The 72089-nt window shown below is 37.5% G+C and overlaps 2 protein-coding genes, 2 long non-coding RNA genes and 1 pseudogene across 4 annotated transcripts in view; all 5 read left to right on the top strand.

The window, feature by feature from the left end:
* The first annotated feature begins 20677 nt into the window (after nt 1-20677).
* Nucleotides 20678-30223, top strand: LOC126726090 (glutamate receptor 2.7-like; annotated as a pseudogene).
* Nucleotides 23693-25430, top strand: LOC126726091 (uncharacterized). The gene is made up of 3 exons (XR_007655683.1): nt 23693-23881; nt 24478-24553; nt 24930-25430. It is a non-coding gene; the product is annotated as an uncharacterized LOC126726091 (long non-coding RNA).
* A 12037-nt stretch (nt 30224-42260) lies between the features above and the next one.
* LOC126726092 (uncharacterized) lies at nt 42261-44854 on the top strand. Its single transcript, XR_007655684.1, has 3 exons — nt 42261-42482; nt 42685-42747; nt 43417-44854. It is a non-coding gene; the product is annotated as an uncharacterized LOC126726092 (long non-coding RNA).
* A 5081-nt stretch (nt 44855-49935) lies between these two features.
* Nucleotides 49936-52477, top strand: LOC126728243 (uncharacterized). Its single transcript, XM_050434103.1, has 2 exons — nt 49936-51125; nt 52471-52477. The coding sequence occupies exons 1-2, from the start codon at nt 49936-49938 to the stop codon at nt 52475-52477; spliced, it is 1197 nt and encodes a 398-aa protein (XP_050290060.1).
* A 19060-nt stretch (nt 52478-71537) lies between these two features.
* The window catches only part of LOC126728242 (glutamate receptor 2.4-like), a 2462-nt gene continuing 1910 nt past the window's right edge, over nt 71538-72089 (top strand). The window contains exons 1-2 of the mRNA XM_050434102.1: nt 71538-71784; nt 71872-72089. The exon at nt 71872-72089 is cut by the window's right edge and continues 1053 nt beyond it. Of these exons, the coding sequence (XP_050290059.1) occupies nt 71538-71784; nt 71872-72089 (465 nt within the window). The remainder of the gene's footprint in view (nt 71785-71871) is intronic.

Genomic DNA, 72089 nt, shown 5'->3' with positions numbered 1-72089 from the left:
TACAAAACCAAAACCATTTTTTCTAAGTTTTTAAAAACAGATCTGATTTTTTTTTTTTCTAAACCAAAATCAATTTTTTTTAATCACTAAGATAGATTTGAATTTTTTTAACAAAGAAAAGGATGCATTCATAAATAAATTTGTGTGATTTAGTTTTATTCACATGTATAACATATCATTCATAGCATGCATAAAAGGGGAACATAGGTCACAAGAGTTTAGAAGACCAGACTTTGTCTAAGCGGAATGGGTGCCTAATACCTTCCCATTCCGTAACCTAGCCTCTGAATTTAGTGTCTTTGGATAGGTAGACCTAGATTTTATCTTTACTTTTTATTTTGGGTAGATTGTAACTAGGACCCAAAGCCATATAATTTTCAATTTTTCAAACATGTATTTTTTTATTCAATCATTTTTTTATATTTATAAAAATAAGTGGCGACTCCACACCACTTACCCAAAAAGAGAGGTGCCCTAAAAAGCACTCAGAAAGTCTCTCTCTCTTTTTTGAGAGGCACCTTTGGTGGCCTCTCACATGGTTGATGCAGAGACAAGGTACTTACCTTTGGAAAAGCTCGCACTAGCATTAGTTCATGCAACTAGAAAGTTACCCCACTATTTTCAAGCCCACACGATGTATGTATTGACCGAGTATCCTCTACATTCTCTGCTTAAGAGGTTCAACTTCATGGGCTGTATAGCTAAATGGGGAATCAATCTTGGATCGTTCGATATTCGATCCAGGCCTAGAAGTTTGGTCAAAGGCCAAGTGCTTGCTGATTTTATCACAGAGTTTACTCCCTGTAAAGGGGGCCAAGGAGTTGTATGCAATGTGGAAGCCTAGCCATGGAGGGTGTTTGTAGATGGTGCATCCAATGCAATGGGTGCAGGAGTCGGTATTATTATAATATCACTAGAGGGAGTGAAGCTGGAACAATTGTTGAGGTTGGGTTTCAGCGCACCAATAATGACGCCGAGTATAAGGTGCTTCTCGCAAAGCTCAGGGCCTCGCTTAGCCTAAAAGCAGCTAGTCTGGAGGTGTATTTGGATTCTCAGCTAGTGGTTAGTCAGGTTGAGGGAAGCTTTAAGGTCAAGGATCCTTGGATGATTGATTATTTGAAGCTCATAAACCAAATGATGAGCAGGTTTCAGAAGGTGAAGATAATCATTAGCAACATTGGCATCTTCCCTAGTTGATGAGATGCCCTAGTTAATCAAGGTGGAAATGGTGTAGGAACCCAGTATTGACCCAAAGGTGGAGGTTTTAGCTGTTCTGTTAATTGAGTCTAGTTGGATGGACCCGATTGTAGAGTTTTTGGCTGAGGACCGTTTACTAAACGAAGGTAGAGAAGTTGACAGAGTGCATAGGATTGCTGCTCGATTCTGGCTGTCTAAGGACCGTAGGTTATATTGAAGATATTTTAGAGGACCTTACTTGTTGTGCCTCCATCCCTCTAAAGTTAATGAGCTTTTGACTGAGCTCCATGAAGGGGTGTACGGCAACCATGTGGGAGGTCAATCATTGGCCCACCTAGTAATGACGCAGGGATTTTGGTAGCCCAAAATGCAAAGGGACGCTGTTGAATATGTGGAAAGATGTGAGCAATGCCAGAAACATGCCCCACTGATACATCAACCGGTGGGAAGTTTGAATCTCATCAATAATCCGTGGCCTTTTGCACAGTGGGAGCTGGACATCATTGGACCATTGCCCCGAGCAATGGGGAATAAAAGGTTTGTTTTGGTGGCTATGGATTATTTTACTAAGTGGGTTGAGGCCGAAGCACTGGCTAACATTCGAGATGTAAATATCAAAAAGTTTGTCTAGAAGAACATAGTGAGAGGTTTGGAATATCGGAGTCCTTGGTGTCGGATAACGGTTTATAACTTGATAGTAAGGCTTTTCGCAAGTACTGTGGTGACCTTGTCATAAAGAATAGGTATTTGACCCAAGCATATCCCCAATGTAATGGCCAGGCAGAGGCTACAAACAAGGCAATTGATAGCGGGTTGAGGAAAAGACTGGAGGGGGTGAAGGGCAGATGGACTGAGGAGCTGCCAAACGTGTTATAGGCATACCAAACAACACCACGAAGATCAACTGGCGAGACTTCTTATTCCATGACATATGGAGTGGAAGCGGTTATGCCGGTAGAGATAAGCTCTCCAACACAAAGATCTCACATTTTTCCCTAGATACGAATGATGAGTTGATGGTAAAACAGTTGGACTCGCTGGAAGAACGCCGAGAAGCAGTGACTATCCGACTAGCAAATTATCAACAGAAGCTGGCTCGACAGTATGATAAGGGTGTGAGGACAAGAGAATTTGGCGCTAGTGACCTGGTACTATCCAGAGTAGTAGGGAGTGTTCGGGATATCAATGTTGAAAAGCTTGCTCTAAATTGGGAAGGACGTACAGAATCACCGCTATAGCTAGGGAAGGAGCATACTACCTAGAAGATATGGAGGAGAGATCATTTCCCTGACCATGGAATGTACAAAACTTGAAAAAGTATTATCACTAAGTATGTAAAGCTTAAAGGGTTGGTATATGTAGAAACTAACATATAGGTGATAAGGTGTACATGTGTAATATATGAACTTTGCCGCTTATGAATGTTTCTCCTAAATTCTCTAAGGACAGAAACCTAGGCTCAACCTAACCCTGGTCACCAATTAAGTGGAAACCTTATCTTAACTTAATTGAGGACAAAAACCTAGGCTCGGCCTGACCACAGTGACCAACTAGGTGAAAACCTTATCTCAACTTATCAAAGGACAGAAACCTTGGCTCGGCCTGACCCCGGTCACCGACCAAGTAGAAACCTTATCATCACAAAATATCCAAGGACAGAAACCTAGGCTTGGCCTGACTCCGGTCACTGACCAGGTTGAAACCTTATCACAAATTATCTAAGGACAAAAACCTAAGCTCGGCTTAACCCTGGTCACCGACTAAGTGGAAACCTTATCACAAATTCTCTAAGAACGAAAACCTTGGCTTGGCTTAACCCCGGTCACCAACCAAGTGCAAACCTTACCAAAGCTCTAAGGATGATATGTAAGAAAATACATGTCTCCAAAAGATATACAAGAGCAAGTGCCAAAAATAAACATACATTATGATAAAAGTCACCATCAATTCAATAGTAGTAAGCAAGAGCAGAAAGATAGATTAAAGTTAACTAAACACGAGCAAATCTGCTCCCATTATATCTGTTTAAATAAGCAAGTGCCATTTAAGTATTTGGCCACTAAACATGTGTGGCATTTTCTTTAAAAAAGAAAAGGAAAAAAAGAAAAAGAAAAAAAAAAGAGCAAAGTAAACACTTCAAGCTTCAAACTTCAGGGTTCTGGGAAGAGTCTATTGGATTAGTAGCTACGCTCGAGGTGGTTTGAAGGTCGGGGTTTGGCGGAGTGGAGGGGTGCACTTGGTCTTCCATTAGCATAGGGTTGGTAGAAGCATCGAGCTCGATTACTTTAGCCTGGGAGTCAATCTCTGCCACTAGTTCTCTCATGCTCAGGCTATCTTCTTCTTCCTACTACTCGATGCTTTGGACGGGAGGGTGGATAAGCTCCTCTGGATAGGGGATCTGCTCGAGATCCTTGAAAGCGGAATCCTTAGGAAGGCCTAGGGCATTCACAACAGCCGCCCACCCCTCTCCAAATCTATACCGCCAAGCGTCCACCATGATAGGCTCTTTAGAATTTTTAGCATCAGTAAACCCTATATTATAGAACTTATCTATGCTCTCCTCCTTTTCAAGTTTGTTGGACTCTGTTAACAACACTATTATTTCCTCATGGAAGGCGATTTAGGAATCATAACCTATTATTCTGAAGGCAGTTCAAAGTACCAAGATTTTCATGCCCAATTCCGGAGAATTTTCAGAACTGAATATCCCAAGGAAGATAATTCCGAATCTGGGATTTTTGCATTTGAGAGCATACGATAGCATTAGAGTTGTTATACAAGCAATAGAAAGAATGACTAGTAACATTAGTAGTCCAGATATGTTGTTACACAATATGTTGTCAACCAATTTCTATGGTTTAAGTGGCAAAATACATTTTGAAGAAAACCAGCTCTCAGAAACTCCTGTTTTGAGGATTGTAAACGTGGTTGGGAAGAAATACAAAGAAATAGACTTCTGGACACCAGACTTAGGGTTCTCCATGAGCCCTTCTAAAGAAAAAATTGAAGAAAAAATGGAAGTGGAAATTTTAATGATACCACAAATACTTTGGTTGGTCCAATAATTTGGCCAGGGAACCTAAAAGAAACTCCAAAAGGTTGGGAAATGCCAACTGCTGCAAAGCCATTGAAAATTGGAGTTCCAAGCAGAAAAACATTTGATAAGTTTGTGAAGGTCGATACCAATGAGAATTATTATGATGGTTTCTGCGTTCGAATGTTTCACTAGGCGTTAGACCTTTTTCGGTATGATTTGCCTTACAAATTTGAGGCCTATAATGGCGCCTATAATGATCTGGTTTATCATGTTTTTAATAAGGTTAGACTTCTTCTCTTCTTTCATTCATTGATAATTTAGAGTTAATAAACATCTGATTCATACACTACAAACATGCCACTCAAATTATTTTGCACAATAAGTATTGTAGATGCACATTTTATGTATTGTTATTAACATAAACATAAACAGGCAACACTTCTTCTCTCTTGTTTATGTATTGCTATTAACACAAACAGGGACTCCTAAATTCTTCTCTGCGAGCCTTTTATTCATTGATAAGTCATATAAAAACATCTAGTGCATAAACAACAAACATAACAATTCTGCCTGTTGAATTTTCTATGTGCACAATTTCTTCTTTTTCTTCTTTGTATTCTTGTGTTTACTTCTCATTCGTTTTTCCTTTAATTTTTTATTTTTATTTTTCTTTCATTCGTTTTCTATGGTTTTCTTAATTCCCCCAATCGGGTTCACTTCTCATCAGCTAATTATTACTATTATTATTATTATTACTTTTTCTTATCTAATATTGGCGTAAGAGTAAATTTATACAATTATATTTTCTATCTTCTCATTATTTTCTCAATCAAACAAAAGAATTTTTCATCCCTCCACTTTTCTATCTCCAATCAAACACTATGAGGGAAAATTGGAATATCTTCTATCCCTCCACATTTCCAATTTTTCTGATTTTCTATTCTCTCACCTTTCCATCCCCCAATCAATCATACTCTAAGAAAGTCTATAGATCAAATTAGTATCATAAACTGTAGCAAGTAGATGAATCAAGTTAATGAAATTCATTTGGAATTGTTCTGTTATTGGTTTCCACAAACCCTGAAACTTCTCATTGTCACTTGTGATTCAAAAACATTTATTTTGCAATACCATTCTGACAACTTAGCAGAAATTAACTTGGTCCTTCTATAAGAGAGAGAGAGAGAGAGAGACGCCCCTTGGAAGAGCAAGAAATCTCAGATATGCTCCTAAGAAAAGGCAATTATAAGATTTTGATTAAGATTTTATCCTTGTCATGTTGGTCAAACTACAACAAAAGACATATGATGCTGTCATTGGTGACATGACCATACTAGCCGACCGGTTGCAATACGTGGATTTTTACCCTTCCATATGCTGAGTCAGGTTTGGCCATGCTAGTTCCAACAAAACTTGAGGGGTCACCATTGATGTTTATGAACCTTTTACCACGGACATGTGCTTGGTGACTGCTGCCATCATGATATACACAATGCTCATTGTTTGGTTCCTAGAGTGCCAATCCAATCCAGAATTTAGCAGTCCTTGGAAGAATCAGCTTAGCACTGCACTTTGGTTTACCTACTCCTCCTCGTTCTTTGCACATAGTAAGTACCAATTTGATCCATGGAGCCCATGGCATGCAATTACACTTGTAGAGCCTAACTATGTGCAGTACTCAGTCCACCATTGGAAAATTTGTATTGGAAAGTGCATTTAAATTGGCTGAATGTATAATATTCTCTCGGCACTCTTTTTTTTATCATTAAAAGATTCAACATGTTAATCACCACAGAGATATGGTCAAATTTAATTAGAGTGCTTCTGAATAAAATTATGCTTACTTATGAGCAGAATGAACTCATATCACATTGTTTTGTGTTGCAGGGGAAAAAAATCAATAACAACTTAAACACGTTTCGTGATTGTAGTGTGGCTGTTTATCGTGTTGATCCTAATGTGGTAGTTAAAAGGTTTTTTTTTTTTTTTTTTTTCCTTTAAGACTCTTAATCACGATAAAATGATAAGTTTATTTTTATTTTTCTAAAATCAAGTCAGCATTCAACTAATTTTTTTTTTTTTTTAAAAAAAAAAAAATATATATATATATATATATATATCAACTTGAGTTTTTAAAAACTAATTTGAGTTCAAATAGAACTCATACCTGAAAATGTGAATATAAGAAAACCACGTGTATTAGTGATTCACAAAATAGAAATCAAAAATAAAAATTTTAAAGCATTAATGATTCACAACAAGCAAAATAAGTTCTAGATCCACAAACAATGCTACAAATATCAATTTGATTTTTAAAAAACTAATTTGAGATCAAATAGAACTCATATATGAAAACGTGAATATAAGAAAATCACGGCATATGATGAGATCTTATATTTGAAAACGTGAAAAAATAAGTTCACAAAATAGAACTTAAAATTTTAAAGCATTAACGATTCACAACAAGCAAAATAAGTTCCAGATAAGTTCTAGATCCACAAACAATGCTACAAATATGAAAGTAGAGAACACTAACCCTCAGTTTCATACCCAAGAACTCATATATTAGAAAACTCATATATAAGAACTCATATTTGAACAAACCACAAGAATATAAGAAACGTGGTTATCAAAAAAGAAAAAGGAATATAAGAAACATGAGAATGTAATAGGAACATAAGAAAATGTGAGGTTTTTATTTATTTTTATATTTTATTTAAGATAAGATAATGATATGGAAAGGATAATGATAATAAAGTAAAGAAATCAAATACAGGAAAGCAAATACTAAATGACAACTCATAAAAGTAAATGTAATATAGAGAACCCAACACACATGAGGCATTCTAAATAGAGGTCATGAAAGATACTTACATTTTTGTCATTAACTACACTTCAAGTCCAAAGTCCAAATAGTATGTTGGAGTTGAAGGATAGAGCATGCGAAAATCTTAAGAATCAACACCCCAGTGCACATTCCTTGAAGTTTAGATACCAAAATCTTGAAGATAGACTCCCCAATGCATGTTCCTTGAAGAAATATGTGAAAGAAATTAAATGTGAGGTTGAAATATAAGGGCAATTTTACACAAATATTTGATTTGTTTCTAGAATATAAGAAGTTGTTCATGAATTAGAAAACCAAAATAGAAAAGACAAAAGCACATTGACATACACATACCATTGAGCAGGAGCAAATTTGAGCAGAGTAAATAGAAAAAATGATGATAATAGTGAAAAGAAGATTAACACAGAATTGAGAGAATTGGAGAACTGAAGAAGAAGCAATTTGAGTTTAAAAACCAATGTTCAGTGTACTGAGGGTGTGGTACTATTTTGTAGATAGTGTTTTACATGGGAGTTAAAGAAGCATTTTTACCAAATTTTGCCCCTACTTAAATGTAGGCTAGGGGGTATTTTGGAACAAAAAAAAAAAAAAGGTCCAAATAGGGAAGCCTCTTAAATAGTAGTGTGTGTGTCTATATATATAAATATATATATATATATATATATATCGGTTTTAGATCTAACTTACTGATTAGCTCTTGCTCAGGTCATCGTCATCAACACGTTTCCATTGTAGTTTTCACCACCTTCTTCTTCTTCTTGCACAAAGGCACAGACTATAAGTTTAAAATTTTTTCTTTCGTTTACTTCTTTTTCATTGTGTCTTTTTGGCTTCTCTTCAATAGTTCTTTTTAGTTTTGTGTATAATTAATAAAGAGATTAAATTATGTAAGGATGTGGTGTAAAACTTATGTTTTAGCCTTCTAATCCTAACATACCACATCATCTTATAACATATTTAAGAATAAATACAACCATGTCCAATCAATTCTAATACCCATACATTAATCCAACCAAATTGGGAGTTATTGGGATATTATTAAGTGTGGTGGGATGTATTGAATTTTAAGTAAAATGGATAGTGTAAAATATGGGTTTTACACCCCATTTTTACCAAATTGGGACTCATTAGTAAACAGCTGAGAACCCACATGAGCTTCAAAATTCAAACTTTAATGGTTTTTTTTTTTTGTTTTTTTTTTTTTTTTAAAAATGATGATTTTGCCTTATTATTTTGTCCCTAGCTAGTTGACCTCACGTGAACTTATAAAATTATGTTGTTATTATTAATTCGGTTAATGTATGCTCTTAAGGAATATAGGAATATGTTAATAATCCATTTTAAAAAACTTGTTATTGAAAATTGAAAAAGTTGTCAAAACATTTAATCATTTTTTCATTTTCCTACAAAACATTTCTTAATTTATTAAAATATGCCATTAAGGCATAAAAATTCTACGTATATTATTATTATTAAATTTTTTTTACGTATATTCGTATATATTATATTATTATTAATGAAATAACGTTTAAGCTAAAAATAAAAATATTAGCTAAATTATGGATTTATAATATTAAATATTGTTAATAAGTTTTATGGAATTGACTAATTAAGATATAAATAAATAAATAAAATATATATATATATATATATATATATTAGTGAAAATCCTGAAATGGTACACTGATATTAACCGATATCGAAATATTTCGTTTCCCTGATTAAACTAAAACAATCTTTGATGCAGTTTTGACTCCCTCGAAATGCCTCTTATGAGAATGTTTTAGGAGATAGGTTAAAGTTCAAGATACTCACAACTTTAGATTACTTGTGAGTAAGTATTTTCCAGTGTTCCCAACTCACATTTAATTCTAGAGTTTGTACTAGGTTTTTGTTTTTTTTTGTTTGTTTGTTTGTTTGTCATGAAATAGCCTAAAAGGGAGATTGTTGACTTCTTGTTTGTGTTGGTTTGTTTTGTGCCAAATTTTATATAATTTTATTCATTTTCTTTGTATTTTTGGGATAACATTGTATTTGGGTAGTGTGCTTGAGTGCTGGTCATTGTTGTTGTGAAAAGCATTTCGCTCCCGCGAATTGCAATTCATTCCCACAAGTTACATGTGTGAAAAAATGGAGGAGTCTTTGTGAGGATCAACTCAAGAGAAGTATTGCTCCTGTGAGTTGGTCGACGTTAGAATAACAATTGTTCTTATCTATTAGGCCAACTTAATTCCTATTAAGATTCCTCCAGTCTCACGCACATAAAACCCTACAAAACCAAAGAAAGCAACCTCAAGATTTTCCATTTGAGAGAGAGAGAGAGAGAGAATCATATGATTTGAGAGAGCAAAACCTATACTATTTTCTCTTCTCTTTCTCTCTCACCATTGCCACATCATGAGAGGAGATTTTATCCATCATCTTCTTCACCATTGTTGAGTTTTGATTGTTGTTTGGAGTTGAGAATCATTGAAGACAATTACCACAAATCCAAGGGGACTTGGTGGCTTGCAGTTGGCCGCTCATTTTTGGGATACTAATTGAAGAAAGGACTCGACGAAGTTGAATTGGTTGTGAGCAAGAGCTTGGAGCTGCATGGAAGGTTTATTGTAAATATGTACTACAACTATTCACTCGTGGAAGCTTTGGTGTCATGCTACAGAGAGGTTTTTCCTACTGAGTGCTTGAGTTTTCCTCTTTGGTAACATATTTGTGTTGTTGTGTGCTTTGCATTTCATAATTTTCTTTTTAGCTATTTTTATGGAATGTGAAATTGGTCAATCACTTACATTTAAGTCTAATGGTAGTTTAGGATAAAAGTGATTAAGCTGTAAAATTTGATAGTTAGGGGTCTAAATTAATTCCTAGGGTGTTAGCTAGGTATTACTCTCAAAATTAATCTTAATTTAGTTAATATTTTTTAGGGTCGATCTATGTATTGGCTTATTCTTTGACAAAATGAACTTTACTTGTAAAGATGAGTATGTATCAGGAAGTGTGTTGCTTAAACATAACAAGTGGTATCATTAGAGACATGAAGATTAAACCAAGAAACAACTGAAGAAAAGTTGAAACAGTGAACCTCGACACTAGTCTTGACACAAGCTCGACACTAGCATCTATCGAGACTTAATGAAGAATTCTCGACACCTCTCGATCTATCGAGCTCTACAATTTCAGAATTCTCAGATCAGAATTTCAACCTATGATGACTTGGATTGCTAGGGTTTTGTTTGCTAAACCTCTAGACCATATAAAAGCTTTATTTCAAATTCATCAAAGACACAGAGACTCAGTTAGAGAACTCATATACTCTGTGAGAAGCTACTACGTTCTTGTGCGCCTTAGGGTTTTGTAACCAAGTGCTTCTAGATCTTCAATGTACTTTGAAGTGAAAAACTTTGCATCCAATAACAATCAATCAATTGCTGGGAAGTCAAACACGTACTAGAATCCGTGCAGACAGGAAGAAGTCTCTATAAGAGCAATTCTAATTGGGGATTGGAGTAAAAATTCAACTCTATGTTGGTATTTTGCAATAGTCTAGCATAGTGGTAAGATTCCTTATACTTGTAACCGCTTGTTCTTGATTTGTGGATTCTTGATAGTGGTGACTTGAAAATCATCTGGTGAGGATTTTGCCTTGTGAGAGGTTCTCCCTAATCATCAACAAATCATCGTGTCTATTTAATTTCCACTTTACTTAGTTTATTTAGTGATTTGTTGGTGTCTCCACAATTTGTATGTAATTTGACCTAATTAATCAACTTGGGTAATTGAATTAATTAACGGAGTCAATTTATAACCCAACAATATTAATTCATTGTAGCCAATAGCTATAACTTCACTCAATATTTTTTTATTAGATATGAATTTTGAGAAATCCATCATTGGATTACATTTTCATCTTATATATTCTATGCTAGAAAAACTTTCAAAAGATTAAAAATCAATAGATATGTCTTCAATCCAATATTTAAATTTTGAAGTTTTTATAGTCTAAAATTATGAATAAAAAATAAGTTTATAGATCGAATAATGATATACATGAAATATATACAATAAAGTACTCTCATATATGCATTTTTAGTTGCACTTTTATGTTATTTTGTGGCTGATTATAAGTTGTCTTTGTTTTATAGTAAATAAAGTCTTTACATACAAAGTGGGGCTAGACCAATTGTCAAGCTAACTTTATACCTAGATGCGAAGCATGAAGTAAAGATTCAGCCCAAGTAAACATCCAGCCAGGCGTGAATTCAAGAGAAGGCCAAAAAGTAAGGAATAAGAAGTGAGACCTACTATTCAATCTAACTTGATGAACGTAAAAGAAAAGACAAGAACGAAAAAAGAATTAAAAGAAATTTCATGGGATTCATACTAGATGTATAGGTGGCTTGTCCGCTTGTGGTCTTAAACTCTTACGAAAACAATCGTTGTGGGCCTTGCAATTACTTCATTGAGATACAAACAAGGAGCTTGTATTTGGGCCTCTTCGGTGTTGGCTGAGCACAACTTGAAGTTTTAGTGCGTGCCTTGGAAATTTGAAACCCTTGTTCTACTTGTATTAGGATTACAGAATAGCGTGCGGCTATTTTTCTTATATAAACCTCTAGGTTAGTTTGTGAAAGAGAGGGAGAGAAAATAGGGAGTTGTTTGATACATTTGTTTAAACACATGTTTTCAGTTTTTAAATAATATTACACGTATTTTCACACACTTTTTTATTCGCACGTATTTTCAAAAAATACAAACAACATTATTAGAATAACATTACCAAATGGCCCTTAGAAGTTAGGGCTGAACGTGTAGCGTGTAGAGGCAGCTACATGTGACTTTTTTATAGCTTTTTTCTATGGCAGCATTGTGATTATTTATTTCTCTATTTTATTTGTTTAGTTTAATGTTTAGTATTTTATTTTTGTGTTTTCTTTCAATTACTATGAGTAGCTAAATCTATGTTTATATATATATCTAAAAGCTGAGACGTAAAATTTAATGTTGCTATACTCCTGTTGAGCCATCTCATCAGCTACGTCATACTTTTTTATTTATTTTTAATTTATTTTTATGATTTTTTTTATTTTAATGGAAAAATTAACATGTTAATGCACTCCATTACTATTCAACATTTTACTATTTATTTGTTTTAAATGCAAATATTTGACTATTCAACTTTTCATTTTCTTCTTTCTAATTTCAAGTAATTGTTAAAATTGAATAATTCATTATCATTTAGTGGATATATGTACATGTTTACTATTCATTACAAACGTTACTATTCATTAAATGCAAATGTTTAACTATATTCAGCTATCCAAACTGATTTCAACTTTTCAATTTCTTCTCTCTAATTTCAAGTAATCAAATATTTAAACTTTTCATATTCCTATTCTAAAAAAAAAAAACCTCTTCTTCTCTTCCTTCAACCTTTCCCCTCCCTTTTTGCCTCTTTATCTCCCTACTATTTACTTTACCATTATCTTTCTTATATTTAAACTCTTCTTCTCTCCATTTTATTTTGTATAAATTTGATATCATTTATTCGATTCAATCCATTTTTTTCCATACAAAAACTATGAGTACTCTCTCTCTCTCTCTCTCTCTCTCGATTTTTGTTCTTTCTTATAACTCTAATTTAGGTTGATGGTTTTTTTTTTAATTTAATTTTTTTGTGTTGTATTTTTAAAATTTCCTATGACAAATCACTCTAATAGCTTTGGTTGAATTTTGGTTTGGGTTAATATGTAGTTTAAAAAAAAAAAATTGAGTTTATATCAAAACAAAATATACATGGCTACGAATTTGAATGTGCCTACCAATGGACTTCCACTGAATAGAGATGTATTCACAATATTTTTAGCTTCATATACTTCTTTGGTAATGTGAATTTGAGAAAGAGAAAAAGGTAAGCAAAGAATGTATGGTCTTTCATAATCTCCTATGTCTTGAAGAAAGTGGAGGGCCTATTAGTCTCCTTTCTACTGGAATTTCGTATAGAAAGCCTTTTGCTATAAGTTCCTTGACTTTTTTGTTATTTTGTAATCGCTTTATAGTCTATACTATGACAAAAAGTAAATAAAGTTTTTTTATTTGTAGAGTATCAAAAAAGTAAAAAAAAAATATTTAGGATAGTAATTTTGTATATGTTTTTCTCAAATCTATTTGTTCTTATTATTTTGGTCATTTTATTACAAATAATTAGCATCTCCACCATCAAACTTTCAGTTAATCTGAATTTTCTTGGTAAGCTTTTACTTTGCTTAGTTGATAATCTTTAGTAAAAATGCCAAAAAGAGATTAAGATAAAATATAATTTATTTTATAGTGTAAGGTTGAATTTAATCAACCATCTTGTTGGCTTTATTCTGTGCCAAATTTGCTTGTATTTCAGCATTTAGTAACCCTGTATTTGGGTGGGATTGTTGTAAGGGTAGTGAGTGAGATAGAGTGTTGAAATGCTCAAGAGTGTGCAAGAAAACAGAGAGTCGCGACTTGATCTCGCAGGTGACTCACGGCTTCAAGCCGCCAAAAGCAGCACACGTGCCAAGCATGCCAGAAGTTGAAGCGTCATGCTAGTTAGAGCACTACATGACAAAATAGGACAACTGGTCGTTCTGTTATCGCGTGGCTGGATCTCGCGACTCAATCAAGTCGCGAGGCCGCGAGGCCAAGCCGCGAGCCACTCCTGTTTTGTAAAACCTGATTATTCACATTCCATTCTCACCATAGTATAAATACCTCTTATACCCACAAAAGATAGAGAGCTTCCACAAAGAATTTTGAGAGAGAAACCCTAGAGTAAAACAAGATTGATTCATTTACAATCTTTACACAAGAGTCTCTTCAAATTCCTCAACTCTCTTCCTCTCCATTGTTAAACCCTTGAGAGGTTTTTTACCAAAACATTTTCTCACCATATCCATTACTGTGAGAGGGCTGTTTGGTGTTCTAGGAAGGAGTTAGGAAGGAACAAATCTATATTGGTTGATGCTGTGGTCAAGTAGCGGAATCCGGGAAGCTAGAAAAGAAATAGGTTTGGCGCAACCTCGTTGGAGCAAGAAGTTTGGAAGGCTTAGGTACACTGGGTAGATTAGGATTGGAGGGTCTATTATTGTCCATGTATCCCAACTACATTTTCTAGTGGATTACTTACCGCTTGGAGGGCGGCGGAGAGGTTTTACGTCGAAAGCTTCGGTTTCCTCTTCGATAACACATCGTGTATTGTCCTTGTGTTTGCATCTTTCTTCCCTTTTATCTTTGCCTTTTATTATCTGCTGTGAGTTATGATTTTAATTTGGCTTAGATTGTTTACCAATTCTGTTTTATAGCTTTTGTTCATTTTCCGCACACTAGTTGTTTGACATAAAATTTGAATTGATTATTTTGTAACTGGGGGTCTAAATGTTCAAGGGTGTTTTACACACTATTTAAACTTTCATATAGCATCATTATGCTATTAATGTTTTTATGTATGGATACTTAAGGAACTTTTTCTTTTTGCATTTTATTTTATTTTATATTTTCACTTTATAATATATGATTTAATGATAATGATCTATTGCATAGTTATATTTATTTACTTTTTCACTTAGTTTCAATTGTGAGGAGGAAAGAGACGTGGATCTATGTTTTTGAGAAAAATATATCTATAGGAGTTAAATTGCATACATCTGTATAGTAATAAACAATGTCTACATAGATACAACTTGGTCTAATAGTTCTCACACTATCAATTTTTTTTATAAATAAAATTATTGCATTGTGTTTTTATACATATCTCACTATAAAAAAATACCTGACTACAAAAAATATTTTGTTACACTACAAAAAATTTCTAATTTAAAACATAATTTCAAATAACACATATTGAATTTTTAATAATATATAATCTAATATATTAATTCAATAATTATCCAATAAAAAATAATCATATCATATTTTCCCGTGCATCGTGCGGGTCTGCGACTAGTTTATAATTAAGGTTGAGGATAAAACCTTGTTAAGGATTATTAATATTATTTATGTCATTTAAAATTTCCCACAATACTTAATCTTTAATGATATAAATTGTTTTTGCTTCATATCAATTAACTAAGATATGATTCTAAAAATGAATTCAATCATGTTTTTCTCATGATCTAGATTTATATTAATTAATTGAATGCTTGGTTTATTATTTCTTGATTTTTAGAACTGGATATTTCTTGTGATTTGTTTGTCAATGGATACAATTGATGATTTGATTTTATACCTCAGAAGCGAACAAAAGCATGCTTTAGATTTTTAAACATAAGTTTTATTGATAATATTTTCTATGATAGGAAGATTGATTTCTAGATTATCAAGTAGTGGTTGAGAAAAAACTAATGATCATGAATATATGCTGAAATGAATTAATAAGGCGGATTCCAAAACCTTAATTCCTCTCTCTAGATTGTTTAAACTCTTTACTGTTTTATTTTATATCTTTGCCTAGATCAATTTCTTATTTAGTTTATTTAATTTCAAAATAACCAAATTTTTATTAAACTAGATTAGGATTAATATGGCTAAGGTTTAATTAATTTTCCTACGTTTATACAAGTCCATGTGGTTTCGACCTCATTCTTGTCAAACTATACTTCGGTACGGTTCGTACACTCGTAAGTACTTAAAATTTGTATGACATGAAATTTGAGATACCTGTTAAAAACATAAAGAACATGCTATCTAATAGTTAGATTTTCAAAATATATGATCATGTTAATATTTTTAATGAAAGTTGTGGTCATTGGCTATACAACCAAGTTTGTAGCCAAAATTTATTCATTAATTAATATTTAAATATAAAATTCCCCATTTAAATTTATTGTCTTGAGCCTTAAAATTATATCGAATGGGGGATGGGAGATTTGAACCTTAAACATTTTCGTTGGAAACACCAAAAGGTGTCACTTGAACTATAAGGCTCCATTCGGGAGTTCATAAGAGAAATGAATGGAATGATCATAAGGGAATGGAAAGGAATGGAATGAAATGTATTTAAGTAAGAGAAAGGGATGAAAAAGGATGGAATAGAATGAAATTAAGTAACTTTGTTTGGGAGCAACATGGAGGGAATTAAATGAAATCATTTTATGACAATATTACTATTAGACCCTTATTTTAAAATAAAGAGTTGAATATACAGGGGTATTTTGAGAATTTTAGTAAAAAAATTATTAAATTTAATTTCATTCCCTCCCATTCCTCCCAATTTCGGGGGGAATGAAAATTTTAAGTTTTAAGGGAATAGAGAGGAATGAGTGTTCCCTCCTACTCATTCCATTCCCTCCTACTTAAACTCCTAAACAAGGGAATGGGCTTTTTATTCCCTCCATTAAAACTCCCAAACAAGGGAAGGGAAGAATATTCTAAATTTTTTTTTTCATTCCTTTCCATTCCATTCCATTCCCTCCTCTCAAACGAGACCTAAAGCTCTTGGTATAACATGTGAGACTTACATATAAATACCACAGACCATGAGACAAGGGTCTTGTGGATTCCCTCCATAGATAGGATACCTCCCCTAAATGGAAAGTGCACACAAAATGTGTGCAAGGAAAAAAACACACATAACTTTGTCCAAATCCTCCAAGAGCCTTGTACTCAACTAGTTAGTATTTTATTGTGTTTTCAATAAGGTTTAAAGCCCCCTATAAAACTCTGTTGAAAGCCACATATAAAAGTAGTCTAGCTAACCTATATTATTGTAGGGCAAGGCTCAATTCCAAGCTTATAGTAATGTTTGTCAAACATGTAAGACTTAGGCTATGTTTGGCTCAATATAAAATGATTTCAGAGTGTCAAATATTTTCAAGTGAAAATATTTTTTAGAAATGAAAATATTTTCAAATGTTTGGTCGCATCACAAAAAATGCTTTGAAAAATATTTTAAGGTGTTTGGTTGTATTCTTGAAAATCCTCTAGAAAACACATTCTCTCACATTTTCTCAATTTCCAAACAAATATTATAATAGGAAATCCAAATATATAAACCAAATCAACAAAAAACATAACAAAAAAAAATTCAATCTTTCTAAAAAATAAGCATCGATCATGAGAGAGGGAGAGGGAGAGATAGATTAAGAGAAAGAGAGAGGTAAAGGACCATAGATGGGAGGGTGGGTTTGAAGGAGGCAAATTAAAGGTAAAACTAATGTGTAAAATATTTTACAAGTCAAGTGGCCTTATTTTACAGTCAAATGAAAAGATTTTCAGTTTGACCGTATTTTACATGTGCAACCAAACACGCATAAGGTGTAAAATATTTTCCCAAATTCATTTACATCCGAAACAAACATAGTCTAAAACTAATGTGTAAAATATTTTACAGGTCAAGGGGTCTTATATTACGGTCAAATGAAAAGATTTTTAGTTTGACTGTATTTTACATGTGCAACCAAACACACATAGGGTGTAAAATATTTTCCCAAATCCATTTACACCCAAAACAAACATAGCTAGACATGGCAAAATGGGTGGGTCGGGTCGGATCGGGTCGGGTTAATCGGGTTGCGGGTCAAACGGGTTGCGGGTTGGGTTGGGTTGGGTTGACCAGTATTTTTCACATGAATTTAAAAAAAAAAAAAAACATGTATTTGCCATTTAGAAAGTCATGCAACAAATTACTTGATGTAAAATGCATTACTTTGAATTCACCACTTATATCAAGAATGAATCACACTTATTAATACTTATTCAATAATTTTAAAATTATACAAATTCTAACATTGCTATCTAAAACAAAATAAGACAAAGAGAATTAAAACAAATACACAAGTTTTATTTCTACACAATATCAACATCCCAAAATATAAAACAAAATTACGAATGACTTATTGCATAATTCATTTGACAAAGAATAAAAATATATAAGAAATTTGCAATCTTGAAAATTAATTTTATAATCTATTGTCAATTGTGGTTTGCATTCTATTTCAATTTGAGATATATATTAAAGTTTGATTGTTTACTTATTTATACATGGTCTCTTTTATGAATATTATATCATTGTTAAGTAACACAAACTCTAGGAAATATCATAATTCATTTTGAAAAGCTATTTATTTTGGACATAAATTGTTAAAAATATAGATCTAAGCATTTATAATTTATGTTAATTTGATACTTTGGTTTCACTATTTCACACTTGTGAATGTTTCTCACATATGTCTACAATTTTGAATTTATGTTTTTAACTATACTGTAACCAGATTATCTTGGCTTGTATTTTACTATTTGATATCTAAAAATCTTTACTCGTTACAGAATGCTCAATCATTCATCTTTTAATTAATTTGTATACAATTATGTAAATGTCTCAATTGTTTCATTAAAACTCACAACAAACAATTAAACTAATATTGTCTTTTTTTTTTTTATTTTTTTTTACCCAAAAAAAGTTTTAAAAAGGGTTTGGGTTCGGGTCAGATTGCGGATCGGGTCGGGTTGACCCAAAAAAACATAGGTCAGGTCATGGGTCAACTCATTTTTATTTCAGATAAAAAAAAATTAGATTTAAATCAAGTATTTTTTAAATCGATTCGAGTCAGGTCAAACAATTTTGACCTGTTTTGCCATATTTAAACACAGCTTTAAGAGCACCACATAGTAGCGTAAATATGCCAAATCGCCCGTGAGTGTGACATCTTTTCATAGAAGGGTGATAGTTCGACCACGTAATCCTCGTATATCAAAATCATTCGTAGCCTTGCAAAAGTTCATTGTGCTGTCGTTTCAAAAGAATGGATAGTCAAATTTGTTTTCCATATATATGGTATGAAATTTATCAACATATCATTTCAATTTAATGCAACTTTGTACCTCTGTCATACGCGTACGCCTTGCCTAACAGGCTAAAGTCTAATGGTACAAGAAAATGCACGTTTGCTGTCTGCTAATAGCATTTACATCCGAAAATTCCCAAAAAAAAAAAAAAAAAAAAAAAACAAATTTTGTATTACCAAATAATAGTGTTTAAGACATAGATGTTGTTAAATTTTTGTGAAATTAAAAAAAATTAAATATGAAATAATATAATAGTGTTTAAGTATAGTGTTGCTACAATGAATATCTATATTTAGATATTATTATATATAGCAAAATGCAAAAATCTCAACGATATTATAGTATTTGCCGAGATCTGTTTACAAAAAAATTTTGGCTAAAAGTTTTTGGCTTTTTTGTTTCAACTTTTTTGTAAATAATTTAATTTTAGGTTTTTTTTTTGGGGGAAATAATCTAGGTTTTAGATTTGTGTCACGCATTTAATATAAAAATGATTGAAAACTATATTTTTTAATAAATATTATGCAAATAATTTACCGTTAGATTCCTCGAATATTATGCAAAATAAATAAAAAACATGTTTTAGAGCACCGAATGAAAATTTTAATTATATTGCTTTGATTAATGGGGTAAAAAATTGATAAAAAAAAAAAAAAAAAAAAAAATCCATGTTTATGTAATCTTATCATATATAAATTATAAGGATAAGATGATATAAGGATCATATTCAATGCAACTGCATGTTAAGGTAAAATTTTATAATATAGTCGAGCCACTATATTTATAGAGATTCAAGTCATTTTAAGCATGAAATCCAATTTATTTATACTATTTTCTAATATGAGTGGTACTGTTTTAAGGCCTCAAAGAATACACAAGGATATCCATTAATAAAATCTATGAGATAAAACCTCCAAAGTTAGCAACAAAGAATATTTGGTCTTGTTTGTTCACTTACACATCAACATGCATAGTGTTGCACTTAGGTAAGGCAGTAAATAAATCGAGTTTTGTTAAGTATTGAATATTCAAGTTTGACTCGACAACAAATGCAAAACGTTCAAGCTTGGCAAGAGCTTAAACCAAGCCTTGCAAACAATGTTTGAGTTTAAGGCTTTAAGCTTGTCTAAAGGTCTAAAATTTTGAGCCCAGCTTGGCTGGCTTGATTCATTATTCAAACCATGCTCAAGCTCAAACTCAAACTCAATATCATATTCTTGAACTTGAAATCTAATACAAGTACATTATTTATCCCATGTTAAGCATGCTATCAAACCCATTCGGTTTGGATGAGTGGTCTCAATTCCCAATCAATTAAAGGCTTAGTAAAATATGAGTTTATTTCCAAGTTAATATCAAGTTATTACCACTCGTTTTGTTTTTTATTTTATTTATCAAAATTTATTGTCTACGAGTCTATGCATGAAAAAACTTTTTATCTTGGGTTTAGCTTGTTTATTAAACAAGCCTAAAATTAAGGCTCAATCCTTATCGTGTTTATAAAAATTTAAATTAACATGAATGACTTTTTTATTGAGCCAAGTCCAAGCTGCTTATTAATAGCTTGGTTCATTTAAAGTCATATGCTCAAGTAAAAGCTTGTGCATTGCTTGATAAACTACAATCCAATTTCCCACTTCTTTTGAGTCCAACACACTATCTAAAGAGTTTGAAGTATTCATCATCTCTCTTTAATTTTTAGCAAGAGTAACTCTTTTTTTTTTTTTGGGAGAAAGTTTATAGACACAACAAATTTGATGCTTATAAATGTGATAAATTGTTGGAGATAGGTAAAAGAGTTGTTATTTGTGGACTCAAATAAGAATTAGAACAAGTTTGCTACATTAGCAAGTGTCAAAAATATAGTCAAATTTTTTGTGAATTCAATACTCTTTTTCTTGACCACTAAGATATCAATAGAATTGCAGGAAACAGTACATTTCCCCATTCTTCATTCTCACCACATATTTACTTTCAAAGATATCTCTCTTTCCTGGAATAATCAGTGCATGTCCTTCCAAATCTCAATTCCAGGAAGATGTCCAATCTCTCTTATAGAAGATGAAGTCAAAGACACACAAGATTCCACACTTAGAGAAATAACGCATTTTTTTTACTTGTACATTTAAGATATTAGAATCTCCCACAATATTACATTGTTCTTAAAATGGTTCTTCAACAAATGCCTTGAAAACACTCGTTAATCAACCCATATATTGTATATCCAACCAACCAGTACTGTCGCTCCAGTCATTGTATCCCACACGAAGACACAAGATTCCCAAATGCCTTTCCAACTCATGACACCAAAATCTTGGTTTCTGTTTCCAGTACTAATCTTTTTTCTTCTTATTGTTTCTCATGGAGCTGAAGCCAACAACATTGATGTTACCTGAGTAGGTTTGATCATTGATGTGAATACCCGTATTGGAAAAGAAGAGAAAATAGCAATGGAACTTGCCGCTCAAAAGTACAACACCAGTTCAATGACTCACAAACTTTCTCTCTATATGCAGGAGTCCCTCAGAGTCTCTTCTGCTGGTAAGTGGTCACTATCACTTGCACATTTTGTTAACATTAATTAATTATATATATATTATGAACTGAAGATTAATGCTGACTTTGAGACGTCTTGAAAATATTAAGTACTTTCTTTAAGGTGATGATTGCTCCAGCCGAAATAGTTTGTTGTTGAGTTAAAAGCATTTCATCCTAGAATCGAGCCAGAAATATGGTTTTGGGAAGCCCCCTCTAGGTCTAAATGAATTTGTATGAAACTAAACTCAATATATATACATAGACACACACTTATATGCAGTTATATATGTTCGCTATTTAGGTGAGCAAAAAATTTATATTTTGTTGGAGATAACCAAAAAAAAAAAAAAACTGAATTATTATTTTTTTCTTCTGGTTTTTAACATCTTGTTTAAAAACTATCGTTCATATAAAATTGAAAGGTTATATTTTATTGAGTAATTAATGATCTATAATTTTTATTATATAATAAAAATTAAATTTAAATTACATTCATCCAATATACGTGTTATAATTTTGTTTTATTCATGTGTTATGCAATAGTTTTACTTTATTAGATTTTGAACCTCTTAAATGTTTGACTTTATATTTTGAAAGAATAACTTCATTTACAAAGTGCATTTTGAGTCAGATTAAGCCAATATACAAAAATATGACCCTAACATATATAACAATATGTATTGGAGTTTTATGAAGTATTTTCATAACACTAACGAATTTGAGTTGGAATTTTATAGACGTTGTATAATTTATTTCTAATCTTGTACAGTTTTATTTATTTATTTATTTATTTTTATTTTATTTTAAATTCATTATAATTTTTTTTAGCGGGCAATTCTTTTATTTGGGACGCAAAAAACTTTAAAAAAATATTAATTTTGATAATAAAAAAAAAAAAAAAAAAAAAACATAAATTATTAGATAGTATGGCACCCCCATATAGTCTCGATATAGCTCTGTCCTCAATTTCACCCCTATATGATAAAACAAATTAAGTCATCAATTGCTGATAGTAGGTTTGAAGTTTCCTTTTAATATTTAAAAATCAATTATTTTTGTATCAAAAAATAACTTCATCCAGTTATGATATAGGACATCTTTCTTTTTCTTTTTCTTTTTTGAAACTTAGACATTCATTCTTTCAATTAAGCAAAGTAATAGAATCTTGGTACAATGCTTCCACAGCTGGCATGGGGGTGTGTCCTCCATCCAGTACATTTCATCTATGATATTCCTAATGCATGGCGAGCAAGGGCGTGTGCCACTTTATTTCCACTTCTCCTAACACATTTGACAGAAACCCAGTGTAGCCCAGGGACAAGGCACTGTACATCTTCGATCACATTTCCAAGCAAAGAAAAATTAGGAGTTGAGAAAGAAATTGCCCTCATAACATTGACATTATCTCCCTCAACAACTAGCTCATAGAACCCAGCATCAACAACAAATTCCATAACTTTCCTGCAAGCTAAGATCTCCGCCTCTTCACTATCGATCACTGTTGGACCTTCGACAGACATGGCAGTCATTAGCTCACCCCTTTTATTACGGATAATTGCACCAAAGCCAGTACACTTCAACTCCATAAATATGGCAACATCACAGTTTAGCTTGCACACCATTTGAAAGACCTAAAGTCAATTTAAAAAACGACGCAAACCAGCTCAGATCTAATCCTTTGCACCTACCCACTTGCCACACACTACACATACCGGCTCAGATCGATCTATGATATCATCTGAGATGTCACATTGTAACACGTCACATTTTTGGTCATTAACATGTCACATTAGCATCGATGCTAGAGTGGATGCCACATCAATAGTCTTTGCCACACCATTACCACATCATCTACAATGTCCACATTTAAACATCACCTGCAATGTCAATGCCATGTCATTTTCTATGTCAATGCTCAATAACATACATTCTTTCGAGTTAACTCAATTATAACCTAGTCTATTATGAAACTCGAACCGAATCCTTATTCGGTTGCGGATTCACACCAAATCCAACCAATTAAACCTATCCAAAATCTTTAACCACGTTGACTTTGACCTTAACCATTGTAGATAACTGGTTGATTAGGGTTGACTTGCTCCAACTAGGGATGGTCATACCCATTGGGTAATGGATATCCAACCCTACCCGATCCAAATATTTCGGGTAATACCCGGTTCTTAATGGGTAGAGCTTAACCGGGTAGGGTATGGATATTACCCGAAGAAAAAAAAAAAAAAAAAAAAAAAACCTAAACTCTCTCACCGTAACTCAGTCTCACACTCTCTCTCTCTCTCTGCCTCTCCAGTCCTCACCGTCACTCTCTCTCTCTGCCTCTCTAGTCTCCGCCTCTCCTCACCGTCACTCTCTCCAGTCTCCGCCTCTCCTCGCCGTCATTTCCGCCCCTACCTTCCTCCAAATCGCCAATCGCGTTGAAAACCTCCTCCACGGTATCTATCTCTCTCTCTTATAGTCTTTGTTTGGTTGCTCAGAAAATTTTGAATTCTAATTTTACTTTTTGGATGTCATATGATTGACTGAGGTGGTGCTAACTTTTGGTTTGGTTGGTCAGAAATGTGAGGAAACATTTTCATACCCATTGGTTTTCCCTCTTTTGCTAGTTTGGCTTCAAAAGAAAATTCTTTTCTGTGGTTATCTGGGTTTGACGTTTTGGGAGGATTTTGTTGATAATTAGCTTTTGTTTCCTTTTCTAGACTGAATTTGTCAACTGGTGAGTTTTTTGTTCTTTGCATGTTGTTTACTTGTGTTGTCTTGTTGAATTTGTTGTCTGGGTGTGTGTTAGATTTTGATTTTAGAGTTTGAATTCAGCTGGGTATGTGTCAAATTTGGTTTTTGATTGAATTTTATCAACTGGGTATGTGCCAAACATCCCTGCTTCTGTACCTAAAAGTTTGAATTGGCTTTTTAACTTTGAATTTCCAACAGCAATATTGTGGAGTTATGTGTTAAGTCTTTCATTTTGTATTTCCCTTGCAATGTTGATAGCCTTCAGATATTGTTTCTCAAAAGATCCGATTTCTTGCAGTGTAATTGTTGAAGCTCTAAAGGTGGATAGTCGGCAGAAACTTTGTTCATCATTGGAGCCTATTCTCCGGAGAGTTGTAAGATAATTTTTCTTATGAATTTTGCTGTTTTCCATGAAGATTTAGGATAGTTGCTTTTTCATGTTTCACCATGAAGTGATAAATTCTACTTGGCAACTGCCCAATTGGTGATTAATTTTTTATCATGGGGCTTAAAGACATTGGTTTTTGGAAACTATGTCTTACTAATGTCAATTATGTCTCTCTAGCATTTGATGGTCCAGTTTCTTATTCAAAATTATAAACTAGCTGAAAATGTGTCGGTTGTGTGGTCTTTGTGCTTCCAACATGTTTAGAACTCCTTCGAAGGATTGAAGAACTGTCTCTGCTGTTTGGTTGGAGTGTTGGACATGCTAACTGAAATTCTTGTATGTTGATTTATAATTTTGGACAGCTAGGGAATTTCATTAACATAGAGCCCTTGGAATAGTATAACAACAAGATTTTCTCTTGCTGAGCAGCAAAAATGGCTTTGGCTTCTTCTGTAAAAGTGGTTCTAGGCTCAATTACTTTTGCAATCTTCTGGGTATTGGCAGTTTTCCCAGCTGTTCCTTTTCTACCAGTTGGGAGGACTGAATATGATGCAATTGATCTTCAAATCCTTAGTCTTCTCTTTGGGACCATGGTTGCCAGTGTATATGGTTGTCAGAACATGATGATACAATGAAGGAGCTATTTGTCAACTCAAAGTTATAAACTTCTTATGCTTTTTTTTCTTATTTGCAATCTTTATGTTTTGATATATGAATGTGTTATGAAAGTTTAGATATGGTATGACTCTATTATGATATATAAATGAAAATTTCTTGGTTTCCATTTATCACATTTTTTTTATTGATTAGTTTTTTCTTTTTTAAGATTGGTTAGTTTTTATGTTATAATGTTTTGAATAAAAAAAAAAAAAAAAAATTAAATGGGTTTCGGGTTCGGGTAGGGTATGGATATCTATGGATAATATGTTCGAGTAAGATTCGGGTATGGATATTATCGGGTATTGATGATCGGGTATTCATGGGTAAAATTTTCGGGTCGGGTATGGGTATACCCGATCCATGGCCATCCCTAGCTCCAACTAGGTATTCCCAATTCCCTTTTTTGCATATATTTTGATTTTAGGTCTATTTTCCCATATGAGTCTCTTAAATCACTCAAATTGACGCATCTCTTCTTTTTGGGTTCAACGTGAAATTCACTAACTCACTCACGTATTTATTCCATGTTATGCTTAGTTTATCCTTCATCCAATCCAATCATTCATTGACACTTTCAATACATCTTTAATGGACCTTCACAAGTTTATATTCCAAACTCAGGCATCAAGCATTTTTACCTTTGGTTCAACCTATGTCAAGGTCTAGGATGCCCGAATATATTATAGGCTCAACCAGGGCTAACCCTAACTCTTATAAATATCATGTTTAGGGTTCATTGTAAATAGTTGAGCATAGTAAAAATGTAACCAAAGGTCTTTGTTGTGGATATGCGGTTAGACCGAACCATATAACTACCATATAATTAACTATAACATGGGACAAACTTTTAACACACGAGCCCACTTCCTTCCATATCATACTTTTCAAGATTGTTTTTAAATAATTACGTCGATACTTGATATAATATCTCAATTTTGGTTGCAGCAGAAGAGATGATTAGAGAAAAAAATGTGAAAGTAATTATTGGCATGCATGCATGGCATGAAGCAGCTCTAATAGCCGATCTTGGAGGCCAAGCTCATGTTCCGGTTATTTCATTTGCAGCATCAGCCATCACCCCACCTCTAATGCCACTTCGCTGGCCTTTCTTGATACAAATGGCTACAAATGGTTCGGAACAAATAAAATGCATTGCGGATATTGTTCATGCATACAATTGGCAAAGGGTCGTAGTGATTTATGCAGATGAAGCATATGGTGGTGATTCTGGGAAGTTATCACTCTTATCTGAGTCTCTTCAAAATGTTGGTTCAGAGATTGAGTACCGTTTGGTCCTTCCACCATTTTCTTCTTTGTCTGATCCAGAAGGGTTTGTTCATGAAGAGATGGTTAAGCTTCTGAAAACACAATCTCGGGTTTTTATTGTTCTTAATTCATCACTAGAAATGGTGATTCACTTGTTCAAACAAGCTAAGGAGACGGGACTTGTAAAAGCAGAATCCGTTTGGATAATTCCAGATACCATTACAAGATTGTTGGGCTCTGTTAGCAATTCAGTTATTTCCTCTATGGAAGGTGCTTTAGGAATCAAAACCCACTATATTGAAGGCAGCGCAAACTACCAAGATTTTCGTGCGCAATTCCAGAAAATTTTCAGAACTGAATATCCAGAGGAAGATAATTCCGAACCTGGGTTTTTTGCTCTGCGAGCATATGATAGCATTGGAATTGTTATACAAGCAATAGAAAGAATGACTAGTAACACTAGTAGCCCAGAGATGTTGCTACACAATATGTTATCAAGCAATTTTTCAGGTTTGAGTGGCAAAATATATTTTGATGAAAGCCAGCTATCAGAACCTCCTGTTTTGAGGATTGTAAATGTGGTTGGGAAGAGATACAAAGAAATAGACTTCTGGACACCAGGCTTTGGGTTCTCTGTGAACCCTTTAAAAGAAAAAATTGAAGAGAGAAATGGAAGTGGAAATGTTAATGATACCACAAATACTTTGGTTGGTCCTGTAATTTGGCCAGGGAACTTAAATCAAACTCCAAAAGGTTGGGAAATGCCTACTGCAGCAAAGCCATTAAAAATTGGAGTTCCAGGCAGAACAACATTTGATAAGTTTATGAAGGTCAAACCCAATAAAAACTATTATGATGGTTTCTGCATTCAAATGTTCCAAAAGGCGTTAAAACTATTAGGATATGATTTGCCTTACGAATTTGAGGCCTATAATGGCACCTACGATGACCTTGTTCATCATGTCTATGATAAGGTAACACTTTTCAGTCTTTCATTCATTGAAAAGTCCTCGTTCATAATAAGGTAATAATATAATATTTGGTGCAAGCAGTACAATGTGCACATTCTATCTATTGTTTCTAACATAAACAGGCAACCCTAAATTCTAAAACTATCATGTGCCATCTACACGTGCTTTTTGGAAATCTATCTGATGATGTACGACAACCCCCCCCCCCCCCGGCACAAAAAAAAAAAAAAAAAAAAAAAAAAAAAAACACAAAAACACCAATAAAAGGAAAAACTTAATAGATCACTTCAGCAAGTAGATGATTAACCTTAGAGAGACCATAGATCAAACAAGTCTCATAAAACGGTAGAAAGTAACTAATACGTTTTTTTTGTGCTTTTAACTATTTTATTTGGTTAAAATTATATAATTCTAATTAAGGTTTATCCTCGTCATGTAGGTCCGAATGCAACAAAAGACTTATGATGCTGTCATTGGTGACATCACCATACTAGCCGACCGGTTGCAGTATGTGGATTTTACCCTTCCATATGCTGAGTCAGGTTTGGCCATGATTGTTCCAACAAAACCTGAAGGATCACCATTGATGTTTACGAAGCCTTTCACCAGGGACGTGGTTGGTGACTGCTGCTATCATGATATACACAATGCTCATTGTTTGGTTCCTGGAGCGCTAATCCAATCCAGAATTTAGTGGCCCATGGAAGAATCAGATTAGCACTGCACTTTGGTTTACCTTCTCGTCCTTGTTCTTTGCACATAGTAAGTATTAATTTTATTGCTTTAAGAAGTCTAACTATGTGTACTAGTCAGTAGAACATTGGAAAATTTGTTTCCTTATAGCAGCTCAAATAATGGAGTGCCACCCTAGTGTGAGAATTGGATTTGTGTGTGTGTGTGTGTGTGTCTTTAGTCTAGATAATTTCAATAATAAAATTTCACCCTTAAGTTTCTAAAAAAAGGAAAGTGCATTCCTAAACTGGCTGAATTTAATTATAGTATTCTGCCAGCTCCTGCTTAATTATTAACATGTTAATCACAAGAGAAGTAAAATATAATTAGAGTGCTACTGAATGGAAACAATGCTTTATATATGAGTAGAAAGCACTCATAGCACGTTGTTTTTTGTTGCAGGGGAAAAAATCAATAACAACTTCACACGTTTGGTGATTGTAGTGTGGCTGTTTATTGTGTTGATCCTAACCTCAAGCTATACTGCTAGTCTATCTTCTATGCTCACTGTTTCAAAAATTGCGACCAAATGTTACAAACATTGAGTTTTTGAAGGCAAACAACTTGAAAATTGGTTGCGATGGTGACTCATTTGTTAGGAATTATTTGGTTTTTGGAGAATGTGATTAAATTCAAGCCAGAAAATATTGTGAACGTCAGCAGTGAAGACCAATATCCAGGGGAATTCAGAAGCAACAACATAGCTGCTGCCTTTCTTGAACTACCATATGAGAAAGTTTTCCTTAATAAGTATTCTAAGGGTTACACTGCTACCATACGCACCAACAGATTTGGAGGATTAGGCTTTGTGAGTAGTAACTCAAACATTATGCCAGAGTCCAGACCTTATTAATTTAATGACACCTTTGTTTGACCATCTTAAAACAACTGTACTATATGAGTCTGTTCGGTAACATTGTTTGAACAACAGTTTTCGTTATTTAAACAACACAACATGTATTTTCACAAAAATTTTTCACTTACACGTATTTTCACAATACTTAAACAATGTTACTAGAACAACATTACCAAATGGATCCTAAGTTTTCTGTCAAACACATACACAGACACACACTAGTATATATATACACACACATACATAAGCTTCCTTAATTCTACACCACTTAATAACTTTTTATGTGGTTATGTGAGTGTTCCAACATATATGATTATAGTTTCTAACAGAGACAATAAGATATTAAAACAAAAACTTTTTTACTTTTCCATGTTTTTAGGATTGTTAGAAATTAACCTGTTTCTTCTTCTAAAGAATACAATAGATAACTTATTTTGCTTCCCACACAGGTCTTCCCGAAAGGCTCGCCAATTGCAAGGGATTTTTCTAAAGCAATTTTAAAGCTATCAGAGAAAGGAGAGACAAAGTTTCTTGAGGATGAATGGTTGACTCCCTCACATGAATGCTCAACCAACTCAACTTCCAGCGAACCTGAAAGTTTGGGCCTCCAAATCTTCGGGGTTCTCTATCTAATATCTTTTGCCACTTCAACCATTTGTCTATTTCTATCCCTAATTTTCTTAACCAAAAGTCGTGAGCAACATCAAGATGCTACTGAAGGAAATGCAACTCCTGACGAAGAGAGAGCTTGGAAGGAGGCAGTTAAAATAGTTAGAGAGTTTTATATTAGAAACCCAAGAAGAGGCACAACTCTGGCAGACACATTAGATACAACTCAAGACACAACGGATGTAAATGATTGCTCTTCGAGGTGGGAATTCAGTAGCACTTTCGACACTCCAGAGCACCTTGAATTTGAGTCCTCCTTGCCAGTACAAATTGAAATGCAATCAAACTCCTGATCATTAAAAAGAAACACAAATATTTGAAAGCAATCTTTGATATTAAGTTTTTTGGGCACTTCCAGTTCCATCACAAATAATTACTAAGAATTGAAGCAAGCTTGTGCTCCCATTCACTGTTTATGTAACTTATGAGAAAAGTAGTAGCTTTCTCAACTTCTCATTTAACCAAACAATATATGATATAATATACAAATTTTCAAAATTATAAAACCATTCCTCTGAATGCAAATAAGTTATCATCAAAACTCACACGGATGCATTCCCAAAACAGACATGCAATGGTTCCTAAATCAACCTTGAATGCTGCTTACAACAGCTAAATTTAAGTGAGTAAAAGAACTCAAAGAACTAAATCATAGCAAGAATAAGTTTCATTTTGATCAAAAACAGTTTCGTCTCAATAATCGTGTGCTGGAAAACAAACACATCAATAGTCGAACCCACATTGGTATCACCCAAGAAATCCATTAATATATGGGTCACAATGCTAGCCACTTGAGGAATTTAATGGTTGAAGAATATATTGCTACACCATTTGGGCCAAAATGACACAATAGCACTGTTTACCGAAATATATATCAATCTATTATTGTTTCGGATATATGTAGGAATCTACCATTTTTTGGGTACTCAAGTTTGGGGAACTCGAGTTCTATCAAAATTTTTTTGGCAAATTTGAAGGCTATTTTTTCAAAAAACTTGAGTTTATGGAACTTGAGTTACACGGCAAACTTGAGTTTCACAAACTCAAGTTTCAAAAAGGTGGTATATTGCAAAATATTTTGCAAAAGTGTGGTATTTGGCCATTTTGACCCAAGTTGGCTAGCAATGAATAATTATTGTAATGGGTGTCAAGGAATAATGTAGCTTACTAAAGGTGGCCTCCTATCCTTAGTGATACTTTCTTGTAAGCACAGTGACTTAAACTCTATTAATAAATTATTCTTGGAATAGGAGTACAAATGCTCCAATGATGTGACAATTTTTTTGAGATATAGATTGAGTTTATATGGTTTGAGAATTTTGAATGAATAGATGGATTTCTTTGATTGCCTTTTAGGACATTTTCTTCTCATATTCTAAATATTTTACATGGATTGAATGAAGTTAAATCCCACTTTGGAACAAATTGATTGGTAGTGCAATTAATCATTATGATTTGGAAAAAGGTTTTTCAAATGGATCTTCCTGTATTCACTTAAAAAGAAGGCTTTTGAAAAAAATTGGAGTCCTTGAAAGGAAGGCTTTGGAAAAATCTTGGTGTTTTTGAATGAACAAAAAAGTTTTTAGAAAAAGTTTACCAAGAAGGCTAATGCCTCTAGTCCAGAGATTTATTTTTTGAAAATGAATTGACTTAAGGTACCAATGCCCCTAGTCAAAAAGTGTTTTTTTTTTTTTTTTTTGTAAAAAAAATTTTAAAAAAATTTTTGAAATTTTTTTTTGAAAAATCTTTTCTATTTTTTTAAAAAAAGAAAAAAAAAAAAAGAAAAACCAATTTAATAGCAATAGTAGATAAGGAACCTTTGGGATCAATTTAATATTTATAGCCGATATTTTGGGGGGTAAATTTGGCAAAATAATATAATTTATTAATGATAAGTAATTATTTAAATTGATACAATTATTAGTTTTCTTTCCACGAGTCAATACCATGGCTCCCTTTGTAACCTTCTAGATACCACCAACAAATAGCATTGCATGCCCTTCATCATTAAGTTGTCCTATAGAAATCAGATTCCTCTTTAGGCCAAGAATATGTCGAACCTTCTAAAGTAACCATACAGACCCATTGGGCAGTAGAATTTGGATGTCTCCCATACCCACAACATCCAAGGCTTCTCCATCAGCCAAATACTCTTTACCAAAATCACCTTCAACATAGTTCTGTATAATTTCTTGGTGTGGAGTGGTATGAAACAAAGCTCCTAAGTCCAAAACTCAATCATCAAGTGGACTATCTACTGCAAGAAGCAGTGCATCATATACCTCTTCTGTTATAGTATTAGCAGAATCATCTTCGTTCTTCTTCCTAACACTTTTGCAGTTCCTTCTAAAGTGGCCAGCTTTGCCACAGTTCCAATATTATACTTATTGGCCTGATCTAGATTTACTTTTGTTCCGATTGGAATTTCTAAATTTTGATCTACCTCGATTTGAATTTCTGTCATTACCTCTACCCCTTGTCTCAAGGTTAAGGACATAACTAGATCTTGAGGTTTCACCTGCATCTCTTCTACGAATTTCCTCAGCTAGAACTAGATCTCGTATATCATTGTACTTCAATTTTTCTTTTCCAGTAGAGTTGCTTACTACCATTCTCATAACCTCCTAACTATTTGGTAAGGAAGCTAAAACAATTGGTTGATAAGAATCCAAATCCCTAATGTCTATTGATTCTCAATTTAGTAGTTCTTCGAGGGAACTAGGCCTCCATTGGTTGATTCTTCCAGGGAATCTACCTCCTATAGCAATTCAAGGAATTAGCTATTCAATGTGTTATTTCTTCAATGAATCCTTTACAATCTGAATTGTAGTTTATATCTTATTCTAACTAACTAGGTACAACACCTCACAGCTTATCTAACTAAGCTCAACTAACTAAATACAACACTTTAATGCAATACAACCAAACTGCAACAGTACAACACTTTAAAGCTACTGTACAACACTTTAAGGCTACTGGTAACTGTCTCTGTACTAGCCTCCCTTGACACTCTGTCATAACAGCACACCCCTACACTCTGCCTTGCATTGCCCAACACACTGCCCTACATTGTCCATCACACTGCCCTGCACTATACAACACACTGCCTTGCACTCGCACTAACTAGCCACAATGTCTCAAATGCACCTTAGTGAGTATCCTAACATCGATGCATGGATCTCATCATCAATATAAATTTCTATGGAAGACAGTTGATTTGTGATGATGTTAAATTCATTCAAATGTTGTACTACTTATGCATTCACTGCCATCTTCAAATGGAATAGTTTATTCACCAGATGCACCTTGTTGTTTGCTGACGGCTTTTCATACATACTAGACAAAGCCTTCATCAAATCTGCTGTGGTCTTCTCCTTCACAACATTGTGTGCAATAGGCCTTCACAAAGTTAATTTGATTACTCCTAGTGCCTATCTGTCAAGAAGAGTCTATTCATCATTTTTCATACTTGCAAGGTTCCGCCCCTAAAAGTGGCAGATGCAACTTCTTCCCATAGAGGTAGTCTTTGATTTGCATCCTCCAGAATCCAAAGCCTGTGCCATCGAATTTTTCTATTCCAAACACCTTTCCTTATTTCCTTTGCCATTGCTCCCACTCAAACCTATCCCTAGGCTCTAAATACCAGTTGAAGGGAATGTACACGAAATTATCAAATTTGTAAGATGCAAAAATAGAGAAAAATATGCGTCAAAGAAAACAATCACACAAGATAATATTTACATGGTTCGATAATTTGCCTATGTCCACGGAGTTACAAGGATTTCATTATTCTCAATAAAAAAAAATACAAGATGCACTAGTACAGTTTTCTCTCTAAAAAACAACTTAAAAGTTAAAACCCTAATATTCAAAACAACAGTTTTATATCTTGCGCATATGACTAAGCCTCAGAAAATCTCCCATTAAAAACTGTAACAATATTATTTTGGGTTGGGTCATAATCCGAATCAAACACAACTAGGCTCCACAAATCCCAACAGTTCATACAGGGTGAATGAAATAAGTTCCACATATTCCACAAACTTGTTTATGTCATAAACTTGTTCATACATAAATGGATAAAACCTGTTCAAGTATTAATACATTAACATTTCAAATATGTTCATACATAATAAATCTCATCATTTCATTCACCATGTAAAAAAAAGTTTTGGAATTGTCTTGTAGTGTATAATATCATTAAGTAACCATTCCATTTGTTGTTGTTCACAAATGCCAAAATAAAGATATACAAATTAAATTAGCATTTAAAATACAATAATTTAGCTCAATGAAATCAAAATAAATGGGTACAGAATCTAAACTCTAAACTCCATACATAATGTAAAAGCTACTCAAATAGCATATATATCAAAGTAAATAAAAAAAACATATATGTAATAGGCTAAGCTAACTCTCTCTTTAGGTTTCTCAAAAAAAAGAAAAATCTCTCTCTCTCTCTCTCTCTCTCTCTCTCTCTCTCTCTCTCTCTCTCTCTCTCTCTCTCTCTCTCTCTCTCTCTCTCTCTCTCTCTCTCTCTCAATACATCCAAAAAAAAGTATTTACGCCTACTATATCCTACTCTCCCTACACTATCACTCTTTTTTTGTCATAATGGACAAAGGGTGATACATCATTATTCCGTTAAACACGTAGGCAAGGAAACTTTTTTTTTTTTTTTTTTAGAATAACATAGGCAAGGAAACGAACGGGCGTTAAACCATAGAATGAATACTTATCAAACTCAATCGATCTTGTAAAAACAATAGAATGAAACAAAACAACTAACTTTAGAAGCTCTATACTTTTTTATTTTTTATTTTATTTTATAAAAGTAACAACAAACAAGTTATGCATTCCATGTGGAATATAATGACAAATAATATCAATTTTAGCTCTAAATTTCTTACAAAAATCACATATTATATATAATAGAATATTCAATTCAACATAGGCATGTGAAAATGAAATTGATAATAATTAAAATATAATAATTTAGCTCAATGATATCAAAATAAATGGGTAGAGAATCTAAACTCTAAACTCAATACATAATGAAAAAGTTACTCAAATAGCAAATATATCAAAGTAAATAAAATAAATAAATAAATAAATAAATAAACATGTATTTAAGCCCACAATTGGCTAAGCTAACTCTCTCTCTATCTAAATACATATAAAAAAATAAAAAATAAAAAAAAAGGTATTTATGCCCACTGTATCTTACTCTCCCTACATTGTCACTCTTTTTTGTAACAATGGAAAAAGGGTGATCATTAAATATCATCAAAATCTAGAAGCAGAAACCTATCACAAAAATCAACTTTTTTATATATTTATATTTTTATGGGAAACAAAAATCTACTTTTATTTCACTTCAAACATTACTGATTTTTTTAATAATTACTAGTTTTGTTGCACGTTGAAGGCACGTGGAAAACACTATCTAACTACAAATAAATTAGAAATTCATAGAGAGAAATTATCTGACCCTCTGCTGAGCCAAAATACCGAAATCAAAAGAAAATCCCCCTTTTATCATCTAAACCTCTCTCTCAATCTTGAACAAATGAATACAGAACCTTTCTCTCAAATCTTCTTCTTTTCCTTCTTGCTTCTCTCTCTCTCTGTTGTGATGGGAGTATTTTGCGTTTGTACCCATTAGTAATATAAAAAGATCACATAGGTACATAAAGCTGCACACAAGATAATAACAAAAATTAAAAAGAATCCTCACTACTAGCGTTGAAGTTTTTTGAATTTAATGGTTTTAACAGTGGTAGAGGCAAGGTATACAAACCATTAGGAGTGATTTCTTCTATCTCTATCTTTTAAATCACTGCCACTTGCAGCTTTGAATCTACACTTCTTCCTCTACAAAGCAAATTTTGCTACTCCATCTTCAATATAAAATTCCAAGATTCATAAATTCCATATACTAAAATCCACAAAATAGAAAATTGATGTTGCGGAAGTTTGAAGAAAGCAGACGCGATGCTCTCTTGATGGAACAAAAACTAATCTGTTAGTTTCTGGTAGTAAACTTCGAATCCACGAGGGATTTCCTTGAATCATCCACTAGAAGAAAATTTGACAAAACGTCTGTATTTATTGATAATAGTCTAGTTTGCTTCTGATGGTTAAAAAGCATATAAATACTGAGAACAACGTCTAAAACCCTAATTTGCACTAATTATGCGAATAGATGATAAAATACCAAAATTTACCAAAAATGACAAAATTGAGTTAAATGCAGAATCATAAACTATTGACCTTAAATGTTGTCCCAAATGACCTTATTCTGACTTTTAAACTAAAAGTTATTAAGGAAAAAACAAATATTACTATAAATAGCAAAAACACTATTTTCAAGGCCTTAATGAAGGAATTTGCCAAAATTTTGGTGACATTCATGATACCATGATTCTAGATCAGAACATTGTTTCCCTTCAACCTGCCAAATTTCATGCAATTCCGTCACTACCACCCCAATGGCCTTTACTGGCACCCCTCTTTGATCTTGTGTTATGACTTCCTGCGCCTTTGCTGCTCTAGGAAGGTATGTGATGTTTGTTCTACATCAGTCTCCCCCACTTGAAAAGAACTCGACCTTGAGTTCCCACTATTTGGTTCATCAAAAGGATGATAATCATACAAGTCAGCAACATTGAAGGTAGAAGAAATGCTCATGTCTAGAGGAAGAGCAACCATATAAGCATTGTTGTTGATCTTCTTAGTAATCTGAAATGGCCTATACTTCTTGTCTTTCAATTTGTTGTAGGTAGCAATAGGAAATCTCTCCTTTCTAAGATAGACTAGCGTCAAATCCCCAACATTGAAAATCTTCTCACGCATCTTCTTATCAACAGCTTCCTTGTACTTGACATTTGTAGTTTCAAGTTTCTGCCTCACCTTCTCTTGCATGGCTTGAATATGGACAACCATATTCTTTGCTGCTTGACTCAATCTTGGAAGCTCAGGTAAAGGTACTAAGTCTAAAGCGTGTTTTGGGGGCACGCAGTAGATGATGGCAAATGGAGACTTACTAGTGCTTCAGTTGACTAAGCTATTGTAAGCAAACTCTGCCTGGGACAATGCAAGATCCCACTGCTTGAGCTTCTCGCTTGAGATACACCAGATCAGATTCCCCAAAGTGTGATTCACCATTTCTGTCTGGCCATCAGTTTGAGGATGACTGGTGTTGCTGTAATTCAAAGAAGTGTTAAAATGCTTCCACAAAGTCCACCAGAAGTGACTGATGAACTTGGTATCCCAATCAAAGATGATGGACTTTGGCACTCCATGCAAACGCATAACTTCTTTAAAGAATAGAGTGGTCACTCGAGTAGCATCTAAAGTCTACTTGCATGCTATGAAATGGGACATCTTTAAGTACTTGTCAACCACAACAAAAATAGAATCCATACCTCGCTCTGTTCGAGGAAGACCTAGTATAAAGTCCATAGAAAAATCCTCCCATGGTGCTTGTGGAACTGGCAAAGGCACGTATAAACTAGTATTTTGAGATTGACCCTTGGCAGTTTGGCAGATTGGACACTTCCTCATTTGATTGCCAACATCCTTCTTGAGTTGTGCCCAATAATACCTCTCATCCACCAGTGCTATAGTCTTATCTCTGCCCATATGTCCACCCAAACCTCCATCATGCAATTCCTTAATAATCTGCTCCCTCAATGAACTTTTAGGGATGCATAATTGATTACCCTGAAAGAGGAAACCATCCTGGATGTGCATACTATTGACAGTAGTATGAGTTTGTTGACATTTACCCCAAATATCACCAAATCCTCATCTTTCTCATATAAATCCTTGAGGCAATGAAACCCTACAACTTCAATACGTAAGGTGGTCAACAAAGATGCTTGCCTGCCACCTTATTAGTAACGCCAGGCTTGTGCTTCAATGTGAAATAGAAGTGCTGTATATAAGCTACCCACCGAGCATGTATCCTATTAATGATAACTTGACTGTTAATATGCTTCAATGCCTGGCGATCTGTATATAATACAAGCTCCCTCTAAATCAGGTTGTGCTCCCAATGCTTAAGAGTTCGTACTACAGGAAAGAACTCCAGCTTATAGGCTGACCATTTACTTTGAGCTTCACAAACTTTCTCACTGAAAAATGCTGCTGGTTTGTTGTCTTGTGAAAGAACAACGCCTATCTCGACTACAGATGCCAAAATCGGGGCTATGCTAAACTTCTCCTTAATCAAGGCAAAGTTTTGTTCTACCTCCTTTTCGCATGAGAACCTCCCTTTCTTCAAACACTCAGTGATAGGGGCTACTAGGCTACATAAATCTCGAACAAACCTTTGATAGAAGGTTGCTAGCCCATGGAAGCTTCGTACATCACTCACTGTCTTTGGAGTTGGCCATTCTCTAGCTATACGAACCTTGTCCTCATCAGCATGAATCTCATCCACACTGACCACATACCCTAAGAACAACAACTTATCAGTCAAGAAGCTACACTTCTTCAAGTTGATATACAACTCATTGGCCTGCAACACCGCCAATACTTCTCACACATGATTATAGTAGGCTGCTTCTGTCTTACTATAAATCAGGATATTGTCAAAATAAACTACCAAAAAATTTCCAACAAATGGTTTCAATACTTGATTCATAAGCCTCATGAAAGTGCTGGGAGCATTAGACAATCCGAAAGGCATCACCATCCATTCATACAACCCTTCCTCTGTCTTGAAAACTATCTTCCAGTCATCTCTAGGTCGGATTCGAATTTGGTGATACTCACTCTTGAGATCCAGCTTGGTGTAACACTTGGACCCACTTAACATATCAAAAATGTCATCTAGTCGGGGAATAGGAAATTGATACTTGACTATAATCTTGTTGATGGGTCGACTAGCCACACACATACACTAGCACCCATTCTTCTTTCGTGTTAACAATGCTAGTACTGCACATGAACTTATACTCTCCATGATCTACCCCTTGCTTAAAAGCTCATCCACTTGCCCCTGTAGAATCTTACCATCATGAGGATTTATCCTATAATGTGGCCAATTTGGTAGACTAGCTCCAGGAGCTAAATTAATGCAATGATGGATGTCGTGTATTGGTGGTAAACCTATAGGCAGCTCTTATGGAAAAAGCTCTTCAAACTCCTTGATCAATGGTTGAATTGCCTTTGGTATCTCAGTAACCTTTTTCGACTCTCCATTCATCACTACTACAGTATATACCTATTTCAACTCCTTACACTCCTTGTCAAACTCATCCTCATTACTGACTATGAGAAGTGATGGCTTCCCCTCCACTTTATAAGCTTTGAGTACACTGCCTTCCTTAATAGGACCAAAGACAATTTTTCTGCCATTCTTAAATAACACATACACATTATCCTTGCACTTATGAATAGCATCTACATCATACTGCCAGGGTCTACCCAATATTAAATGACATGCATCCATTTCAACAATATCAAAAACTACTTCATCTACATAACATTTACCCATAGAAAAAGTAACATGACATTGTTGAGTAACAAGATTTTCCGTACCTTTCTTGATCCAACCTATCTTGTACGAAGAGGGATGCTTTTTTGTTTTTAGCCCTAGCTTGGTAACCAAACTCTTCAACGTGATGTTCTCTACATTGCCACTGTCAATGATCTAATCACAGACCCTTTTACTGATGGTATATTGTGCTCGGAAGATCTCATTCCACTGATCAACGTATTCCACCCTCAGTGTGAGCAACAACCTCTGAATCACCAAAGACCTCCCTAATGGCACGCCTTCCTCATCTTCTTGGACCTCATTGGGATCATAGGCATATGGATCAGCATCATTATACACCTCTTCACCCTTTTGTTCACCTTTTACCTCGCCTTCTTCTGCCACTACCAGATTCACTATGGTTTGTTTAAGGAAAGTACTAAATCGATATCTTGGTTCTCTACACCTGTAGCACTTATTCCCAGTTGGCCTAGCATAGGGGTTGGCGTTCGCTATCGGCTGGGCTACAGAACTTGCTACTGCCACTGTAGACTAGTTGATACAACTATTCTCCCTAACCACGGGTTGTGATCGTGGTCTAAACATGGGCTGTTTACCTTTGTTGGCAGTGGAATTGGAGGACTCCCAACTGCAGTTGGAGAACTTTGATGTTGATATTCTATTTTTTTGGATAGAGTTACAACCTCATTTAAAGTATATAGGGTTTGTAAGGATACCTGATCTCGGATGGAAACTCACAACCCGTGTACAAATCTGGAAATCCGTTAATCTTCAATTTCCTCCAAATCATTGCAATTCGCCAGCCTATCAAACTCCTCTATGTACTCATTAACTATCCATGTACCTTGCTTGCAATCCTGGTACTGTCTGAACAACTCCTGCTGGTAATTTGGTGGTAAGAACCGATCTTCCATTAATCTCTTCATTCTCCTCTATGATTGTATTGGAAGCTTTCTTTCATGGGTATGGTTTAATTGAACACGATCTTACTAGGCAGATGCTCATCCCTTCAATTTGTAGGCCAACAAACACACTTGTTTGTCATGTGCAGTACCTATATAATCAAAAAACTTTTCCACCTCACTAACCCAATCTAGATACTCTTCAATGGAGACATTACCATTAAAGGATGGTAACTCTCCTTTCATTCGATAGTCCCTCTACTTTGGATAATCTCGGCCATTATCCTTCGCAGGACCACGATGATTCCTAAGGACTCTTTCTGCATACTCCTTGTCCTCACTATTCTCTTCGTTGTAATCTTGCTGCCTGTTCCAGTTTGGACCACGATAGGTAGGGCCACATGCTCGGTTATCACGTCACTCTTCGTCTTCATGATTAGGGTTTCGGTTAAGCAAGGTGGCAAGCGCTTCTTGAATCTAGTCTAAAGTCTGTTAGGTTGAATCACGAAACTATTGATTTTCATCATGAAAATCAAGGAACTTAGTTGTAGTAAGGATTGGGTTGTTGACATTGTCATCGCCATCATTGTTATGGTGGTCACTGTCTCACCGGTTAGCTATTAGACCAGGGTAAGTGAAGGCTCTGATACCAATTGATGTCGCGGAAGCCTGAAGAAAGCACACACGATACTCTCTTGATAGAATATAAACTAAATTGTTAGTTTTTGGTAGTAGAACTCGAATTCACGAGGGGTTTCTTTGAATTCATAAATGAGATAAAAACTGGAATCTACTAGAAGAAAATTTGACAAAATATCTGTGTTTATTGATAATAGTCTAGTTTGCCTCAAATAGCTATAAAACAGATAAATATTGAGAACAACGTCTAAAACTCTAATTCACACTAATTATGTGAATAGGTGACAAAATACCAAAATTTACCAAAAATGGCAAAAGTGAGTTAAATATAGAATCATAAATTACTGACCTTAAGGGTCGTCCCAAAACAGACGGGACCTTATTCTGAGTTTTAAACTAAAGTTAATAAAGAACAACAAATATTATTATAAATAGCAAAAATACTATTTTCGGGGTCTTAATGAAGGAATTTGCCTAAATTTTGGTGACATTCATGGCTTTGTCTTGAATTTGGACCAAAACGCTGTTTCCTTTCGACCTACCAAATTTCATGGAATTCTGACACTGTCACCCTGATGGTCTCTACTGGCACCCCCCTTTGATCTTGCGTTATGATTTCCTGCGCCCCTATTGCTCTAGGAAGGCATCTGTTGTCTGTTCTACATCAAAAATAAAAATAAAAATAAAAATCTATAAAACTCAAAATTATAGAGGGAGTTAAAATAGAATATTAAGAGAGAGTGTTAGTAAATAAATTGAAAGCTCACCTCAAATATTGAAGAAACCACAAAATAACAATCAATTGAGAACAGTGAGTGAGTAGAAGAGGTTGCCAAAATAGGGAGGGACTGGTGTTTGAGTCAATGGAGGTTAAAACATAAATATGAGCTTTATTTCTTCACAAACCTTCTCCCTCTTTTTCTTTTTGTATGTGTAGCCATGTTTATACATCCTCTCTCTACTCTCTAGTAATTTTTTCTTATCTCTATCCCTCTCACCGTCTCCTGTGTTTGTGTCTATCAACAGAGATATGATAAAGCCAAAACGAGCTAGGAATTTTTTTTTTTTTGGATAAAGGTAGGAAACCTCTTGATTGATGATGAAAAGACCAAAAGGGGGCTCCAATTTTATTTATTTTTAGCTCACGCATACCTTTAGGAGCAACAAATTAATTTAAGCCTTCTGTTTAGCCTCTACCATTTTAACTTCTCTATTATCGTTTTGCCAAATACAAGTAGCTCGACTGTCCTTTTTTTATATAGAGTATAGATATAAATATAGATACTAATAAATTTTTTTTTTTTTTTTAGTGGGCTAGAAAATACTATTGTTTATTTCAGTTTTAAATTTTTTAAAAAATGGGCCCAATTAAAAGGAGCGTAGGCCCAAACGGTTGAGCAGTGATCCAAGTCCAACTACAAAATTCTTTTGAATTTCAAAACATATTACCGTTGAGTTGAGCAACACTCAAAAATCGCAGGCCACACACCCCTACCCTGCTTTTCCCATAAATAAGAATCCCTCACATAAGGTGGATTCTGTTTTAGATTTTGAAATTAGAGAGAGAGAGATGGGTATCGGCAATGGATGCATTATTTTGATTCGAAGAGTGATGGGGAAAAAGGGTGAGGAGTGCAGAGAGTGCTGTCTCCGTTTGCTTCAGAGTAATCTTCTCATCAAAATCTCAACTGGTTTCCCTCTACCCATTCGCAGTACAAGTTTCTCTCTCTCTCTCTCTCTCTCTCTCTCAAATTTGTTTCTATGCTTTGATGAAAAATAAAAAACCAAAACAAAAAAAGGACTGGGCATCACTGCTTTTTTTCCCTTTTATCAATTCCGATTTTTTTTCTTCATATCATTATAAAAAACAAACACTAGAGTATTCTTGACTTGGTTTGGATGTTTACACTATAGAGTTTGTTATTTTTTCGGAGAGTCCCCACCGGTTGAGAGTGCTGTCTCCGTTTGCCTTTGGAGGTATTCTTCTTTCTCATCAATCCCTTTGTTGCTTCTATTCTTATGTATTCATTTGTCAAAACTCAAAAGAACACTTTGTTTGTTTGATGGGGCAAAAGGGTTTTGCTTTTTGCCACGGTCATGGGTTCTTGCACAGGTAATTTCCTCTTAATTCAGTATTTCTTAATTTCCTTTTAGTTTTTTGTAAACAAAATTCTCAAGAATAAACCAAACTCAATAAATAATATTCCCAAGGATCTTGTCAAATTCCTAAATTGACTCTGTAATCATGGTGATTCTGCTAAACAAAACTATAATCCTTGCACAAGAAAATATGCTTTTATATTTTATATTTTTTATATTATCTTCACAGGATACTAGCGGGCTTATAAACTAGTTACTAATTAAAAATACTAGTCTACACAAGAGCAGTGCATTGTTGGTTTGAACATTCACTAGGGAATTATTGGTTGGTATCAATAAAACTTATCAAGTGAGAACATGGCCATGTGTTGTAATTACATTTTGGATGCTATTAATGAGATTATTAGTAATTTCATTCAATGAGATTATGCCAGCTGCTTCTAGTGCTGGGGCTGCCACTTCCATCACAAAAAATCCATTGTGGGTTGTTATGACCAGACTCCAGATTATGAATAATATTCTGCTCTATTTTGATTTTCTCCTCAGAATTTCGTTCTCATCCCCTTATTGGCCTCTGCATCACCACACTGCCACTGGTCCACCCCCCAACAGCCAGACCCACCCCCCTCCGGTGAGTTCAATGGTGATAGGAGCTAGAGACCTTTAAGGTTTAGAACCCATACATTACTTAAGGTAATCTCCAAATTTTCTCAATCTAAATGTTTCATTCATGTTTATACACAGTTTCAAGTTTGTGACTTCAAAAACAAAAATATTAATTTGATCGGTATGTTAGACTAAAATTTTGTATTTCTTATGTTGTGGCAGTTTTGTTGAGTTATTTGGTTTAGAATGATATACACGGCAATTGACAATTTCTACTTAACCTATGAGCAACTAAAGAACTCACCTTCTAGGAAAGATGGTATTGATGAAGCTACTGAAACTACCCTACGAATCTATGGCTGTGATCTCACCCAAGAAAGTGGCATCTTGCTTAAGACATAAGACACAATGAGGGGAAGCCAACCTTAGGATTAGGTGGTTTTGGGTGCCTAACATCTTCCCAAGATCGTACCTTAACTTCGAACCCATATCTCTAGTAGTAAGACCAAAAACTTCTTCCTTAAAAGAGCGCTATATTCATGGTTCCTGGGCCATTGTAAAACTAGGTGGCGATTCCTCCGTTGTGTCCACAGTAGAGTTTATCAGCTGCATGTTGGGCCAAAACGTGAAGTCCTCTGAAAGCAACACAAAGAAAAATGAACCTATTAGCAAAAGGAGCTACTAGAATAAAAGTGCGAAAATAAGTAAATACACCTAAAAGTCTACCCACCTACTCTACCCCCGGGCATTGAGCATGAAGCCACAATCTCCTATTGATTTGGGGTGCACTGGTCGGGGTTTAATTCGAAATGCCTCAAGAATTTGGTTAACAACTTGCTCATAAGGATCCTAACTCCTCCTTCTACAAAGGCCATTAAGGGTATAACCACAATTTCAAGCTTCTTACTGACCTTAATGTCTGCATCTGGGATATACCTAACCCCAATGTCATCTGGAATGCCATAAGTGGCCCTAAAAACGTCTAATCTCTTGGGAGTATCTACCATAGACTTAAATCTACTCATTTTCACCTACCCAAGGAAAATGAAATGATGAACCAAAATGGAGAAGGGGAGAAAGATCGGGAAAACTTACTAGGATGGCCAAGGATAGGAGTAGGTCACCACAGGAAGCTCAAACCTTTTAGGATTGAACAGGCTCTCTTGAAGAAATGGAGAAATGTGAAGGAAAGAGTTAAGACGTAGAAAAAATGGGAACCCAAAAATTGGTCTGGGTTCCCCTTTATATAGGAAAGAAGGGAGCGGGAAATGACAAGAACGACACTTGGGTTCCTGTGCCCACTCTGTTTTCCCAAAATACCATCCGGTTGTCCAATTGGACACGCGTTATGCATCGAAATGATAAATGAATGGTCTTGTTTGAAGCAATAATATTTTAGGCCAAAATTCAAAACTCACCTTCTAAGTTTCTCCACTTTTCATTTCAATTTTTTAAGTTTGCATTTTGTCATTAACTTACCCAAAACGGCGTTGTTTTGGCTATAATTTAATATTTAATTATTTATTTCTTGATTTTAAAAAATGTTAATTAAAAAAAACATGAAATTAAAATAACCCATTTACCCCACGGGAACAAAAAAATCCCTAGCCTAACCCAAATCTGAGAGACTAAAAGAGGGTGAAATAGAGAAAGAGAGATCGAGAGGGAGAAGGAGGTGTTTTTGATGTCTCTGCTCCAGCGTTTCTCGATGGCTCAGCTCCACTCCAGAAGGTCTACTCGATAGCTCTGGTCAAGAAGAAGAAGAAGAAGAAGTAATAGATGGGAGAATGATACCAGTGAGGTTTAAAACAAACTATGGATCTGTTTGGGATCCGCTTATTTTGCTGAAACTAAAAACTTTTTGTTAAAAGTACTGTAGATAAATGTAAAAATTAGCTGAAATAGTACAGTGGGGCCATGAATAGTACCAAAAAGTGCAGTGAAACCTATGAATAGTAGCAAAAATAATTTAAATAGTAAAATAAGTTAGTTTTTTAACTTGGAGCCAAACATACACTATATGAACAAAAAAACATTATAATGGCATTAGTACCATCTTTATTTTTTTCTTCCTTATCAAATGATGCAGCTACTAACGACTTTTCTAGACTAATCATAAACCCAGTATAATTAGATTGTATGAAAGAATTGCTTGTGCTTCATCTAGAATCTACACAAAAGTGCAAAGAAGACCCAATACATTTTCTAAGAAAACAACTTGAAGTTCTCAGTGGAGCATGCATGTGAATCATGATAATTCTTTGGAAGCTCCTATGAAATGATAAGTGTTTGTTAATTAACTTTAAGGAAAAATTAATTCTTATTCATTTTCTTGGCATGGCATTTATGTATTTGATTTAAATGAAGATTTAAACTAAAGAGCTGTATATATATCTAGCTTACTACTTATCACTTTTCCACATGAATAATACTAGAGATACAAACTATTTTACAAATGTCTGATGTGGTGAATGATTATTGGTAAATGAAAAAGTAATATTAATAATGGGTCTAAATGAAAACTGTAGGGATGAAATTCCCAAAACCAACAAATGGGCCTGTGGACCCACACAAGGCCCAACCATGACCCAACGGGGAATAAGGGCCCGAGCGACTTTCGGCCCAACCCTATTGAGCCCGGTTTTGATCCAAAAGACGTCCGAGGAGGAATGCCTCCTCGGACACGCAAACATGGGCCCAATATGCGTCCCCTACACAGTGAAGAATCCATTCAGGTGAATGTGGGTAGGAAGGTGAGCCTCACACAGCAGGAAGGAAGAAAACATAAGGCATCAAGGAGAAGCCACAACTGCCGCATTAAATGCAAAAAAGCTACTTTTTCAGCCGCATTAATGTGGAGAAGACAGGCGAACAGTATTACGTTGGCCAGTGCAACTCACAGAAAGACAAAGAAGATGTCCGATGGGACAGGCACTCAAGTGAAGGTCCAGATGGCTAACAAGTGTAAGGTTCTTATCAATTCAAGGAGGCTATATAAGAAAAGGAGATCCCCTTGAAGAGGGGATCGGAGAATTGAGAGGAAAAAGAGAGAAAAGGGAACAGAACTCTTTAGTCTGTATACAAAGCAAGAGGTGCACGTATACGTCTCCTCGGACCGATATCTTATCAAACGTAAGCGGAATATTCTCACGTTCAACGTATTGCATGGCGTACATCTAACTGACGTTCACTTCGTCTAGTCCTAGCTCTGTAACCCACTCTCTACAAATTCATTGTCTGGGGACTTTTGGGCCAGAACCACTTGCTTGCTGGGCCTGGGCTTCAAAAACGACCCCTACAATTGGCGCCGTCTGTGGAGAGAACTTGTGTCTTGACAAGTGAATCAATAAGAGATGGAAGGATCAGGTCCGCGCCAAACCGGACGTGTAGAATCTCAACGACAAGACAACTTTCTAAATCTCGAACGAGCGAAGGACCAAGATAATCAACGAGAGGGCAGTGTGAACACCTCTCACACGAGTAGAAGCCGCTCAAAAGGGAAAGATCACGCGCCCCACAAGCACAACGAGCGAAAGGCTCTACAGCAAGAGATTGATGATTTGAAGAAGAAGCTACGTCGGGCCCAGCGAAAACGTCCTTCACCCGGCTCGGACATTAGCAGTGGTGAGGATGGCGAATACAGACGAAGGTCAAAAACCCCTCCGAGCGAGACTTTTTCCTATGAGGAAGAACGGTCTCGCAAACGCGGCCATAAAAGCCTGTCTTACCAAGGCCTGGCCAATGATGCCATGAGCAAGGCCCTGGATCGCATCTCCGAGTCGCCATTCACACATAGAATAGAGAGGGCAGTGCTCCCTCGGCGGTTCAATCAGCCAACGTTTGCCATATACAATGGCCGACCTGACCCAGTGGAGCATGTAAGCCAATTCAACCAGAGGATGGCCGTCCACTCCAGAGACGAGGCGCTAATGTGTAAGGTGTTTCCATCTAGCTTGGGACCCCTGGCAATGAGATGGTTCGATGCCCTCCCACCGAATTCCATAGATTCCTTTAAACAGCTGACGCAGGCTTTTGATTCCCGCTTCATCACCAGCACTAGAGTCCCTCGGCCCCTCGACTCCCTCTTATCCTTGTCCATGCGGGAAGGAGAAACGCTGAAGGCCTACTCGGACAGATATTGGAAAATGTACAATGAGATAGAAGGAAACTACGATGACGTTGCCATTAGTACATTCAAAAGGGGCCTGCCGACAGAGCATGGTTTAAGAAAGTCCCTTATTGGGAAGCCAGTCACCAGCGTGCAACAACTCATGGACAGAATAGATAAGTACAAAAGGGTCGAGGAGGACCAGCAGGTTGGGAAGGGTAAAGCGAAGGTTGTCCCTCAGGAGAGAAGGGACTTCAGGTCGAACCGCTTTAGCAGCAGTAACAGGCCGAGAAGGGATTATATGGAACAGTCCGGACCTACTGGGGCTCAGGTAGTCCATGCTGTGTTTCGAGAACCATTGCACAAGATCCTGGAGAAGGTGAAGTGCGAACCTTTCTTTCAGTGGCCGAACAGGATGGCAGGCGACCCATCAAAACGCAATCAGAATCTATACTGCGCGTACCATCAAGAGCCCGGTCACGCCACCGACGATTGCAGGAATCTAAAAAACTATTTGGATCGGCTTGTCCGAGAAGGAAAACTGAGGCATCTATTGCACCACCCTGAACAGTCAAATGCCGAAACCAGACAAGGCGCATTGAGGCCACCCATAGGCACGATAAATGTCATTCTTGCCGCACTTGGGAGAACCGGCTCTAGCCCATTCAGAGTAATGTCAATGGGCAGGTTCCCGACGGAGCCTGACGGAAGGGAATCAAAGAGAGCCAAAGTGAGGGCGACGCCATTAATCGGGTTCACGGAGGACGACAAGTAAGGAACTATCCAACCCCACGACGATGCCCTAGTCGTCACGTTTAGAATAGGAGGTTATGACGTGAAGAGGGTGTTAGTTGATCAAGGCAGCGCCGTAGAGGTAATGTACCCTGATTTGTATAAGGGGCTGAACCTGAAGCAGGAAGACCTGTCGCCATACGATTTCCCCCTGGTCAGCTTTGAAGGAAAACTCGTCATCCCGAAAGGCATAATTAGGTTGCCTGTGCAAACAGACTCAGACGTGGTAGAAGTGGACTTCATTGTCGTAGATGCATACTCCCCCTACACAGCTATTGTGGCCCGGCCGTGGCTTCATGCACTGGAGGTTGTGTCATCAACCTTGCACCAGAAAGTGAAGTACCCGTCAGGAGGTCAAGTTAAAGAAATAATAGGGAATCAAGGAATGGCTAGGCAATGCATGGTGTCGGCAATCTCACGACAATCAAATAGGGAACCTTCCACTTCAGCCGAGAGCGACTTATAGCAATCAATGACCCCGGTCCAAACTGCGGGTAGTGGAGGACCGGCCATGGAGGTGAACTGTGAGGAGCTGGAGAAAGTACTTGTCGGTTAAGACCCTGAGAAGTTTTTTCAGATCGGCTCGGAATTACCAGCACAGGAGAAGTCAGTGCTAGTTGATTTTCTTCGATGGAATGAGGACATATTCGCCTGGGATCCCTATGAAGCCCCCGGGGTTGACTCAGATCTCATATGCCATCACCTTAATGTTAACCCGGCTATAACACCAAAGAAGCAACCTCCTCGGCGGCCGTCAAAAGAACATGCAGACGCTGTTGGAGAAGAAGTCGTAAAGTTGAAGAAAGCTGGGGCTATCAAGGAAATATTCTACCCCGAATGGTTAGCAAACACAGTCGTGGTAAAGAAGAAGAGTGGGAAATGGTGGGTCTGCGTAGACTTCACGGACTTAAATAAGGCCTGCCCAAAGGATCCTTTCCCAATGCCGCGGATTGACCGACTGGTAGATGCAACTGTCAGACACCCCCGAATGAGTTTCTTGGACGCTTTCTAAGGCTACCACCAGATATCCCTGGCTGCCGAAGACCAAGAAAAAACCGCTTTTATCACCCCAGTTGGCAATTATCATTATAAGGTTATCCCCTTTGGCCTGAAGAACGCCGGGTCGACCTATCAGAGGATGATGACTAGGATGTTTGAACAGCAGATGGGTAAAACCGTTGAAGTGTATATAGATGACATGGTAGTAAAGAGCAAATTGGTGGCCGACCACATCAGAGACCTTGGAGAAGTGTTTCGAATTCTGAGAAAGTACAAGCTACGACTGAACGCATCCAAATGTTCATTTGGGGTGGGATCAGGAAAGTTCTTGGGCTACATGGTGACCCACCGAGGAATTGAAGTTAACCCTAACCAGATAAAAGCCATTCATAGCTTGCAGCCTCCTCGGAATCCCAAAGAGGTCCAGAAGCTTACCGGCATGATAGCTGCTTTAAACCGTTTCATCTCCCGCTTAGCGGACAGATGCAGGCTTTGAGTAGACTGAAGAGTGTGCTTTAGCTTTCCAACAGCTCAAGGAATACCTCGCCCGACCACCGATCATGTCCAGTCCCGATGCCGACGAGGTGTTGTTCGCATACATCGCAGTAGCCTCTCATGCGGTGAGCTTAGTGTTAATCCGAGAAGACAACAGCACGCAGCGGCCCGTGTACTATGTAAGAAAATCGCTGCAGGAGGCAGAGATCCGGTATCTCCCCCTCGAAAAAGCTATATTGGCCGTCGTACAAGCCACGCGGAAGCTCCCCCACTATTTTCAAGCACATACAGTAGTTGTGCTGACTCAACTTCCACTGAAATCAGTCCTCCGCAGCGTCGACTACACAGGTAGAATAGCCAAGTGGGGAACAATCTTGGGCGCCTTCGACATTAGATACATGCCTCGTACCGCCATAAAAGGCCAGGTCCTTACCGATCTAGTGGCTGAATTTGTAGAGCCCACCCTAGAAGGGACGGAAATGTCGGGGTCGCCAATTGCTGATGGGAAACTGGTCAACACGATCTCTCAACATGAGCATAATAGGTGGAGAGCACACATCGATGGTGCAGCAAACCAAAGGGGCTCAGGAGTAGGGCTCGTTCTAGTCTCTCCCGAAGGGATAACCATAGAGAAGTCGTTGAGGCTCGGATTCTCTGCCATGAATAACGAAGCCGAGTATGAGGCACTGTTGGAGGGGATGTCAATGATCCGGAAATTGGGTGGAAAATGCGCAAGCATATTCTCGGACTCGAGACTCGTTGTGGGACAAGTAAATGGGGAATTGGAGGCGAAGGATGAAAGGATGCAAAGTTACCTGGCCCGACCTAAACACCTACAGACCCATTTCGATGACTTCTGTGTGACGTATATACCCAGGAGTGGGAACACCCATGCTGATTCCCTCGCAACACTGGCCACCTCCTCGGCTCAACCCCTTCCGCGGGTTATTTTAGTTGAAGATCTCTACCGCCCAACAACAGAGAAGGCTAACGGAACTCGGGTACATAACGTCGGGGCAGGACCTAGCTGGATGGACCCCCTGGTGATGTTCTTAAAGCACGACACCTTGCCGAACGACAAGGTTGAGGCTGACAAGATCAGGAGGAAAGCTTCTCGATTCTGGCTGTCCGAGGACTCCAAGCTTTACCGACGGTCATTCTCGGGGCCATACCTGCTGTGTGTGCACCCAGAGGCTACAGAACTCATACTAGAAGAGTTACACAAAGGGATCTGTGGAAGCCATACGGGGGGAAGGTCCCTCTCCCACAGGGCCTTGACGTTGGGTTACTGGTGGCCGAGCATGCATAAAGAGGCTCTGGAATATGTGAAGAAATGCGACCAATGCCAAAGGTTCGCCCCGAACATACATCAGCCGGGCGGAGAACTTAACCCGCTGTCCAGTCCTTGGCCATTCGCACAATGGGGCCTAAACATACTAGGGTCGTTCCCCAAAGCGGCTGGGAACAGGAAGTTTGTTCTCGTCGGCACCGATTACTTCACGAAGTGGGTCGAAGCTGAGGCGCTGGCAAACATCAGGGACGTCGACGTCAAGAAATTTGTCTGGAAAAACATTGTCACTAGGTTCGGGACCCCGCACACCCTGATCTCGGACAACGGCCTCCAATTTGACAGCAAGGCCTTTAGAGAATATTGCAATGGGCTAGGGATTATCAACCGATACTCTACACCAGCCTACCCACAGGGTAACGGTCAGGCGGAAGCCATCAACAAAACCATAGTGAATGGACTGAAGAAGAGGTTGGACGACGCGAAAGGGAGGTGGGTTGAAGAGTTAGCCCACGTCTTGTGGACATACCGCACCACGCCTCGCAGGTCCACGGGAAAAACCCCCTTTTCCATGACCTACGGAGCCGAGGCTGTCATCCCACTGAAGATAAACTTCCCCACCCAGAGGACTACTGCCTTCAACCCCGTTGCTAACAACAGCCTTCTGGAGAAAAGCCTGGATCTCCTTGAAGAGAAAAGGGAAAGTGCGAGGGTTCACCTAGCTTATTATCAGCAAAAGCTCAAACAGGGCTACGACGCCAAGGTGAAGTCAAGGCCCTTGACGCCCGGGGATCTAGTGCTGAGGAAAGTCCTGGGCACCGCGAGGAACCCTGCATGGGGAAAGCTTGGACCAAACTGGGAGGGCCCATACCGTATCACATCCGTAGCCGGTATTAGGGCGTACTTTTTGGAAGACTTGGACGAACATGTAGTACCACGTCCGTGGAATGTAAATAACCTGAAAAGGTACTGTTATTAATGAAAGACACCACGCTTGATGCCGTGTTTCTGTACAGCTATTTGGGATAAGAGCCATGCAGAACCCAAGTCCTGCATGGCTCCTCGGACCACAGACTTGGGGGAAATTAACCTCGCAACGTTTCTCATAAAGAGTTAAACAGAACCCAAGTCCTGCATGGCTCCTCGGACCACAGACTTGGGGGAAATTAACCTCGCAACGATTCTCATAAAGAGTTAAACAGAACCCAAGTCCTGCATGACTCCTCGGACCACAAACTTGGGGGAAATTAACCTCGCAACGATTGTTGACTATCATTCTTTATACATTCATTCATTCACGCTTGGTTTTCAGCAGTTAAAGACAGAATAAACATCCATCCATGACAAAAAACAGAAGACAAAGTAAAACAACAAGAGGAAAAGGAAATCACATCTTTCATTAAAATCCCCAAAATCAATCCTTTTACAGCCGTTAAACAAAACAAAGTATGAAAGATCTAACAAAAAAGATCCTACACTACTTTCCCAAATCTGATCCCTGAGCAGGCCCAGCTTGGTCGCCTGCTGGCTGTGATCCCGGAACAGTTTCCTTAGCCTGTGCAACGACCTCCCTAATTGAAAGGCTGTCCTTGGATAACTTGTCTTTCCCGGCCGGCCGTGCACCTTCAGCTTCAGGCGTAACGGAGTCCGAGGCCAAAGCCTTCGTGGGGGAAGGCTCTTCAGTCGTGACCTCGTCAGGAATCTCACGAACGTCCTCAGGAAAAAAGATATTCTCAGTTTTCCTAAGGTCGGAATCCGCTGGGACTGCCGCCCGGTCCAAGGCCACACCCCAAGACAGGGTGATGTATTCCCTGCATACAGTTGCCACCTCCTCGGCTAGCCTGACCTCAGTGTCCTTGACCCCGCGATCATAAGAGGCTGCCACTGCCTTCTCGGCCGCCTCCCTTGCCAGGCGGGCCTCCCCCTTAACCTTTGTAAGCTCGGCTTTGAGATCTGAAACCGCCTGCTTCTCTGCCCTAAGATTTTCCTCGGACTGGCGGAGCTGTAGGCGCAGATCCTCAGCCTGCTTAATGGCATTTTTTAGGCCGGCTTCCGCGCTGTCCCACCCCTTCTTCGCCTCCTTCACTTCATGGCTCAGGCTATCATTCTCCTTCTTGAGGTCGCCAGTAGCCCTCTCGGCAATACGGCGGCACTGAGCCTCTTTATGAAGGTCCTCACGTGCCTTCTTGGCCCACTCCTCAGCTACGAAGATTTGCTGGGTGACCTGCACCAGGAGAATAAAAACTTAATCAAAGAGAATGGTGGATAAACGGATGCGTAACAGGGGAGCAAGATAATAAAAATTTCCGCTTACCATTGCCATATCCCTCTTCAGCGACATGAAGAGCTCTGGTTGTTGAGTATCCCGGAGCCCTTGCATGTCGCGAGGCAAAAGAAGAGGCTGCTGCAGTGCCTCAGCCAAGAATGACGCCTCCCTTCGTTGGGATTCCCACAAAGTTGCATCCCAAGAAATTGGAGTGCCATCCAGTTCGAGCCGTGGCGACCATATCCGTTGTTCCCTCCGAATAGCCGCCTCGTCTCGGCTATCAATGGACTTGGTCCTCTTCTCTTTGGGCTCCTTGGTCTCTTTGCCCTTCTTCTGAGGTTTGGCTTTTTCTTGGCCAACCTCACCCTCCTCCAACTCCCCCACAAGCCTTTTTCGCCTTAAGTTGGGCATAGGCTGCAGCGCCATATCCGAGGTGGGAGGAGGAGGAGGAGGAGCCTTGGAGGTCGGCTACTCCTTTTGGGCATCCTTGGAAGACTGCCCTTTGTTCCTATTGGCAAGAAGGCCCTTGAGGCCAGACCTTTGTCTCAAGTCCATTCCTTCTTCTTCTTCAGGCTCTTGGCTGGTACCAACTTGTGCAGTTACTAAACCCAAGTCAGGGGCTGCTGAGGCGCGGTCCAGATCTGAATCAGAATCTGATAGCTCTACTATCCTGGCCGACACCTCTCCCTCCTCAGCAAAGTGAAATTGGTCATCTGATCCTCCAAAGACGAGTGCGAGGAACCGGCTTCTTCCTCTGGGATAACTACTGCGGGAAAGGCATGCTGAGCAGGCAACTGGACGGGGGGTAAATCTCTCGAGGCAAGAAAGCCTGGTACGGAGACGTCTATCAGTGCTAATCGCGGACTACCTGCCCTAATTGCTTGGCCGGACTCTACTAAGGCACGAGTGAGGGGCACGTAGTCCAAAATTAGAGGCGCGGATCGTAACTGACCGTCTGAACTCACGTAAATCTCAGACCTTAGAAGAAAGTTGAGTGCCTGGACGTTGACCAGGCTAAGCCGAGGAGTCGTATGCTTCTTGTCTGCAAGATCCGAAGAGAGGGATGTATTAGTCCGAGGAGGAAAACAAGCAAAGTCAGAATATAAAAAAAAAAAAAAAGATTAGAACTAAAATCCTTTCCAAGGGATCTAACTCTATGGTGCCCCACCTGGTTTTCCTGCCTTGACTAGGTAGTGAAGACCGTCGTGCCACGGCCCGGAAACGATCAAAAGGTCGTCCTTCAAGCCTTTGTTGGACTTGGGAAGGCAGGATATGAACCTCACCTCATCGGACCTGGACTTTAAGTAATATGAGTCGCCGAGGTTGTGCAATTCATATAGATGAACCACATCATGCCATCATGCCATGAGAGGTCGAGGTTCATCTGATTGTTCAGGACCTCTATGCACCCCAGGATCCGGAACATATTCGCGACGCATTGGTGAGGGGCCAACCTATGACCACGCAAGTAATCCCTAGTTATCCTCCCCATAGGGATGGTCATTCCTCCTTCCACAAAGGCTATCACCGGAATGGCCACCTGCCCCGTCCTTCTCTTGATAAAGAGGTCCTCCAGATGACAATACTCTATACCTACCTCCGGCGGAATACGGTATTTGGCCCTGAAGCCTTCCATACCGGCCGGGGAATCTACCATCTTGTCAAGCTTACCCATCCCTCTAATCCTAGGTGACACGAAAACAATTTACTTAAGAAATAACGCCGGAAAAGGGCAATGGAAAAGGAAGTGCGCACTTACGGGTGAGGAACTGGCAGGAAATCTCCAAGGGGACGACTGCGAAAGCTTGAACGCTATAAAAGGGAGAGTGCGAGAGTGATCTGAGTGCTCGAACGCTTGTCCAAAAACGAGAAGGAAATGCCTTCAAAAGTCTTATGTATCTAGGAGAAGCCGGACAGACATCTTCCTGCCTAGGGAAACGGAAATGATCTCAACCGTTGATCTAGCGTTCAACCGTCGGATCAAAATATCCAAAACCGCTAAAAAGCAGTAATTAGCGCCACATGGGGTCATTAACCACCTCCGTCATTAATGAGGCACGTGAGAAGCATACCTCCGCGCAAGTAAAGTAGGGACCCACAGTAAATAATCTTATGAATGTCAAAATCCTGCCCTTCCTCCTCGGACAAGAAAGAAGGAGCTGGAATTTTGAGGGGCTATTGTAGGGATGAAATTCCCAAAACCAACAAATGGGCCTGTGGACCCACACAAGGCCCAACCATGACCCAACGGGGAATAAGGGCCCGAGCGACTTCCGGCCCAACCCTGTTGAGCCCGGTTTTGATCCAAAAGACGTCCGAGGAGGAATGCCTCCTCGGACACACAAACATGGGCCCAATATGCGTCCCCTACACAGTGAAGAATCCATTCAGGTGAACGTGGGTAGGAAGGTGAGCCTCACATAGCAGGAAGGAAGAAAACGTAAGGCATCAGGGAGAAGCCACAACTGCCGCATTAAATGCAAGAAAGCTACTTTTTCAGCCGCATTAATGTGGAGAAGACAGGCGAACAGTATTACGCTGGCCAGTGCAACTCACAGAAAGACAAAGAAGATGTCCGATGGGACAGGCACTCAAGTGAAGGTCCAGATGGCTAACAAGTGTAAGGTTCTTATCAATTCAAGGAGGCTATATAAGAAAAGGAGATCCCCTTGAAGAGGGGATCGGAGAATTGAGAGGAAAAAGAGAGAAAAGGGAACAGAACTCTTTAGTCTGTATACAAAGCAAGAGGTGCACGTATACGTCTCCTCGGACCGATATCTTATCAAACGTAAGCGGAATATTCTCACGTTCAACGTATTGCATGGCGTACATCTAACTGACGTTCACTTCGTCTAGTCCTAGCTCTGTAACCCACTCTCTACAAATTCATTGTCTGGGGACTTTTGGGCCAGAACCACTTGCTTGCTGGGCCTGGGATTCAAAAACGACCTCTACAAAAACTAATAAGAGGTTGGTCACATCAACAATTTGTAAAAATATTGTAAAATAGTTTGTGTCTGTAGCATTACTCTTTCCATATATGTATATGTATTAAATGTCTGTATGTATGTAAATGTAAATGCATCTACACAAATTGCAAAATAAGGAATGTTACCTAATGCTAGTGAAGATCATGATCCCCTAGTGGCAGGTCAAGCTGATATTTTGCACACCCCTAGTGAAGATCATGATCTTCTCAATTAAATAATAAAATAGTTTTCTTGATGGGAAGGAAACAAAGCGTTTTCCCTTTCCATTCCCACCAAACTCAAGTTATGAAAGATGTCCAATCCATCTTATTGATGTAGAACAGATAACACATGCCTTCTTGAAGCAGTAGGGGCACCGGAAGTCACAACACAAGATCAAAAGGGGGTGCCAGTAGAGGGCATCGGGGTAGCAGTGTCAGAATTGCATGAAATTTGGCAGGTGAAAGGGAAACGACATTCTGATCTAGATTCATGACAAATGCCACAAATATCAGCTAAATTTAGGCAAATTCCTTCGTTAAGGCCCTGAAAACAGTGTTTTTGCTATTTATAGTAATATTTGTTTTTCCTTAATAACTTTTAGTTTAAAATTCAGAATAAGGCTCTGTCTGTTTTGGGATGATCCTTAAGTCAGTAGTTTATGATTCTACATTTAACTCAAGTTTGCCATTTTCGGTAAATTTTGGTATTTTGTCACCTAATTGTGTAATTAGTGCAAATTAGGGTTTTAGACATTTTTTTTCCCAATATTTATATGTTTTGTAGCCATCAGAGCCAAGGCAGACTATCATCAATAAACATAGATGTTTTGTCAAATTTTCTTCTGGTGGATTCCAATTTTTATTTCCTTGTGGATTCAAGGAAACCCCTTGTTAATCGAGGTTTATTACCAAAATCTAATAGTTTAGTTTCTGTTCCATCAAGAGAGTATCGTGTGTACTTTCTTCAGGCTTCCACAACATCAGTTGGTATCAGAGTCTTGACTTACCCTGGTCTGATGGCTAACCGGCGAGATGGTGACCACCACAACAATAATGGTGGTGATGATGTTAACAACCTAGTCCTCACTAGGGCTGAGTTCCTTGATTTCATGATGAAAATCAACAGTTTCGTGATTCAGCCAACAAACTCTGGACCAGATTCAAGAAGCGCTTGCCACCCTGCTTAACCGAAACCCTTATCATGATGACGAAAAGTGACGTGATAACTAATCTTGTGGCCCTCCACATTTCTGTCCAAATTGGAATAGGCAGCAAGACTATAATGAAGAGAACAGTGAGGATGAGGAGTACGCATAAAAAGTCCTTGGTAGTCATTGTGGTCCTATAAGGGATAATGACCAAGATTATCAAGAGTAGAGGGACTATCAGATGAAAGTAGAGTTATCATCCTTTACTGGTAATGTCTCCATTGAAGAGTATCTGCATTGGGTCAGTGAGGTGGAGAAATTTTTCGATTATATGGGTACTGCAGATGGCAAACAAGTGTGTTTGGTGGCTTACAAATTGAAGGGAGGAGCATCTGCCTAGTGGGATGTTCAATTAAACCATACCCGTGAACGAAAGCTTCTAATATGATCATGGAGAAGGATGAAAAGATTAATGACAGATTGGTTCTTACCACCAAATTATCAATAGGAGTTGTTCAGACAGTACTAGGATTGCAGGCAGGGTACTCAAACAGTTAATGAGTACATGGAGGAGTTTGACAAGTTGGCTAATTGCAATGATTTGGAGGAAACTAAAGATCAACGGATATCCAGATTTGTACATGGGTTACGAGTTTCCATCCGAGATTAGGTATCCTTACAAACCCTATATACTTTAAATGAGGCTGTAACCCTATTCAAGAAAATAGAATATCAGCATCTCAAGGCAAGTTTGAAATTTTCCAACCGAAGTTCGGAGTCATCCAGTTCCACTGCCAACAAAGGTAAACAACCCACGTTTACACCATGATCACAACTCGTGGTTAGGGAGAATAGTGGTGTCAACCAGTCCACAGTGGTAATAACAGGTTTTGTAGCCCAATCGATAACGAATGCCAAACCTTATGCTAGGCCATCTGGGAATAAGTGCTACAGGTGCGGAGAACCATGACATCGATCTAGTACTTGCCCTAAGCGAGCCTTAGTGAATTTGGTAGTGGCAAAAGAGGGCGAGGTAGAAGGTGAACAGGAGGGTGAAGAGGTGTATAATGATGCTAATCCATATGCCTATAATCCCAATGAGGTACAAGAAGATGAGGAAGGTGTGCATTAGGCAGGTCTTTGATGATTTAGAGGTTTTGCTCACACTAAGGGTGGAATACGGTGATTAGTCGAATGAGATCTTTCGAGCACGATGCATCATCAGTAAGAGGGTTTGTGATTTGATCATTGATAGTGGTAGTGTAGAGAACATCATGTCGAAGAGTTTGGTTACTAAGTTAGGACTAAAGACAGAAAAGCATCTCTCTCCGTACAAGATAGGTTGAATCGAGAAAGGTACGAAAACTCTTGTTACTTAACAATGTCATGTTACTTTTTCTATGGGTAAATGTTATGTAGATGAAGTAGTTTGTGATGTTGTTGAAATGGATGCATGTCACTTAATATTGGGTGCACCTTGGCAGTATGATGTAGATGCTACTCATAGGTGTAAGGATAATGTGGGTGTGTTCTTTAAGAATGGCAGAAAAATTATCCTTAGTCCTATTAAGGAATGCAGTGTACCTAAAGCTTTTAAAATGGAGGGGAAGCCATCACTTCTGATAGTCAACAATAAGGATGAGTTTAACAGGGAGTGTAAGGAGTTGAAACAGGTACATGTTGTAGTGGTGATGGATGAAGAGTCGTGGAAGGTATCTAAGGTACCTAAGGCAATTCAATCATTGATCAAGGAGTTTGAAGAGCTTTTTCCAAAAGAGCTACCTGCAAGTTTACCACCAATGCGCGACATCCAGCATTGCATTGATTTAGCTCCTGGAGCTAGTTTACCAAATCTGCCACATTAAAGGATGAATCCTCAAGAAGGTCAGATTCTATAAGCATTGTTCTTTCATAAGACAACAGACCAGTAGCATTCTTCAGTGAGAAAGTTTGTGAAGCTCGAAGTAAATGGTCGACCTATGAGCTGGAGTTCTTTGCTACAGTATAGACTCTTAAGCATTGGGAGCACTGCCTGATTCAGAGGGAGTTTGTATTATATACAGATCATCAGGCATTGAAGCATATCAATAGTCAAGTAAGCATTAACAGGATGCATGCTTGGTGGGTAGCTTATATACAATGCTTCTATTTCACATTGAAGCACAACTTTGGTGTCACTAATAAGGTGGTAGATGCGCTCAGCAGGCGAGCATCTTTGTTGACCACCGTACGTATTGAAGTTGTAGGGTTTGATTGCCTCAAGGAGCTATACGAGAATGATGGGGATTTTGGTGATATTTTGTGTAAGTGTCAACAAACTCATATTGCTGTTAGTAGTATGTACAACCAGGATGGTTTTCTCTTTCGGGGAGCAGATTATTAGGAAGCTACATGGTGGAGGTTTGGGAGGACATATGGGCAAAGATAAAACTATTGCACTAGCGAGGTATGGACTTTATACCGGGTCTTCCTCAAACCTAGCGAGGTATGGATTCTATTTTTCTTGTGGTTGAAAAGTGTAGACATCAAAATTTTATGATGTATTCACAACCGTCTGATTGTTCATGATAAAATATGTTTGATCAAATTAATCTCCAATTGATGATGTGAACGATTAGCAAATGAAATCAAGGCACGTGGCAATATCAAATGAAGAAAGCCATATGGCAACATCAGAAGAAAAGACCTATATGGAAAGTTTTTATTAAATGATATACCAAATTAAATTCATAATTCAACTCTCAATAAATACTGAGAGAAAATTCCAAATTAAATACTATTAAGTTGCCTATAAATAGAGGCTTCTCATATGAGAAAAGGGAAGACTTAGAGAGAAAACACTACTGACACTGCAAAAATAAAGACTCATCTCTAAAGTTCACAAGAATTCCATTGTTCATCAAGGCCTATTCCTACTTCTTCAAATCAAAGTGGGGATTCTTTTTTAATCTAGTTTGAGATCAACCCAACGACCCTCGCATCAAATCAAGCACGTTCAACTATTCATTCAACTTGGAGACATCAAAGCATGATTCAAGATCAAGCTTTATAGCCCCTTTGGATCGTATCGTTTCTTGGAGATCAAATAAGAGGAATTAATTGTACTATTTCATTGTAAAGATTCATACAGAGGATTGTACTCACATATATACAAATCAATACAAATTGATTATTTGTTACACTATTTCGTGGTTGTGTGATTTATCTTTTACGAAAATTGTGTGTACAAATTTTTGGCATGCTCGGTGCAACCACTCTGCCTCTCATCTCTTTCTCCATCCTTGAAATCTTCAAGTCTCCAATCCACCAAGATCAATGGCCTCGAAGAAGTCTCAAATGCCCAAGAATGCTACCAAAAGCATTAGGGGGTCAACAAGCAACAGTACTTCCACAAGTCCCATGACTCGAAACAAAACTAAGGTAATAAGGCTCCTCACATCACAAGAAGTTGAGGGGAAAGCTCCTATGACCAGACTCATAAGTGCTTCAGCCCAGCCAAAGATTGTCATCTCCATGAGCACTTTGAGGACAACCAAGCACACTTCCTCTAGGAAAGGAGATTCAGCATTTGCTAGAGGACTTAACAATAGGGAGCGAATATCACTATTTTACATCAGATGATGTGTCGAGTACTGCTTCACAGTCAGATTCTTCCCAAGGATCCCCCCGAGAAGTCACTTCATCTATCTTCTCAAAGAATTCTTCTTATACAATAGCTATGGCGGCCATGATGACGGAGACTGCCACCATTGACGAAAAGATTGCTGAAATAGGACATGCCATATCTAAACTTAACAAGACTATGGAGGAGAAACACCTTCAAATCGCCACACTCATGAACAAGCTTGAGGTTTAAAATCGAGGGGAGTCCAGCAAAGACCATTCTCACATGCATCAGCATACATCCCAAGGTGCTCATACATCTTCTCCAAAGAAGGCTGATCCACAAGGGAGCTTTACCTCAATTTCATCTCTATCTGTCCAGCAATTGCAGGACATGATAACAAACACCATTCGAGCTCAATATGGTGGGGCACCATAAAGCTCTCTAATGTATTCAAAACCATACACCAAGAGGATTGACATTTTACAAATGCTTGCAGGTTACTAACCTCCTAAGTTTCAACAATTCGATAGGAAAGGGAATCCGAAGCAACATATAACTCATTTCATTGAGACTTGCAATAATGCTGGTATGGATGGGGACTTGCTCACGAAGAAATTCATGCGTGCTCTTCAAGGGAATGCCTTTGATTGGTACACGAATCTTGAGCCCGAGTCCATTGATAGTTAGGAGCAAATGGAAAATGAATTCTTGAACCATTTCTACAGTACTCGATGTACCGTAAGCATGCCAGAATTAACCAACACGAAGAAATGAAAAGTTGAACTAGTGGTAGACTACATCAATCGTTGGCACTTGTTGAGCCTCAACTACAAAGATCGCCTTTCCGAGTCTTCAGGGGTGGCGATGTGCATCCAAGGTATGCACTGGGGATTGCTTTACATCCTCTAAGGAATCAAACCTCACACCTTTGAAGAGCTTGCAACCCAAGCCCATGACATGGAGCTTAGCCTATCTAGCCATAGAGAAAAGGGCTTACCTGTTGACAAGCAGCGTAAAGAGAAGAAAGTTATGAGGAGAGGGGATAAGTCTTCCAAACCCATGGTTAAGGAATCTATGGCCATTGCCATGGAGCCTGTGAAGATCTCCAGCAAAGAGAATAAGAGAATGGAGAAAAGGGTCGGTCCAATGCAAGAGCGGGAGAAGCGACGATTGACTTTGAAGGAGATGGAAGAAAAGACATATCCGTTTCTAGATGCCGACGTTCAAGGCATGCTCAAAGACTTATTAGAGAAGAATGTGATCAAGCTTCCAAAATGCAAGCATCTAGATGAAATGGGGCATACCAACAACTCAAAATACTGCGTATACCATCGAGTTGTAAGTCACCCTATGGAAAATTGTTTTGTTCTGAAGGACCTTATCCTAAGGCTTGCAAAGGATAGTAAAATTCTTTTAGACCTAGATGAAACTATTGAGGCAAATCATGGTACGTTCACTGTTGGATCCCCAATTTCTGTGAAGTCACCAACTCCAACAAAAGTGCGGTCTACCTTGCCATCAACATCAAGGGCCTATTACAAGCACATCCAATTTGGAACGCTTGAGCCTATGCGTATGTCATGCTTCAGCCCTTAAGATGATGTAAGAGCTGACGATGAATTGGTGGGCGATGAAGAGGGTTGGACTTCTGTGACCTACAAGAGACTTTGAAAACAGCGTAACCCAAAACCCCATGTTCCTTACAAGAAAAGGGAACTTCAAGCAAGCAATTCAAAAGTTGCTCCCAAAGGGAAGGGAATAAATGGTTTGAAGAAACAAAAGTTGCTCCCTAAAGGCTTTCTTACAGAGAGCCTGATGACAACCACTTACATGGTTTCTTTCCATGATGTTGATGATCAAGAAGACCTTACCGAAAAGGAGGAAAAATTGAACCTTGAAGAATCCAAAGTAACCAAGGAAGAGAGAAGTGAAACCCATGCGCGGTTGCTTTATGTGCTCACTACGGCGACAAGATGGCGTTTGCCGATGAGGATCTCCAATTGGGCTCTAAACCACACAATCGACCATTTTTTGTTTCAGGTTACACACGAGGGGAAAAAGTAAGCCGCATCCTTATAGACGATGGGTTTGCCGTCAATATAATGCCGAAAGGAACAATGAGACGCCTAGGCATATCCATGGAAGAGTTATCCAAAAGTCAACTCGTCATCCATGGCTTCAACCAAGAAGATCAAAGGGCAATCGGCATGATTTGGTTAGATGTGACTATTGATAAGTTGAAAGCAAGACCTCTCTTCCATGTGATCGATTCGAAGACTTCTTATAAATTGTTGTTAGGATGACCATGGATTCATGGGAATGGTGTTGTACATTCTACATTACAGCAATGCTTCAAGTATTGTGATGGCAAGCAAATAAAGGTGGTGACAGCAGATTTGCAACCATTTATAGTGACAAAATCTAACTTTGTAGACGCCAAGTTTTACTTGGATTGCAACACAACTTGCGATGTACCACAAAAAAAAAAAAAGACTACGGAAAAGAAGAAGACAAAACATAAGGAAGGAGGCGAGCCCCTCACGGAAGGTCCCCAACCTAACTCTGAAGTGAGACAAAAATTTCGTGAAGAGGAGAAAGAGGCACCCATGGTCTTACGATATGTGCCTGCGTCTAAACGGAAGGAAGGGCAATCCCCATTTGGGTTGATGATGGAGACTAAAGATAAGTGCAAAAAGTCTATTCAAGAGGAAGATATCGTTATCCTTAAAAGTGATTTCACTTTGCCATTATTGAAGTTAGACAAAGTGGCGTCGACAAAACCCCCACTCAAAGGTTTCATTAGAGCCACACATAATCTTGTTGAAGAAGATTCATTTCAAGTCAGAAGAACAGAAGAGGGTTTCAACCCTAAAGCGTATAAAATTTTGGTAAAATTAGGCTATGATTTCAAAAATTCTTCGCAATTGGGGCAACTTTATTCAGATTACGTGGAAGAGAAGTCACATGGGCTTAACTCGACCCAAAGCAAAGTGAAGCAACAAGGCTATGTGATTGAGATTCCTAGAACTAGGTTGGGCTATTCATCACAAGAGCCAGTTCGAATCTCAACCAAAGGGAAAGGAAAAAAGGCGACATCACAACACATCACCTTTGAAGTTAAGGAGGAGGGGAAGCCGAAGCCTGTGTCAAAGTCTTCTGTATATGATCGTCTAGAAACATCTGCTCCTCAAGAGTCAGTATTTAATGGATTTAGCATTTCTCTCCCTACAAAGGAAGGAACCTGACGTACATGTAGGTTGGCATTTGATAGGCTTGGGTCTACGAGTAGCTCAACTGACACCCCACGACCCAAGGAGGGGAAAAGTGGCCTATAAAAGAGAAATGGCACCGAAGCCTACAGTCTTATCCCTTTGTGTATGAAACGTGAGTTGATTGTAGAAATTAGTATAGGAAACTCCCTTAAAGTAAAGCGGCGAACTATTATGCACACATGAGAGCTCAAGAAGCAAGTTGACGATAGGGAGGAGGATCATAAGACACTGGTCCTTCCTTTTTGCCACGTGACAGCGAAAACTGATTCCGAATCAGACGCATTAGATGATAAACCAAATGAAGCCCCTTAGGCAATAGAAGACGGGGGGCAAGCAACTGTAGATAAGCTCAAAAAATTAAACTTAGGGATTGATGAGGAATCTCGCCCAATCTACGTGAGTTCGCTTTTGACACTAGAGGAAGAAAGCAAATACTTTGAGCTTTTAATGGAGTACAAAGATGTGTTCGCCTGGACATACAAGGAGATGCCAGGTTTAGACCTAACAATTGCAGTTCACCGATTAGCAATAAAGCAAGGAGTGCGCCCGATCAAGTAGGCCTAACATCGTTTTCAACCCGAATTCCTCCCACAAATTGAGGTAGAAGTTAACAAACTCGAGCAGGCAGGATTCATCCATGAGGTACAATTCCCAAAGTGGATTGCAAAAATTGTCCCTGTTAAAGAGAAAAATGGACAAATTCGAGTTTGTGTTGATTTTCGAGACTTAAATAGAGTGTGCCCAAAGGATGACTTCCCACTTCCAAATACAGAGCTCATGGTTGATGCGACTATTGGTCATGAAGTAATATCATTCATGGATGGCTCATTAGGATACAACCAAATTTGAATGGCACCTGAGGATGAAGAGCTCACCGCTTTTCAAACTCCAAAGGGGATCTACTGTTATAAGGTAATGCCTTTTGGGCTCAAGAATGCCGGTGCAGCATATCAACAGGCAATGCAACGAATTTTCGATGACATACTCCACAAAATTGTTCAATGTTATGTTGATGATCTAGTTGTTAAGACAAAGAAAAGTAGGGATCATTTACAGGACTTGCGCATTGTATTTAATCGATTAAGGAAATACCAACTCAAAATGAATCCCTTCAAGTGCGCATTTGGCGTCACGACTGAGAAGTTTCTAGACTTTATTATTCAACATCAAGGTATTGAAGTGGATCAATCTAAAATAGACGTTATCCAAAGGATGCCCGAACCAAAGAACTTATAAGAGCTCCGAAGCTTACAAGGCCATCTAGCAGAACGGTGTCAACCATTCAGTCAATAGATAAGGAGAGATGCCACCTTTAAATGGGATGAGGTTTGCAAGAATGCAATTGAGAGCATTAAAAGCTATTTGCTTAACCCACCTGTCTTAGGAGTGTTTATGTCAGGAAAACCTCTAGTGCTCTACATTGCTACACAAGATCAATCACTTGGGGCCCTTTTAGCTAAAAAAAATGAAGACTTAGAGAGAAAACACTATTGACACTCTGCCAAAATAGAGAGTCATCTCCAAAGTTCACAAGAATTCCATTGTTCATCAAGGCCTATTCCTACTTCTTCAAATCAAAGTGGGGATTCTCCTTTAATCTAGTTCAAGATCAAGCCAACGGCCATCGCATCAAATCAAGCATGTTCAACTATTTATTCAACTTGGAGACATTAAAGCATGATTCAAGATCAAGCTTCATAGCCCCTTTGGATCGTAACATTTCTTGGAGATCGAATCAAAGGAATTTATTGTACTCTTTCATTGTAAAGATTCATACAGAGGATTGTACTCACATATATACAAATCAATACAAATTGATCACTTTTTACACTATTTCGTGATCATGTGGTTTATCTTTTACGAAAATTATGTGTACAACGGGTACTCGAAGATGTTCTATTTCATAGCATGTAAGAAGACTTCTGATGCTACTCAAGTGGCCAATCTGTTCTTTAAAGAAGTTGTGCATTTGCATGGAGTGCCAAAGTCCATCACCTCTGACTGGGATACCAAGTACATCAATCACTTCTGGTGGACCTTGTGGAAGCATTTTGACACTTCCTTGAATTACAGTAGCACCAGTCATCCTCAGACTGATGGCCAAATAGAAGTAGTTAATCGCACTTTAAGGAATCTGATCCGGTGTATCTTAGGAGAAGAGACCAAGCAATGGGATCTTGCATTATCCCAGGTAGAGTTTGCTTACAATAGCTTGGTCAGAAGAAGCACTAGTAAGTCTCCATTTGCCATTGTCTACTATGTGCCCTTTAAACATGCTTTGGACTCGGTACCCTTACTTGAGCTTCCAGGGGTGAGTCAAGTTGTAGAGAATATGGTTGATCGTATTCAAGCAATGCAAGAGGAAGTGAGACAAAAACAAGCTACTAATGCCAAGTACAAGGAAGTAGCTGATAAAAAGAGACGCGAGAAGATTTTTATTGATGGGGATTTAGTGCTGGTCTACCTTAGAAAAGAGAGGTTTCCTGTTGGTACCTACAACAAGTTGAAGGACAAGAAATATGGGCCATTTTCAGATTACAAAGAAGACCAACAAAAATGCTTATGTAGTTGCTCTTCCACCAAACATGAATATTTCTTCCACCTTCAATGTTGCTGATTTGTATGAGTACCATCCTCCTGATACTCCAGATAGTGGAAACTCGGGGTCGAGTTCTTTTCAAATGGGGGAGACTAATATTGAACAGACAGCACATGCCTTCCTGAAGCAGCAAGGGTGCCGGAAGTCACAACACAAGATCAAAGGGGAGTGCTACTAGAGGGCATCGGGACAATAGTGTCGAAATTGCATGAAATTTGGCAGGTTGAAGGAAAACAACATTCTGATCCGGATTCATGACAAATGCCACGAACGTTGGCTAAATTTAGGCAAATTCCTTTGTTACGGCCCCGAAAACAGTGTTTTTGCTATTTATAGTAATATTTGTTTTTCATTAATAATTTTTAGTTTAAGAGTAAAAATAAGGTCTCATCTATTTTAGGACGACTATTAAAGACTTTTAGTTTATGATTCTGCATTTAACTCAATTTTGTCATTTTTGGTAAATTTCAGTATTTTGTCACCTAATTGCGTAATTAGTGTGAATTAGGGTTTTAGATGTTCTTTCTTAGTATTTATATGTTTTGTAACAGTCAAAGGTAAGGCAGACTATCATCAATAAACATAGATGTTTTGTCAAATTTTCTTTTGGTGGATTCTAGTTTTTATCTCCTTGTGGATTTAGGGAAACCCCTCTTAGATTTGAGGTTTACTACCAGAAACTAACAGTTTAGTTTCTGTTCTATCAAGAAAGTATCATGTGTGCTTTCTTTAGGCTTCCGCGACATCACTTAATCATTTCTTTATTATTGGTTAGCAAAGTCTGGCATCATAGAATCTCTATGAGATGATGCATGCATTAGAATCTCTATAACAGTAATTTATAATGTTGTCTGCAATACCACTAAAGCCCCACATACACTTCTTAGATTTGCAAATGCCTTCCCAGCTCATAACCGATGGTTGCTCTTTCCTGTAATCTTTATTTCTCTTCTCATTGTCTCCTATGGAGCTGAAGCCAACGACAACAATGTTACATGTGTAGGTTTAATCATTGATGTTAATACTAACATTGGAAAAGAAGAGATCATAGCAAAGGAAATTTTAGCTGAAAAAATGCCACTCCAATTCAAAGACTCACAAACTGTCTCTATATTTCAGGGACTCCATTTTTTATTGAAAACATTTTTAACTCTCCCCCATAGTCAATGAAAAAGTATCTTATATGTACCATTTTTTTTGTTGAATGAAAAAAAGGGAGTCTCTGGTGTGGACTCATTGACCCCATACCACGTGACGGCAATGAGTAATACAACTTGTACTACACGGGTTTTGTTGGGGCTATCACTTAAACCGCTCCTCTCTAGGTGCAGGACAAGGACTCCTACCATCAAGCCACAACCCCGTGTGGTTATATGTACCCTTAAAATCTTATAATTATAAAATGGTTAACTATTGCAATATTCCGTCACTAATATGTAGAATTTTGTTCTCAAAAAAAATTAGTAGACTTTTCCTCAACCACCAAGACAGTGATGGAATTACAGGGAACTCTACATTTCTCATTCCCCATTCCCACTAATTATTGACTTTCAAAGATGTCACTCTCAAAGCTCCCAGAAGAATCTGAGCATGTTTTAATTCAGAAAAATGTTATACTTCTTATTCATCTGTCTAGACCTGACAAAATTGGGTGAAAATTTGTCTGAACTTGAAAGAAAAATGCAGGCATAGGCAGAGATTTTTGGACCCATTAAACAATAAGATAATACAAACCTAACCCTTTAAATTGACAGGTCAGGTTGGGTTGGCCCTTTTTCCTGTAGGATTCCCCCCCCCCCCCCCCCCCTTTTTTCTTTTTTACTAATTTCCTTTCTTTCTTCATAGAGTCACTCACATCTTTTTTCACAAGGTCGAAACTTGAAAACTCCAATTTAGTGGACCTTGGACTACATAAACTTTAAATTTTATGTATTATTTAACTTTTGTTTTCAAGTATTTTTCTTTCTTTGCTCTTTTAATTGTATTAAAAGAAAATAAGCACAATATTACCAAATTTCTTTTCTATTTTTTTTATTTTCATTTTTGTCATGAGAAAAACAGATGTTAGTCATATGACTGACTCATATCATAAGTTTTATAACCGGTTTAGGAAAACTCATTTCTGACCCAAACTTCGCGAAATCAAACCCATACCCGATTTCCTTGACCAGTTTACCAGGTCTACATCTCCCCCTTAGTTTGCTAAAATCAACTTTATAGAAAGCAAAATCAAAGACGCAAGATTCCACACCAAGACATCTAGAAATAAAGAGTATTTTAAGTTCACGCATCTAAGATGGTCCATATATTAGGATCTTCCGATCGATCCAAACACTTTTTGACTTTTTGTAATGCTTTTCCACCATATATTGTATATTGTCCCAATATATTCCAATTTCCACACATCGATACAAATTGCCAAATGCTCCTCCCAGTCATGACAGTTAGCACGGTTCCAAGATCTTGGTTTCTGTTTCCTGTTCTAATCTTTTTTCTTCTCATTTTCTACCATGGAACTGAAGCCAAAAACATTAAAGTTACACGAGTAGGTTTAATCATTGATGCTGATGCTCGTATTGGAAAAGAAGAGAGAATATTAATGGAAATTGCAGCTCAAAACTACAACACAAGTTCAAAGACTCAAAAAATGATGTAGAACATAGCGCCATGGCCTTCATGAACTCTCATGCGTGCCTGAAATCAACGCACAAGGTAAAAAGACACTAGTACAAATCAAGGGCCTCGGAGTCAGAATTGCATGAAATTTGGCAAATTGAAGCGAAACAACCTTCTAAGCAATAGGTGTCGTTTTGCCATGAGATACTCCTAAAAATGACGAATTCCTTCATTTAGGCCCCGAAAACTACGATTTTGTCATTTATAGTAATTTTTGTTTCCTTACTAACTTTTTGCTCAAAAGTGAGAATAAGGTCTTATTTGTTTTGGGACGACCTTTAAAGTCAGTAGTTTATGATTCTACATTTAACTAAATTTTGCCATTTTTGGTAAATTTCAATATTTTGTCGCCTAATCGCGTAATTAGTGTAAATTAGGGTTTCAAATGTTTTGATCAGTATTTACATGTTTTGTGATCGAGACTATGGTTCGACCGGTCTAGATGCGTTTCAGCAGATTTTAATTTTTGCCCAACAGCTTATTAAGCCCATTAAGTGATTAGGGTTTCAGGTCTATTTCACTAAATATTTAAAGGAAACCCTAAGGCATGTTTTGAAGAGACTTTGGAGGTGCTCTTTTGAGATCTAAAAGGTATTATGCCTTCTCCTTTTAAAATCACTATCGGAATTCCATCTACACATTATTAGAACTGGTAAATCTGAAGTTGCTGCATACAAGATCAATCACAGTTGATGATCTAAACCTTTGAATGAGATCTAAGAGTCACAAAATAGAAGAGTTCGTGGATTCGTTGCTATGTGTGATCACGTAAGTAAGTACTACAAGAGGTAGCATTAGATTTAGGGTTGAATCTATTACACGTAAGTAAGTACTACAAGAGGTAGCATTAGATTTAGGGTTGAATCTATTGTAAAACTTCCATTCTATTAGTGAATTTTTGCCTTATGGATTGTTTATGTTAAATCATCCCTAGATTTTTTACCTTGAAACTAGACGGTTTCATTAGTTTCCTAGGTCATTATATCACTTGTGTTCTTTACTTTTCCGTTGTTTATGATATGATTGATGTGTGTTTAACCTTGATCTATTTAATAAACCTAAATAAAATCTTGGTTAATTATTAGGTTAAACAATATGAGTTTACAGGGGTCTAAATATATAGCATCCTCTTCACAGTTAATTAAACTTATCAGAATAGTACCATCTCAAGTTCTCGTTCAACCAACCATAACTTATAATCTACAAATTGTCAGAATTATAAAATCATTCCTCTATATGCAAGTTATTTATCATTAAAATACACACGCATGCTTACACAAAGTAATAGGCATGCAAAGATTCCTAAATCCCGACTGCTGCTTCGATCAGATAAATTTGAAGTGATTAAAAACTCAAAGCACTAAATCTACTGGACAAGCTCCAGAGGAATATGAATTCTAGTGTTAGCTAACAAATGAATCTAGAAACTCAATAAATCAAAACTAGCTCCAACAAAGAACTTCAATACATCAACTGCTTCTAGTAGTATATTTGTGGTTTTGAATTCTGAATGTCTTCTTACTATGCCCTTCATTGGGATAGTAAACTAGCTCCCAAGATTTGATTGTATATGTTGTCTTCTTACTAAATGGTATGGGCTAGCCGACTGGGCCCTTCCTTCATTATTCGTTAGCAAAGTCGGGAGGAATGTGAAGAAGAAAAAGCCAAAGATTCAAGACTTCACACTGATATAGAAATAACGTGTTTTTTGACCCTAAACTACCACTCCCAGACCATTCATATATTAAAATCTCTCTAACAGACTAAAACAGTATTTATAATGTTGTCTGCAATGCCACTAAAGCCCCACACGTGTTTCCAAATGTCTTCCCAACTCATAATGGTTAGCACAGTCCGGAGATCTTGGGTTCTCTTTTCTGTCCTAATCTTGTTTCTTCTCGACTCCTATGGAGCTGAAGCCAACAACAACAATGTTACATGTGTAGGTTTAATCATTGATGTTAATACTCGTATTGGAAAAGAAGAGAAAATAGCGATGGAAATTGCAGCTCAAACCTACAACACAAGTTCAAAGACTCAAAAACTCTCTCTCTATATCCAGGACTCCCTTAGAGTCACTTCTGCTGGTAAGTAGTCTCTATCACTTGCTATTTTTGCTAAAAAAAAATATCAGTAACATCTATGTTGATGGAATATGTAAATTTTGGCTGTAGTAGAAGAGATGATTAGAGAAAATAGGGTTAAGGTGATTATTGGCATGCACGCATGGCAAGAAGCAGCTCTAGTAGCTGATATTGGAAGTCAAGCTCTTGTTCCGGTTATTTCGTTTGCGGCACCAGCCATCAATCCACCTCTAATGCAACTTCGCTGGCCGTTCTTGATACAAATGGCTAAAAATGGTTCCGAACAAATAAAATGCATTGCAAATATT

The sequence above is a fragment of the Quercus robur genome, chromosome 5, assembly GCF_932294415.1.
Source record: "Quercus robur chromosome 5, dhQueRobu3.1, whole genome shotgun sequence".
In the NCBI taxonomy this organism is placed as follows: Eukaryota; Viridiplantae; Streptophyta; class Magnoliopsida; order Fagales; family Fagaceae; genus Quercus; species Quercus robur.
This window is presented reverse-complemented; position numbering and strand designations above follow the sequence as displayed.

Excerpts from the sequence above, each read along its gene's own strand:
- LOC126728243 (XM_050434103.1), top strand. The coding sequence starts at position 49,936 with ATGTCCAGTCCCGATGCCGACGAGGTGTTGTTCGCATACATCGCAGTA.